General features: G+C 55.8%; 6 protein-coding genes across 6 annotated transcripts; all 6 read right to left on the bottom strand.

Annotated features, from left to right (window-relative positions):
- Positions 1–384: 384 nt before the first annotated feature.
- On the bottom strand, positions 385–3111 carry LOC131503433 (testis-specific Y-encoded protein 1-like). Its single transcript, XM_058714904.1, has 5 exons — positions 2425–3111; positions 1126–1203; positions 858–969; positions 575–720; positions 385–470 (listed from the first exon to the last, which is right to left on the bottom strand). Exons 1-5 carry the CDS (start codon positions 3109–3111, stop codon positions 399–401), a joined length of 1095 nt encoding a protein of 364 aa, XP_058570887.1. The 3' UTR covers positions 385–398.
- A 6172-nt stretch (positions 3112–9283) lies between these two features.
- Positions 9284–12530, bottom strand: LOC131503454 (testis-specific Y-encoded protein 3-like). The gene is made up of 7 exons (XM_058714922.1): positions 12215–12530; positions 11427–12052; positions 10657–10734; positions 10401–10512; positions 10165–10308; positions 9985–10071; positions 9284–9464 (listed from the first exon to the last, which is right to left on the bottom strand). The coding sequence occupies exons 1-7, from the start codon at positions 12528–12530 to the stop codon at positions 9436–9438; spliced, it is 1392 nt and encodes a 463-aa protein (XP_058570905.1). The 3' UTR covers positions 9284–9435.
- Positions 12531–25299: 12769 nt separating this feature from the next.
- On the bottom strand, positions 25300–28010 carry LOC131503453 (testis-specific Y-encoded protein 8-like). Its single transcript, XM_058714921.1, has 6 exons — positions 27699–28010; positions 27306–27536; positions 25965–26087; positions 25760–25871; positions 25477–25622; positions 25300–25371 (listed from the first exon to the last, which is right to left on the bottom strand). Exons 1-6 carry the CDS (start codon positions 28008–28010, stop codon positions 25300–25302), a joined length of 996 nt encoding a protein of 331 aa, XP_058570904.1.
- A 6180-nt stretch (positions 28011–34190) lies between these two features.
- On the bottom strand, positions 34191–37451 carry LOC131503451 (testis-specific Y-encoded protein 3-like). Its single transcript, XM_058714920.1, has 7 exons — positions 37136–37451; positions 36348–36973; positions 35578–35655; positions 35322–35433; positions 35086–35229; positions 34906–34992; positions 34191–34371 (listed from the first exon to the last, which is right to left on the bottom strand). Exons 1-7 carry the CDS (start codon positions 37449–37451, stop codon positions 34343–34345), a joined length of 1392 nt encoding a protein of 463 aa, XP_058570903.1. The 3' UTR covers positions 34191–34342.
- Positions 37452–50495: 13044 nt separating this feature from the next.
- LOC131503521 (testis-specific Y-encoded protein 1-like) lies at positions 50496–53220 on the bottom strand. Its single transcript, XM_058714968.1, has 5 exons — positions 52534–53220; positions 51238–51315; positions 50970–51081; positions 50687–50832; positions 50496–50581 (listed from the first exon to the last, which is right to left on the bottom strand). Exons 1-5 carry the CDS (start codon positions 53218–53220, stop codon positions 50510–50512), a joined length of 1095 nt encoding a protein of 364 aa, XP_058570951.1. The 3' UTR covers positions 50496–50509.
- A 6325-nt stretch (positions 53221–59545) lies between these two features.
- LOC131503450 (testis-specific Y-encoded protein 3-like) lies at positions 59546–62412 on the bottom strand. Its single transcript, XM_058714919.1, is given in 7 exon segments — positions 59546–59574; positions 60113–60199; positions 60293–60436; positions 60529–60640; positions 60785–60862; positions 61555–62075; positions 62343–62412. Coding segments are annotated over 7 exon segments (1041 nt in total).
- Positions 62413–68700: the final 6288 nt, after the last annotated feature.

The raw sequence follows: 68700 nt of genomic DNA, 5'->3' as shown, positions 1-68700 counted from the left end.
AGATTCTCACCACAGTGGCGTCTGGGGACACGTCAGCTCCTGACCCAAAGACTGGCAGGCAAATCCAGACTGAAGGAGCAGGGGGAAGTCCGGGAGAGGGCGGACATCCACGGGGAGCATTTGTGGTGGAGAAGCATTGCTCGTCCTGAGTTGCTCTCCAAAGCCCCAGCCCACAGCACAACTGCATTTGGTTTGCAGGCTTCGACCCTCTGTGTGTTTGCAGCTGAGTCTGTGCAGGTCCCCTGTCATCCTCCCACCCTCTCCCCATGCTACCTGTGTCCCTGTCTCGGCGGACCTCCATTTCCAAGCCAATGTCTGGCCCACGTTCCCTTGCCCATACAACACACAGGTCAACACACCGCATACTGGGGTTCTCACCGACACGTGCGCACGTCAGATCACTGTCTTCTGGTCCCTTCCTCCCTCAGGTAGTACTGCAGGGGATTGGGCCACAGGTCCTCGATGATGATCTGGAAGGGGACACAGGCCGCACCACATTGGGCATAGCCCATTCTCCTCTCTGGCCGGGGGCCACCCACATTCCCACTGCTGACGAAGGCCTCAGGGGCCCCACCTCGGCAATCCTGTTCGCCCCTGGGCAGCTGTGCTCACACAGCCAGTTGAACAAGTTAAGGCTGGTGGGGTCATGCCTGCGACTGGGAGCTCCACGTTCATAATCCCAGAACCACTGGACTGGAGTGGAATGCGATGCCCTGTAGCCTGCAGGAAGAGAGGATTTGAGGAGCAACCTGATGGCCTCCTCCCCACCCACCTCCCCCTCCCCGTCGCCCTCCCGCATGCCCCTGATTCATGCTCCTCACCCCCTGCCCCGCACCATCATGGGACCCACACCCTACCAGCAAAGCTAAGCTGATACTCCTTAATGATCACTGGGTTCCGGAAGTACGGGTTGGCCCCAAAGAAAAACATCACTCTGCAGCGGTACTTGGGATGGCCCACTTCTTCCACCTGCCGTGAGCAATGGGACAGGAGGGGGCAAGTGTCCTCCCTCGGGCTCCCGAGCTACTTGCCTGGCTGTGAGGGTGAGCACCTTTGCCTCACCCTCTCCCGCCCAAATCCCACACCCGACGGGACGGCCCCCAGCCACAGCCTCCCCGGTCTGACCTCCAAGTCGACCACGTAGCTGAGCACGTCTTTGTCCTGGGCACCCATCATGGCCGACAACTGGGGGTGATTCAGAATCTGTGCTGTGTCAAGGAGCTGTGCCTTCAGATGCTGTGGAAACAGACACACACCCCCTCCAAACCTCCCAGGCTAAGAGCAAAGGACGGGATCATGGCATTTGCAGAAACACCAGGAAACACTAGTCCCCACACTCCTCAGCCTCTGCAAATGCATCAGACCCCATCGACACTGGGCAGTCCGTTGGCTTCCTGTACCTCCCACGCTGTCTGCACACAGCAGGGAGAGACTCCACTGCCTGCACTCCTCACAGTTCCTTCCTATATCTGACCTGTGTGGGCTGCCAGCAGCCCATCATAGCTTGGGATGTCGGCCTGTGCACTGACCCCTCCTCACTGCTGGGTTTCTTGGCATATTCCCGTGAAGACCTAGGTTGTCACCAGCCTTCTGAGTGCAGATGGAAGAACATGGCTTACAGGAACCCGACTGCCCACTTACGATGCAAGCGGAGGGTGTGGGAGGGAGAAAGAGATCAAGAAGCACGGACGAGGAGGGCCGAGGAGGGAAAAGAAATAGACACAGTGACACAGCCAGTCCGGAGAGAAAGACATGGGTGGGACCCAGCCGGAGCCTGAGGACAGAGAGGGAAGCAGCGGTGGACATACCAGGAGAGAATCCTGTGTGTGTGTGTGTGTGTGTGTGTGTGTGTGTGTGTGTGTGTGTATGTCAGGGTCTGTGCAGGCAGCTTGTACCCCGTTCGGAGTGGGTCTGAGTCGTCCTACTGTCTGGCAAAGGGGCGTGGCGTGCTTCCACTAAAGGCCATGAGTGTGTGTCTGAAAAGCTCTCCTTTGACGGAACTGCTAAGAAACCGTGCACAGCCTGTGAATGTGAAGGTGGGTGTGCGGCCTGTGTAACTCTCCCATTTTGCAGCGAAATATTTCCTTGCTTTATCTGCTCTGAGTGAAGGCTGCTTTGTGCTACCCTAGCTCTGGTAGCATGGGGACACATGACTCGCGTCCGCAAATAATGTTTGAGAGCAGCCTGCAGGCCAATGTTGGCGGAGACCAAGAGGAAGCAGCTCCAAGTCCCCGGTCCCCCCGTGCCCAACAACCGCCCCTGTGCAAGGCCTTACACTGGATCCCAGACCACACCAACCCAGGGCCAGGGACCATTCCCCAGCTCTCCTCCCTCGGGGCCATCGCCCTGAGGCACCCTGCTCTCAGTGCCCAGCCCTCCTGCACAACAGCCCCCGCCATCACCCACCAGCACAAGGAAGGATACCGCCTGGGCCCAGAAGCCAGGGATGTGCTTGATGACGGCCCTTCTGTGATCCAGGTGAGAAATCCGCCTCCGAAGAATCCTGCGCTTCAGCCGCCGTAAGGCCCTGGAATCCTGGGCATTCCCAGCGCTGATCTCCAGCTGAAGACGCTCCAGCACTGCCAGTGGGTCCTGGGCTGAGGCAGGACGCAGCGCTGGCTCTCGCTGCTGCAGCTCCTGTGAGAGCGGGGGCCCCTCCTCCGCCTCTGCATCTGCCTCGCGCTTCTCCTCTTGCTCCTGAATCTCCTCCTGCTGCTGTCTCTCAACTTCCACCTCCTCCTCCTCGTGCATGTCCTCTGCTTCTGGCTTGGCTTCCTCAGAATTCTCCTCTCCAGCCACCTCTTCCTCGGTCGCCCCCCCGCCGTCCTCTTCCTCCTCCCCGATCACCACCTCAGCCGCCACCATTCCGTCATCCAATATCAGCACCAATTCCTCCGCTGGGCTTGCCACCTGTATCTCACACCCGGCCTGGGCTTCCTGCACACGATGGGCGCTTGCCGCCCCTGAACCTGGGGACTGCGGCCAACCCACGCCCTCCAGCGCCCCTGCACTCCCGCGGGTCCGGGACTCTCGACCTTTCTCATCCGGGACGATCAGGGTCCAGGGTCGACGGGAATCGCTGCTTTTTCCGGACCGCGACACGCTGGCCATGACTCTCCGCCCCGGCCCCAGTGTAGCTAGGGCAGCCTCAGGACAAGGACAGGGAAATGGCAGCCGGTGGGGGGAGCCTTGGCCGCAAGACCTTTAGCTCCCTGCTGCCTCCCGCCTCAGCCCGCCCAAGTTGGGCGCAGGCGCACAGGCTCTGGGATTTGAGGACTCCGCATTGGCTGTGGCTGCTGTGGAGGAGGGGCCGAGACAGAGGCAGTGAAGAGTGGGCGCATGCGGCCTGGGGCGAAGTGGTTCCAGGGCAGGTCAGGCCCGCTGGCCAGCTTCGCGGAACAATGAGTTGCAAGACAGCAAGACAGGGTGCTGGTGGCCAGCAAGCGCGCGCCAGCGGCCGGTCCGGGCTCTGGAGCAAGTGCCCAGCCACCAGCGTGAGCCCCGTTTTGCCGCATGTCCTCTTCAGCGCTGTCACCTTCCAGGCCTGACTTGCGAGGTCCCCGGTATCACACAATCTGTGGTCGCTTGTACACCCTTTCCCCAGAGGCCTCAGTACGGGCACCAGAGCATTCAGCACAGGAACGTCCACGCCGTGAGCCACTGCATGCTCCGTCCCTTGCCCCTTCTTCATGAAGCTGGGGCAAGGCCTGGAGAAGTCCTTAGGTGTCGCGCCTACTGGGGCCACATGGCCGTCCGCACGGTTTCTCCTCCCTGGCCGTCAGGCTGAGGGCAGCGGTAAGGTGGGTGCCCACCCAGAACCGGTGACACCCACCCTAGATCCACCCCAGTGCCGTGTCCCTGCCAGAAAGCAGCTCAGTAGACCTCACTGCACTGCAAATCAGAGCAAAGAACAACCCCCAGAGCCCCATCTGCCACTGGTGCCCTACTGATCTCCGTGCAGAGGGCCAGGGAGGTGGGGTAGTAGGATTTAGCAGTTTGCTCCGGTCCGGAAATCTAACCTTCCACTAAAAGAAGGACGACTCCAACCAAGCAGGGCACTTAGGGGGCCCTTCACCGAGTATTGCAAACTTGTCTGTGTCTGTCTCTGAGAAAGCCCCGTGCCTGCTTTCACTAGTACACACGATAGCAGACGAGTTCCCTTCACATTTCCCAGGCGCCAACGAGAATTCTGAAGAAGCATGCACCCAGACACAGAAGGTCCACTGAGAGAGACAGCGAGAAAGAGACACACAGAGAGAGGGAGCTATAGAGGGAGAGAGAGAGACACGTGCAAGCAGATGAAGGAAGGACGAGTGGAGGGGAAGACCGGCCTGGAGAGGGAGAGTCCCAGGGAGATTGGCGGGACTGACAGGGAGGAGGAGCAAGACAAGAAGAGACAGAGGGGCACCTATTACAAGGAAGACCGGCGGAGACAGGGGGAGGCAGTAGTGATGGAGAGGAGGGAGACGAAGACAAAGAGAGCTGGAAGGAAAGTGGGAGGGAGGGACAGGAAGAAGACAAGGGAGGGGGAGGCAAGGAGAGGGTAGGAGGAAGGAGAGCAGGGGCAGCCGAGGCAGAGACAGGTGGGCTGACTCTGAAGACAGGGCAACTGCAGTGTGCAGTTTCACCTGGTGAAATTCACCTGTGCAATTTGCACAGAGACGAATGCTGTACAGTGGTCAGCCCTCAGCACAAAAGGCACCACTCCGACCTGGACCTTAAGGGCAGTCTGAAACGAACCCTGAACTAGAAGGAAGCTAGTTCTAGCTTCCTAGACTGAGGAATGACTGAGGTCATTCGGGGTGAGGAAGAGGGCACCGCAGGGAAGAACACCAGGACCCGATCCCCACAGGGCTGCTGGAAGCCCTGTAGTTACCAGCAGGAGACAGGAAACGGGACTGCCGGAAAGACACAGCAGAGATTTAGGCACAGCACGTGCGGGAAGAAATCACGTCCCAAAGCTCAGCAAACTCAAGCAAAGGCAGAGGCTGCACATGCATGAATGTCAATGCTGTCTGAGTGGAACCAACGAGGTTCTCACAGATGCCCAGGAAATGTGCTCAACTCTGAGAACCCTCGCCTCTGGCAAGCTTCTCATCCAAAGCGACTCATCACGGAGAAAGGGTGCACCGTGAGCAAAAGAGCCAAGGTCTCCTTCGGATCCCCGGACGCAGACAGGTGATCCGCCCAGTACTGTCAAGCCAATGGATGGTTATAAAGCTTACCTTCCACCACAGTGATGGAGGAAACTGGCACCCGAGGGGAGGACAATGAGTGAGAACCGCATCCCAGGCTGTAGGCTAAGGACAGACCATCAAGCTGTATTGGAAGGTCATGAGACCGTGACTCAAATGTCTGTACAGACACAGAGCGTCTGCAGAAGCACGAGGGCTGGATAGTTGTAAGCAGGTGGCGGGATTTCTAAGTCTGCGCTGCCTGTATGATACGAAAGGCTAACACGTGCAAGCAGAGCTATGCCCGTGTGATGCGGATCAGCCTCCTGAGGCGGTACTTTGTACCCTGTGGAGGACCTGGGACACGCATGCAGGCGGGCTCCTTGTGCACCTCTGCCACCAAGCACATAGGTGGGAAACGTAGGGCCAAAGGGCTCGCCGCCGGGCTTAGTGTGGCTCACCCTTGGGCGGGTGCATTGAGCATCGGTGCAGAAAGCACGGGGCTCACTGAAAGAGGCCAGCCCCTGACAGAAGCACAGTGGTGGTGAGCCCTGCCTGATGGATTCCTGAGGAGACTAAAGGAGTTAAAGGCATGCAGTCCACCAGAGAGCAGAGTGGTGTTAATCAGGGGAGGGTGCGATGAGGAGGTGTCGGGCCTCGGGTGTGAAGATGCAGTCCTGCCGTGTGCATGAGTTCTGGAGATCTAACTTGCACAGGGCAGCCGTAAGCAATGCTTCACCGCCTCATCAGATTTCTCAGAGGCAAGGGCTCTCACCACAAACAAAGAGGGGTCGCTGAGAAATGTCCCGGTGAAGGTGGCTGGACGGAGCGCTTGCACGTGAAGGATACGGGCACATCCGTCACTGCCCGTTGTGTCCCTCACTCACGCACTAGTCCCGGGGGACTAAGCTGAGCTCAGAACCCAGCAGTCACAGGGGTCAGCCTCGTTCCCGCAAACATGAATCAGACTCCCAGGTAGGACGTAATGGACAAATTAGGGACCAGAACACACAGGAGGCACACGGAAACGAGACACACACTGGCAGGGGAAAGTCTCTCCCAGCCAGGAACATGCCACATGGCAAAAGAGTAAGTGGGAAAACGTTGCTGGACCGCTTTACACAATTTACGCGTGCATGTGCAAGGTGCAGGCCAGTGACGTTTGAGCCCCTCAGGTGCAAAGGGTTTGAAAACAGAGGGACAGAAAATAGAGGTGTGACTGCATGCTCACAGCAAGGCAGCTGCATTTGGGGACATGAACTGGCTGGCAGTGAGTGCATGGCCAATCCTCTGACGAAGGTCCTCCAGGCACGGAAGGATTTCTGGCTCCTGGAACACATAACAGAATGCGCAGAAGCCCCTCCACCTGACAGCAGGACAGCAATTGGATCTGTCAGTGGAAGAAAGGGTTTGAATTCAGAGGGAAACACACTCAAGCGCAGAAGCATACATCAAAGTCAAGACAGGCCACCAGAGCCACAGCTGACACAAGACACAGGTGTGCAGAGACGAAGGCGGTTACACGGGTACAGCTGTGCCCACTTAGGCCAGGCAAGGAGGCATCACCAGAGAGGTGTCGGCACAGGCAAAGCCAGGAAAAGACACAAACACGCCAGGGCTCACTCAGGGAGACAGAGGAGCACAGGCAAAGCAAGACATTTCCTGTGCACAGAGGACAACATGACGATCCCAACAGACCAATGAGAGACACGTGTGGTTCAGGAACATGGAAGTCAGAAGGCTCCTGAATTGCTGAGGGTGTCCTCTCTCAAGGGACAGCACTCTGGAGCCCACACACGCTGATGTTGGGGTGCAAGAGGCCGCTGGGCAGCAGATACAGTTGTGCACGCGGTTTAGCAGCTCCTGGACCCTAGGGCTCCCCAGGAATTGCTGCGCATAAGGGAGGAAATCCGGGGCTGCCGTGTGTGCAGCATGAGGGCTGTAATCCCTCGGACACAGAGCACCAAGGCCTCTGACCACGGACCTCATGTGTCCACACTTGAGGTTTTGGCTCTGGGGGCCGTGAGTGCAACCACACCCACACCTTGTCCGTACCTTGTCTTTGGGACAGGCCGGGCGGAAACGTCACCCTGGCCCCTAAGGAGGTATTCGCTGGAGATATTAACGTGTGGGGGACCCTGTGTTCACCTGTCCCGTAAAGTGTTCCTGCTCGGCAAGACCTATCAAGTAACGGCCTGCTTGTGCAGAAAGATGCCCCAAGGGGCCCAGCCTCATGACCACTGAGGCCGTATTCCCACTGCAGAATCATGGGCCATACTTTCTTTGGATGTTCACACCCAAAGACTCGGGTCAGCACAGGGAGCTTTTCCTGAGTACCCTGACATTTACACATCAAGCAGCTGAGAAGACGTGCTTCTCCAGCCAGTGTGCAGACAGCAGCGAGAGAAAGACCTGCCTTCCCTTCTAGAGAGTGCGACAGCCTCCGCCCTGGAAGAGGTGGGCTTGGTTGCACAGATCCTCAACTCCACAGCCTGGTGACACGCTGCTGACCATGTTGTCTGCATACTGAGAGGGACAAGAGGCCTCCATGCATTGGGACTGCCCTCGCCTTCCCTGGAATAGAGCCACTGCAGAGAAGGCTCTTGTACTGCAGAGCTGTGCAGTGGGGATCCTGGGGGGCTTGGGCAGCTTGGGAGACAGGAATATTAGTGTCGGGATGTCAGTCTCAGGCACGCTGTGCTGGGGGCCGTGTTACTTGGGGATACAGAAGAGCCTGCGATGGACAAGGCTGAACTCTGTCTACTGCACTGCTAGCACGGTGGAGCTTTTGCCCCATCCCTAGCACAGACATCTCTGGCAAGCAGCCATCTGCTCTGTAAGGAGTACCCCCGCACTCACGTCGTCGCAGGTGAGGCTCGTCCCAGTCCTTTCTAAGCTCCAGGCCTGCCCGGCACCTCTGCACAGAATGCTAAGGCCTCACAAGTCCATCGTTCCCTATGTGGCTGAGGCAGCCTTTGTCCTGGCACTCAGGCAAAGGAACACAGGCTGCCTGGGACGACGCGACCTCCCTGAGCGCCTGCTGGTGTTTGCACTTGGGAGTCTTTTCACAAGTCTCACATGGCGTGTTGGACACAGGGCTTAAGCCTGTGGACACAGAGGAAGAACATCACCCGACTCATCACGGCTGATGATGAGAGGGCAGAGGGCACACGAGAGAGGATGGCGTGTTCGTGCCCTGTAAGAGCTCCACCTCCCCGCGACCCTCCCCTCTGTTGGCTTGCAATCTGGGACACCCATTCGTAACCAGAGGTCTTTTCAGAAACAGCGAAGTTCACACAAGGGCATCAGTACTAGGACTCCTTCAGGAGTCGTGTGTGTGTGTGTGTGTGTGTGTGTGAATAAGTGAAGCGGTGTTTGGGAGGCTCAGCTTCAGGAAGTGGAACCAGAAAAGTTGGCTGTGATTTTGGAGTTGCGTGAGACTGTAGTGGGCTGTTTTCTCTGCAGCGTGTACGTTGTCCCTGTCAACTGTGCCTGAAGCAGAACTTCATCGGTCTTACCCACCCACTCTCCCTCTGGTCCCTCGGTTCCTTCCCCTGGACACCAATCTTACAACCTGCTCACAATCCCTCAAATATGTATGGCTGGTCCTGAGATCCTGACCTTGTCCCCAAGACAGTCTGCATTGGGAGACGTCTGAAAACCAGAGGGTAATCAACCCTGGGAATTCCTCCCTGTGTGGCGGTTCAGTCAACATGACTGAGGGTGTCCCCATGCGGGATTCTGGGGGCACCATCATGGACATGCCCAAACCCTGAATATTGGACCTCCCTGGCCTGTGCTGGCGTCTCCATTTCCTTGAATTTCCTCCTTTTCACAGGAAAGATAGGAACCTGGGCACTGGCCTTTCTCTCAGGTTTGTGCCCTGGCCTCCCTCACTCAAGTCCCCATTGCTTCAATCTTACTGACCTCACATGCAATCCCAATGTGTGACCCATCCCTACGGACAATGTCCTACGTCCCGCCCTTCCTTGCAACTCCAATGTGCAGGCACAGAACACTTACACCCCTGGACAGCCGCATGTATACATGGACACGCCCCAGAGCGTACCTGAGAGGAAGACACACAAATCGCTTCATGATATTTATCTCCCATTCTATATTTCTTCAAATGTATTGGACCCCCGCCCTGCGCCACGTGTCACCACCACCCTTGTCCTCATTTCGTGGGCAGGAGAATCTTGTGGACCATCGGTGAGCATCGGAAGGGTTTCCACTGGGGTCGATGAAGTGCGATGCTCCTTCATACTCTTCTCAAGATCGTGCATATCCCTGGGATATATGGGTACACACAGACACACACACACACACACACACACACACACACACACACACACACACACACACAGGACAGGTGAGAGTCTGATCTTGGCCCTGATTAAGGTTGCTTGAATGTTTCCAAACGGAAAGTAGAATGGGAGGGTGTGATAAGCTGTGCCAAAGCTGACAAGGGGCTCCCGAAGCCAGACAACATGTGGGATGGTGGTAGGAGGCCTGACGGTGGGGTTCATGGTCCGGGAATGACAGTTGTCACCGTGCTATCTGATGAGCCAGCTTTGGTTGTCCCGCTTTGCTCATTCTTTTTGTCTAGCCCCCTTCCCACCTTCAGGCTCCCCAAAGGGAAAAGGCTCTTTGACACGTTACTTCTTAAGACTCCCCGTCTCAGGCCGATGCCCTTTTGACCTGGTGTCACCTCCTGTGCCACTGTGAGTCTCGGTGCCTCCATGCAGAAGAGAATTGTGCCACGGACCCCACGGCACACATTTCAGTGCCCACACCCTTGGCTGCTCACCTCTTTCCCTCTCAGTTCTCTCTCCTGGGGCCTCCTTCATCTTGAAATACGGCAGGGGATTGGGCCAAAGATCCTCTATGATTATCTGGTAGGGGAGACAGGCCAGGCCTCAGGTAGCTATCCCACGCAGTGGGGGAACCCATGAAAATCACCTCCCTTCCTTGTTACAGGGCCCCCCCTCAGCAATCCTGCTAGAGCCGGCAAAGCTGTGGTCAGAGAACCAGTTGAAGAAGTTGAGGCTGCTGTTGTCATGCCTGCGTCTGTAGGCCTCCTGTCTGTACCTTGGGTGCCACTGGATGGGACTGGAATGAGACGCCCTATACCCTGCAGGAAGACGAGTATGTGAGACGGCGCCAGAGAACCAGTCACATTCAACCCTCCACCCACTGCCGCCCATGCAGTCAGGGGACACTTACCAGCAAGGCCTAGGACATACTCCTTCGTAACGACTTCATTCTGGAAGTAGGAGTTCTTGACAAAAAACAGCAGGATCTTCCGGCATTCCCTGGGAAACTTGTGTTCCTCCACCTGCCGTGGTACAGTGGGGCAGAAATGTGAAATCTTCTTCCAGGACACCCTCCCTCCCCTGAGGAAGGAACACGTCACTTCTCCCCACCACCTCCCCTCCCCACACGGCCAGCCCCCCACACCACCTCCCACTCCCAGGCCGACCTTCAAATTGGTCATGTGGCGAAGCATGCTTTCATCGGGCTTACTAATCAGGGCTGACATCTGAGGGTGGTTCACAAACTGCTGCAGGTCAAAGAGCCTTCAGGTGCTGGGCATGAGAGAGCTCGAAGCAGAGAACACGTGTGGACAGCATCCAGGCGTCCTCCCCCCGGGACTGACGTCCTCCCCCAGGGTCTCAAGCCCTCCCCACAGGCTGCGTCCAGGCCCACGGGGTCTCAGGATCGCGCAGGGCTCTGCTAGACACGCACAGGAGGCTGTGCATGCCCAGACGCCCGCAACCACGCCTAGCCTTGTGTGCTCATGAGGACACTGAGGACGCTTACTTCCACACAGCCAGACAGCACACATCCGGTCTCGCGCCGACCAGTGGGCATTCACATCGCCTTCCCCGCAGCAAGATGCTTAGCGGGACCCAGAAACGTGCCCCCACGCGCCTTTGTGTGGGAAGAAGCCCTCGGTCATTTCCCCGTCCTGGCCTGGACCTCCACCGCCACTCCCCACTCTCCCAGCGCTGTTTCCGTGCCAGGTGCGACGTAAAGCACACATGCCTCCCCCACCCCGGCACTGCCCTCCTCCCACACTCATTGCAGAGCCAGGACCGCCGGATGGGATCACGTTTGCACGTTCCCGGCCACTGGAGCGCGGCTTAGCTCCAGTCCCTGTCCTGGGTTCCTCTAAATGTCACCTCCCTTTCCTTCCTCTTGCGCAAGCCCAGCCCCCTCTGGACCCTCCACCAGCAGCAGGAAGGATACAGCCTTGGCCCAGAAACCACGGATGCCCTGGATAAGGGCACTTCTCTGTTCCAGATGACGCTGCCGCCTCTGCCACATCCTGAGTTGGAGTCGAGCGTGCTCCCGGCTGGCTTGTTTATTCACCGGCTGTAGCTCTATCTGAAGGGCCTCCAGAGCCTCCAGTGGGGAAGGGCAAGGACGGAGGCCTGACTCTACCCGCTCCTTCTTCTGCTGCTTCACCTGCAGCTCCTGGGCTTCTTCCACCCATCGGCCTTCCTGCTCACTCGGCTTCTGTTCCTCCTCCTCCTCCCGCTCCTCCTTGTCCTCCTTTCCCTCCACCTCCTCCTCGCCCTGCTGCTGCTCCTCCAGCGCTCCCTTCTCCTGCTCCTCTTCCTCCTCCGTTTGCAATTCTGCTCTCCCTTGGATGGCTCCCACGCCTTCCCTTCCTCCTCCTGCTCCTCCTCCTGGTCCCCTTCCCCTGCCACTGCCGCCGCCGATGCCTCCACCGCCACGGCCGCGCCCGCTTGTACACCCTGGTGCTCCTGCTCCTCCCCTTTCATTTCCGCCAACTCCTCCTCCTTCCGCTCTTCCTCCTTCTGCTTGGGCTTCTGCTGCTCGTCCTCCTTCTAATCTTTGACTCCTGCTGCCTCTCCCCCTCTTCCTCCTCCTCCTCCTTCTGCTCTTCTGTTCCTGCTGCTCCCCCTCGTCCTTCAGGTCCTTCTCCTCGTGAACTTGGACCTTGTCCTTCCCCTGCTCCTGCTCCTCGTCCTCCTCCCCCTTCTTCCTCTGGTCATGCCCCTCTTCCCCACGCGTGTCCTCTTCCGCGGCCGGCACCTCAACCTCCTCCTCCACCAGGCCCCACAGCGCCTCCACCGCCATTATGTCATGCACCAGCGGCACCGATATCTCGCTGGGGCCGCCCACCTGCCTCTCGGGTCGGGCCTGGCCTTCCTGCACAGGCTGTTCGCTTGTGGCCTGCAAGCCTTCGGCCTGCGGCACCTCCGGCGCTGCCGGACGCCCAGTGTCCCCACGGGCCCTCGTCTCTCGACCGCCCCCTTCCCGGTCGAAGGCGGCATGGGGCCTCCGGGCGTCCCCAGTGTTTCGGAAACACGAGTCGCGCAACATGCGGCCCCGGCCCGAGACACCAACTGTGGCTCCTACCGGCGACGAAGCGGGACGTGAAAGCACGGCCCCCCTCCCCAGACCCAGTCAGTGGAGCCCTGAGGGCAATGGCTGGCAACTCGCTCCCCCTTCCTCCCAGAGCCCAAACGTCGAGGGGGCGCATGCGCATGGTGCTGTACCCAGGATGCCTCGGCGGTGGCTATCGCCATGCCGATGCTGCCTCGGAGGCCTTTGTGGTGAGAGGTGTGCGCCTGCGGCTTTGAGGCTGAGGGAGCTCCAAGCCACGCCCAGGCTGCTTCACTGCCTTCGGGACCAATCATAGGGACGGTGGCGTGCGTGGCTTCGGCGGTCCCGCCCCTAGGTCACCAGGAAACTGGGGCGCGTCTGTTGCATAGGCAGGAAGGCTGTGGGCCCCGTGCGGGGCAACTCCTCCGGGGGGCTTGCAGCCGGCCCTCTGTGCGCTCTGGGTGCCCTGTTTGGCTTCTGGCCATGCGAAAGCGACCTTTGCATTCCACGCTGCGCTGGGCACGCGGCTGTCTATACACACGGGTAAAGGGGGACCTCCACGCTTTTCCCATGTACACCGCCACCGTTGTTCATTGTGCCCCTAGTCTGACAAATCCACTCAGCGGTCACCTTGGCTGTCCGGGAGACGCATTTCAGCTGTGCGCCTGCTGTCTGTGCACCCTGGTTTTCCATCTGCTCAGCCTCCTTTGCATATTCTCTACGTCCATCTTTGCTCCCAGAAGACATGTATGTCATGACAGCAGTCTAGCAGTGCACCGGCTAGGGAAGGTCGGTGACCAGAGGTGTGTGACGTGGAGAGGACGCCACACTAGGGGAGGCTGCGTATCACGCGCGCCGCTCTTGCCGTTTGTCCCCGTTGCCTGGAACGTGACACGCTGGCAAGCACACACCCCCCTCTCACGATCGGCTGCCCATTCCTCCCGTGTGTGGCAGTGCACAGGAAAGACCCGTGCCCGTGAGCCCTGGGATTCCTGGAGCTTGCGTCTGCCCCACAGACAGCGGTCCCCTTCCTCCCACAGTGGTCGGCCATCTTCTCACAGGGACCCTCCCCAGGCCTTCGTTGGCCATATGTCTGTTCATCCTGCTCCCATTTCCTTTACCACTCACTTAGGCGGCAGGCTGCCATGAGCGTGGGCGCTGACTCAAAACACTGTCCCCCTGTGCCACAGACAGCATGATTTCAAGGGTCTCCGAGAGGTTTCAGGGGGTTGGGGGATGTAGTGTTGGGACCCAAGTGAGGGACACGCCCCACGGTCTACACGAAGCCACATGACCACTTTGGGGAAGCAATAAGCTGCAGACGGTGTGCAGTGAGGGCAATGATGTGGTCTCCCTCCCTGTCAGGGCAGTGGTGATGTGGACTCCCTGCCGGTCTATGTCAGACAGCACCAGCTACACATACACACACACACACACACACACACACACCACACAGAGCCACTGCACGATTGGAGGCTTGAGATGCATTGCCTGGCCAGGCACCACACTCATGCATTGCCTTTTCCCTTTGGTGGAGTGCAGTGTTCCCCTACCTCTTTATGGGACCAGGAGGCTGCCCCGCAGGCGGGGGATTCTAGGATTTCCAAATTCGTGTGCCGGGCCCTCTGGCCAACATGTTGCTTCCGTGACACAGAAGAGGTTCCTCCAGACTCATTGGGCTATGTCACGATACGTACGGGGTACAGAAATGCTCCAGGGTGGCTGTGATATATGAGGCAGCACACCACCGCTTCAGGTGACAGCAATGCATAGACACGCAGGTGGATGGGGGGAAGGCTGACCAGGTGGTAGGGGGCTGAGAGGGGGTGGCCAGTGTGACCGACAGAGAGGCAAACGCTTACCCAGAAAGGGAGAGGAACAGGTCCAGTGGTGAGCCCTCAAGCTGCCCTCAGCAGAGGACGTAGGGGGTGGGCAAGACAGGAAAGCAGGCCCAGACCCTGGTGCACCTGACCTATGCAACTCACTCCCTCCAGAGAAATGGGGCCTGTCAAACTCCCACGCATCGCTGGGAGACCCCGTGGCAGGAACGTGGGAGCAAATCTGGGTCCCAGGTGCAGGGACTGTCTGGGACAAGCAGGCAATGCCTTTCAGTTTGACCAACACCTACCACAATATTGGGGCCCAGGGGCCGGGCCCCAACTTCGCAAGGGACTCTAGACCAGCCAGGCCCGTCTCTGCAGGGTCATCCAGGAGGATGTTCACCGAGACACATCCCCAGGCTCGGACCACAAGGCCTTGCGATGATCCCCTAGGCCGCTCCAGGAGCAGGGCCAGACTTACTCTTGCTATCTGCTGCCTCCCTCCACTAATGCCCACTTCCTTGCAGGGAACTTTGGTCCTCCTCCACTGCGCCATGGAAGGCCCAACCCCAACTTGCCCCTGGCCAAGGCAACACAGGATGAGCGGACCCAGGCAAAGTCCAGGCTTTCCTCCCGTCATGAAAGGTGATCAGCTAGCTCCGTGTCGATCCCAGGAGCGAAGGGATTGCACTCGCTGCACTTTGGCACTGGAGCCTCCCCCTTACTCACCAAGTCAGGAAAGCCCCCAGTCTCTTTCCTTCGCTAGCCAACGGCCTACGCACACTCACTCAGGCACAAAGATGCACGGCCACGCGGCACGTGGACACAGACACGCGCACGCTGCCAGCACAAACGCTAAGGCCCAGGCAAAAGTACTCACAGGCGCCAGCCACAATACATTCACAGACACGCTCTAGTGGACCTGTGCACTCACTCATGCCCTCTGCCACATCCCACTCACGAAGCTAGCTCCTCCCCACGACTCACACTTGCTTTTCCCCCTCACACAGCACATGCATTTGTCCTGGGGCCCAAACCTGGCTGAAAACTAGGGCCGATTCAGGACCTCCATTGGGTCACGGAAGCTTGCATTGAGATGCCAAGGAAAGAGAGCCACACCTGATACCAACCTTCCAGTACCAATGGCACTGGAACATGGCAGGTGGAGAAACACCAGCTACGACTAGGTTCCCTGCTTCCTCGGCTCCTGCCCTTTCTTCAGACCCTCTCAACACTGGGGAGTCCCTTGGGTCTCAGTACCTCCCAGCTGGCTGCAACCTACAGGGCAAGGGCCAAGGGACTGACCTTTCTCAGTTCACATGCATACCCAGCTTGTGTGGGCTGCCTGGAGGCAGTCACGGCTTAGGAGGTCTGGATGTGCTCTGACCCCTGGTACTTGTGCGTTCCTTTGTGCGTTCCCCTGCAGCCCTGTGCCATCAGCAGCCTACTACGTCCATATGGACATGCACAGCTCACGGAAACCCACGTGCACTGATACTGTCCCAGGACAGGACAGAGACAGAGAAAGAGAGATGGAGGTGTGGGAGGGAGGAAGCGTTCCCTAAAGAAAATGATCACAGGGACTCAGAGACAGACAGAGGCCAGAGGGACATGGAAGGAGGCCGAGGAAGGAGAGTAAGTCACAACTAGAGACAGCCACAGAGGGGGAGTGTGTGTGTGTGCCCGTGCCTATGCCTGTGCGTGCGCGTGCGCGTGCGTATGAATGAGTGAAATTGTCTGGGACTGAGACGGGCGTGCTGCCACGATGCCTGGACTCTCGAACGCCCTCTTCCAGCAGAATGGAGGCCCGGTATTCTCAGGAATCTCAGCGTTTTCCGGAACATGACTCCCTTGCTTTGGGGCCTTAGCCCATCCTCAGGCTAGGGCCATAGAGCACAAGGGGTGGGAACTTGAGGCATGAGGCTCCAGACTAGGCCCGGCAGGTGGAGTGTCGAGGCCCAAGGTTTTTAAATGCCTGCTGCCTCCTTCTGGAGCCCACCAGCTTTTGGGAAGCACGCCCACGGCCACGTGGCCCTTCGGACACTGCAGTGGCTGTGGCTGTGGCTGTGGCTGTGGTGGAGGTGGGGCAGAGGCAGGGCAGTGAACTTTTTGACCACAGGTCCTTGGGGTGAAGGAGCTCCAGGCCAGACCCAGACAGTTGGCTGCTGTTCAGGAACCATCAGCTGGAGGGTGGTGGGCGTGGCTCCAGCATTGGAGCCCCTGCCTCCCCTCCCAGGTCTGGAGCAGGTTCTCTGCCTCCCCCTCCAGGGTGACCTCCCTGTGTGGTACATGCCCTTTTCCGCTTTGTCACCGACCACAACTGTCCTATGGGATGTCTCATATCAGAGAACTGGTGCTACACATCTCACCTCTTTGGGGAGGAGCCAAGATGGCAGACAGCATGGAAGCTTCTTAAGTGTCTCGTGTGCATGAAATACAGCCAGACCAACACTAAACCATCGTACCCACCCAGGAAACTGACTGGGGGATTAGCACAGCAATCTGCATATCCTGAACCTCCGAATTCAGCAGGTACGTGGCATGGAGAAGTGAACTTGGAGAGCGAGGAGGCGCAGGAAGGGAGGTGCTTTTGTGCGCGGAGAGGCAAAGGAGACTGGGCAGGTGGAAATTTTACTAATTTTCTTTAAAACTCTTCTACATTATTCTTTCCTTTTGTGTCTATATTCACAAATTCTATTTTACTCCCATCTTCTCCTTTTAGTCTACTTCAGTGTATTGAGTTTTCAAATTCTCACGACATTTCCCTTTTTAATATTTTTATTGGTATTTTCTAAATTTTTCTCCACTCCCACTTTTTTTTTCTCCCCTGTGTCAAAACCACTTTCAACACCCAGATGAAACATGCCTAGAATCTAGCATCATTCATTCCATTATTTACGTGTGTGTTTTTAAGTTTTTACTTTTAACATTTTACACTTTGAATATTTCATTTGAATTTTCCACCTCATGAGTTCCTTTTCTCCATTCCAAATGACAAAAGGAAGGAATTCACCCAGAAAGAAAGAGCATGAAGAAACGAGAGCCAGGGATTCAACCAACACAGGTACAAGCAAGATGTCTGGAGCAGCATTTAGAAGCACGATGATGAGAATACTAGCTGCAGTCCAATGTAGATTAGAGTCCCTTTGTGCAGAGAAAAAATGAAGTGAAAACTGGCCAGAATGAAATTAAAAATGATATAACTGAGCTGCAATGCCGGATGGATGCAGCGGTGTCAAGGATGGATGAGACAGAAGAGAGAATCAGCGATTCAGAGGACAAACGTATGGAGACTATGGAAGCAGGAAAATCAAGGGAGATTAAGGAAAAGAGCACGATTGAAGAATTGGAGAAATCAGTGACTCATGCAGAAGGAACAACATCAGAATCATAGGGGTCCCGAGGAGGAAGAGCGAGAAATAGGGGTAGAAAGGTTATGTGAGCAAATCATAGTGGGAAATTTTGCTAACCTGGGGAAAGACACACCATCAAAATCCAGGAAGCACCGAGGACCCCATTAGATTCAACAAAAACTGACCCTCAGCAAGGCATATCATATTCAAACTCACAAAGTACTCAGGCAAAGAGAATCAGGAAGGCACCAAGGGGAAACAAGTCCCTAAACTACAAGAGAAGATAGATCAGGTTTGCAGCAGACCTATCCAGAGAAACTTGGCAGGCCTGAAAGGAGTGGTAGGATACGTTCAAAGTGCTGAATTAGAAACATCCGCAGTGAAGAATTCTTTATCCAGCAAGGCTGTCATTCAAAATAGAAACAGAGAAAAAGGTTCCCAAACAAAATTTAAAGGAGTTTGTGACCGCTAAATCAGACCTGCATGCAATTTTAAGGGGGGACACTCAGAGGGAAATTCATATCTATCTATCTATCTATCTATCTATCTATCTATCTATCTATCTACCTACCTACCTACCTACCTACCTACCTACCTATCTACCTGTTTATATTTATACTTTTTATATTTATATTTATATTTAGAAATAGATATAGAAGTAGATATATAAAGATATATAGAGATATATAGATATTGATATAGATATAGATATATAGATATAGTTATACAATACGTATACATATACACATACACATACATATACACATACATATAGATATACATATACATATACATATATATATATAAATATACATATACACATACACATACATATACATATAGATGGAGATGGAGACGTAGATATAGATATAGATATAAAGATATATAGATATTTTATCCTCCAACCCTTCAAACAAGATAATGGCCATAAATTCATATCTTTCAGTACTCACTTTAAACGTCAGTGGACTCAATGCTCCAATCAAAACACACAGGGGAACAGAATGGATGAGAGAACAAGTTGCATCGATATGCTGTTTACCGGAGACCCACTTTAGATGTGAAAACAACTTCAGAGTGAAAATAAGGGGATGGAGAATCATCTGTCATGCTAACCGTCAACCAAACAAAGCCAAAGTAGCCATACTTCTATCAGACAATCCAGACGTTAATGTAAAGACTGTGTCAAGTGATGCACAAGGGCATGATGTCATAATCGAGGGGTCTATCCACCAAGAAGACCTAGCAATTGAAAACATTTATGTGGTGTATTTGAGAGCAACCAAATATACAAATCAGTTAATCACAAACATAAGGAACCTCATTCTTAGTAATGCCATCATAGGAGGAGACATCAACTCCCCACTTGCTGCAATACACAGATAATCTAAACAAAAACTCAACAAGCAAACGGGGGCGTTGAAGGACACACTGGACATGATGGGCTGCACAGATATCTTCAGAACATTTCATAATAAAGCAGCAGAACATACGTTCTTCTCCAGTGCTCATGGAATATTCTCCTCTATAGATCATTTCCTGGCGGAAAAAGTCAACCCTAAGGAAGTTCAAAGAGATCGAGGTCACACCGTGCACATTTTCAGACCACAACACTACGAGACTCGAAATCAACTACAAGAAACAATTTGGAAAGGTCACAAATACTGGGAGACTGAAGAACATCCTACTAAAGACTGAATGGGCTAACCAAGGGTTTAAAGAGGATATACAAAGTATACGGAAGTCAATGAAAATGTATATGGAAGTTACTGATAACACCACAACCCAAAACCCCTGGGACGCACCAGGGTGTGTAATAAGAGGACCTATCTAGCAAGTCAGGTCTTCCTAAAGAAGAAAGAAAGGTCTCAGAGACACAACCTCACCTTACGCCTTAAGAGGCTGTAAAAAGAACACCATATGAAACCCAACACATTCAGAAGGCAGAAAATAACAATCATTAGCGGAAATTAACGCTATTGAAACCAAAAATGAAACAAACCAAAAACAAAAACAACCTCAAACCAACCAACCAACCAACCAACCAACCAACCAAAAGTAGGAGAACAGATCAATGAGCCCAGAAGCTGCTTCTTTGAAGGAGTTAAAAAAATTGATAAGCCAGTCATCAGTTTGATGAAACAGAAAAAGGAAACAGCCCAAATCAATAAACGCAAGAATGAAAGAGGAGAGATCACAAGCAACACAGCAGAAAGGCAAACAATAAGAAGAGCATATTAGGAGCAATTATTTGCCAATAAAATGGGCAATCTGGAAGAAATGGACAAATTCCTAGAAACATTTACACTACCAAAGCTGAAAGAGGAAGAAAAGGAAAATCTGAACAGACCCATCACCAGTAAAGAAATCAAGTTAGTAACGAAAAACCTGCTGAAGGAAGAAGACTGCGGGGCCGGATGGCTTTCCAGGGGAGTGCCAGCAAACATTTAAGGAAGAGTTAACACTTATTCTCTTGAAGCTGTTCCCACAATAGAAATGGAAGGAAACTTCCAACCTCTTTCTATGAAGCCAGCGTTACCTTGATTCCAAAACCGGAAAGAGACCCCACTAAAAAGGAGAACTATAGACCAATTTCCCTGATGCACATGGATGCAAAACTCCTCAACAAGATATCAGACACTCGGATCCAACAATACATTAAAATGTTATTCACCACGACCCAGTGGGATTTGCACCTGGGATGCAGGGCTGGTTCAGCATCCGCAAAACAATTAACAGGATTCCTCACATCAACCAAAGAAAAGACGAGAACCACAGGATCCTCTCACTCGATCCAGACAGAGTGTTGGACAAAATACAGCATCCTTTCCTGGTAAAAAAAAAAAAACCCTCAGGAAAGTAGGGATAGAAGGAGCACACATCGAGGTCATAAAGCCATGTATGAACGACCCAACGTGAATATCATCTCAATGAGCAAAAGCTCTCAGCTCAAGTCAGGAACGAGACAGGAATGTCCACCCCCTCCGCTGTTACTCAACACAGTATTGGAAGTCTTAGCCTCGGGCCTCTTCATCCTTCTGCTCCCCCTCTGCAGCTACTGCGCTTCCAGCCCTGGCTCTACCTTTCCTCCTCCTCGTCTTCTTCCCTCTGCTCACGTCCTCCTCAATTTCCTCCCCAGCTACTACTGCTCTTCGACTCCTGCTGCTCCTCTTGCTCGTCCTGGACTTCCTCCTCCTCCACTTCTTCCCTCGCCTGCACCCGATCATTCACTCGTCTTCCTCCTCCTCCTCCTCCTGTAACTCCTCCCAATCCTCTTCCTGCATCTGATCCTCCTCGTCCTCGTCCTTCACCTCTTCCTCCTCCTCCAACTCTTCCTCCTAGGACTCTTCCTCCTTCTCCAGGTCCTCTCCTGCTACTGCCCTTCCTGCCCTACCTCTGACCTTTCACCTCTTCTTCCCTCTGCTCTCGTCCTAGTCAACTCCCTCCTCCAGCTGCTCCTGCTCCTTTGGCTCGCGATCCTCCTCTTCCTGGTGCTCGACATCATCCTCTTCCATTTGTCCTTCTCCTGCACCCAGTCATTCCCTACTCCTTCTCCTCCTCCTCTTCTTCTTCTAACCCCACCCAATCCTCTTCCTCCAACTCTTCCCGCTCCTCCTCTCCCTCCACCTTTTCCTCCTCGGGCTCTTCCTCCTTCTGCTCCTACACTTCTACTCATGCTCTTCCACCCTGGCTCTATCTTTTCTCCTCATCCTCTTCCCTCTGATCTCGCCCTCCTCAACATCCTCCCGCAGCCGCTCCTACTCCTTTGGCTCGTGCTCCTCCTCATCCCGGACATCCTCCTCCTCCACTTGTTCCCTCTCCTGCACCCAATCATTCACTCCTTCTCCTCCTGCTCTAACGCCTCCCAATCCTCTTCCTCCAACTCCTCCTCATCGTCCTTCTCCTCCTCCTTTAATGCTTCCTCTGGTCATCCTTCTCTTCTCCAGGCACATCTTTGTCCCTTAAGACCACCGCAATCTCCCCTAAGAACGGGAGCAATAGCTCTCGCACTGCCCCCAAGTCATCCGCAATGAGCACCGGACCCTGAGGCATGGGCCCTGACAAGCCTTTGTGTCCCTGCAAAAGGAGCCTGGCAACCTCCCAGGCCTCCCGGGGAGACCTGGTAGTGGGAACCTGGGAGCAGCGACAGGATCCCCAGTGCAGCGACACCCAAGGGACGATCATATTGTGCTCTGTCTTTTCAACAACACCTACAGCAGTATCGGACCTAGAGGCCGGGCCCCAACGGGCCTCACACGCGACCCCTGACCAGCCAGCCCTGTGTCGGCAGTGCCATCCAGGAGGAAGCTCACCGACACACATGCCAGGCCTGGGACCCAAAGGCGCTTCGAACACCCGCTAGGCAGGTAAGGTCAGGGCTAGGTTACTGCATGGGACCTGATGCATCCCTACAGTCGTCCCCAATTCCTTGTAGGACAGGTCGGACGTCCTCCACCGGGCCATGGGGTCTCCATGCTGTCAGCTGGCAGCAGCCAACACATGACCAGCGGTACTGGGACACCGTCCAGCCTTCCCTCTCATGCTGGATGGTGGCCGCGTGTTTACCGAAAGCCCTGTATGGGGGCAACGGGCTATGTGGAAGGCAGGTAGGCGGGTAGCCAGGCACAGACGAGACCACCCGCTGTGATCCCGCAGGGTCACTGGGACTTCACTTCCATCTGGCCCACACGCAAATCCTAGGGATGGGGCTTTGGGGGCAGTGCGAAGCCTTGCAGCTTCAGCGTCAAGGAGCTGGGCACGCACACCTGTGGGCACAGCCGGCAGCAGACTGGGACCAGTGTTCCTCCCTAGGCCCCTTTGAACCTCCACCACCTGAGAAGAATACGGGAGGGGCTGTAAGGCTTTAGATTCCCCAAAGCACACACAGAGTGGGCCACGTGCTGCCCACTGCGGTTTGGGGCGGGGCAGGTGGAGCCCGGTCAGAATCCTGACCACACTGTCCACAGCATCCTCCGTCGACATGCAACCGCTGAGACGCTGAGAAAGGAACCCAGTTCCCCATTTTCGTGAGGCCAGGAATCGACAAAGTCTGAGGCTAATCAGGGTCGCCCGCACAGGGACTGAGAGGCTCATTCTGGCACCCCTTACGTGCAAGGGGAACAGAGTTCTGGGACACACCTTGACATGTCCCCAGCCCAGCTGCAGCGACAGTGGTGATCTTGTGCTGCGGGGAGAGGTGTTGCTGGCAAGGAACTGTCCCCTCAGAGAGCAGCTGGCAGGCTGCTCACCTGCCCATCCACACACGGATCCCCACACACCATCCTGTATGGCACCCCTGGGGGTCTCAAGTCACCTGAGGTCTAGGGTCCAAGCTCCTCCCTTTCCCTGGGCCTGGTGCACAGGAAGCAGAGAGGAGAGCCCCGAGGAAGAGCTGACTCGTGACAAAACATGGCACGTCTGCCAAGAGCAGACATTCTTGCTGGACGGCTCCCTCCAGGGAAATACCTACGCCCCCTGCACACCACGTAGCCTGACAGGTTGTGTTCCCTAGCTACTCTGTGCACAAAGCCTGGGCACAACCATGTAGCCCCTACGTATTTGCTACTGTAGGCCCACCAGGGCAACGCAACACACACACACACACACACACACACACACACACACACACACACACTCACTCCCACATAGACACACACTAACACACACACAAGCACACTCACTCACAAGTGGTCCACTGGCCACTGGGCACAGGCTTTCCTCCCCTCGGCCCCCCTCTTGACCTTGCACCAATTTCCCTTTTGCATCCTGACTTGAGCCCGCTGGCACAGCAACGATTGCACCCATCCTGCCGATTACCATCAGGACTCAGGAGGGAAGGGACTGCACTCTTGTATTCTGGCACCTGACTGTCCCACCTAAGCACCTCATCCACAGAGACCCATGTGTCTCTCCTTGTCTCTCCAGCGGCTACACACCCACTCCTGCACACACAGAGACACACGGCTACGCAATCGCACGAACACATGCACGCTCACACTGCCGGCACCACCACGGATCTCAGGCCCAGTTTGCCACAGACACCCGCACACACTCGCAGGAACTCACGCTGGATCTCCGCCCTCGCGCGTACTCTCTCCATGAAATCCCACTCATAAGCCTCGCTGCTGCCCACAACCTACACCTGCCTCTTCCCCTCACACATCTCCCATCCTGAGCCACTGTCTGAGGACAGGGCTCGGGGTCAAAGGGGCCCCGGGTGTGGGAGGCAGCAGCAAGGTATACTGGCATCGACTGTGAGAAGCTTGCCTACTCCTGAGTTCTCCGGGGACACGGGGCCTTAGCTCTGATCCTGACTGGAGGCTTTGCTCCCTGGATTCTATCTCACCAAGGACAGGACACCCTTCTGGGAGCGACGGTCCTGGCTGAATCCCACCAAGTCCTGGCCACACTGTACCAGGACCCAATGGACCAATCTGGTCCCACTGTGCAATCCCCTTCCCTGCCTTTCGGCTTTGGTCTATACAACAGGTCTCCAAATAACAGGTCTGTCTCTTCCTCCTCCTCTTTCCAGGCTCTGCCTGCCCAAGAAAGCAGGCCTCAGTGCACATGGCAACACCTGCCCCACACCAGGACTGCACCTCTCCTGCACACACAGAATCACCCGGGCAGTGGCTAGGACAGTCACACTCAGGTCCCGATCTCGTCGTCCCTCCTGAGGTCCCCATAAACACATACACACACACACACACACACACAAACAGAAGGGTTTTCAACGTCCTGTATGTGTCCACATAAACATCATGGAAACTCTTCAAGGCTGCCACACGTTATCTCTTCCTCAATTCTCTCCGGGGCACGTAGAAGACAGGAGACTCATCCACCCATCTCTTCCAGCACTCGTGGTGTCCTCCATTGTTTCTGCATGGGCAAAGATAGAAGGTCTGCGCATTCACCCCACACAGATGCAGAGCCCCTGACTCATGTGGGCACACGCAGACACATTTGCGTACACGCTCACACACACACCCCCACGCAACAGACACCAAGAATGATACGGGATATTGGCAAATACTTCCCAGCTGGTGTCACTCTTGTGCCTCGCCCTTTTGCGATCCCCCTTGCTTTCTCACCCAGGGATTCATTTCCAGCCCCCAATGGCCTTGGACCAGTTCTAAGAATGGCTGTGAGGTTGCGCGAGGACATGGCGTGGTGGGGCACATGGAAGGAAGTGCGAGATTCTCACCACAGTGGCGTCTGGGGACACGTCAGCTCCTGACCCAAAGACTGGCAGGCAAATCCAGACTGAAGGAGCAGGGGGAAGTCCGGGAGAGGGCGGACATCCACGGGGAGCATTTGTGGTGGAGAAGCATTGCTCGTCCTGAGTTGCTCTCCAAAGCCCCAGCCCACAGCACAACTGCATTTGGTTTGCAGGCTTCGACCCTCTGTGTGTTTGCAGCTGAGTCTGTGCAGGTCCCCTGTCATCCTCCCACCCTCTCCCCATGCTACCTGTGTCCCTGTCTCGGCGGACCTTCCATTTCCAAGCCAATGTCTGGCCCACGTTCCCTTGCCCATACAACACACAGGTCAACACACCGCATACTGGGGTTCTCACCGACACGTGCGCACGTCAGATCACTGTCTTCTGGTCCCTTCCTCCCTCAGGTAGTACTGCAGGGGATTGGGCCACAGGTCCTCGATGATGATCTGGAAGGGGACACAGGCCGGCACCACATTGGGCATAGCCCATTCTCCTCTCTGGCCGGGGGCCACCCACATTCCCACTGCTGACGAAGGCCTCAGGGGCCCCACCTCGGCAATCCTGTTCGCCCCTGGGCAGCTGTGCTCACACAGCCAGTTCAACAAGTTAAGCCTGGTGGGGTCATGCCTGCGACTGGGAGCTCCACGTTCATAATCCCAGAACCACTGGACTGGAGTGGAATGCGATGCCCTGTAGCCTGCAGGAAGAGAGGATTTGAGGAGCAACCTGATGGCCTCCTCCCCACCCACCTCCCCCTCCCCGTCGCCCTCCCGCATGCCCCTGATTCATGCTCCTCACCCCCTGCCCCGCACCATCATGGGACCCACACCCTACCAGCAAAGCTAAGCTGATACTCCTTAATGATCACTGGGTTCCGGAAGTACGGGTTGGCCCCAAAGAAAAACATCACTCTGCAGCGGTACTTGGGATGGCCCACTTCTTCCACCTGCCGTGAGCAATGGGACAGGAGGGGGCAAGTGTCCTCCCTCGGGCTCCCGAGCTACTTGCCTGGCTGTGAGGGTGAGCACCTTTGCCTCACCCTCTCCCGCCCAAATCCCACACCCGACGGGACGGCCCCCAGCCACAGCCTCCCCGGTCTGACCTCCAAGTCGACCACGTAGCTGAGCACGTCTTTGTCCTGGGCACCCATCATGGCCGACAACTGGGGGTGATTCAGAATCTGTGCTGTGTCAAGGAGCTGTGCCTTCAGATGCTGTGGAAACAGACACACACCCCCTCCAAACCTCCCAGGCTAAGAGCAAAGGACGGGATCATGGCATTTGCAGAAACACCAGGAAACACTAGTCCCCACACTCCTCAGCCTCTGCAAATGCATCAGACCCCATCGACACTGGGCAGTCCGTTGGCTTCCTGTACCTCCCACGCTGTCTGCACACAGCAGGGAGAGACTCCACTGCCTGCACTCCTCACAGTTCCTTCCTATATCTGACCTGTGTGGGCTGCCAGCAGCCCATCATAGCTTGGGATGTCGGCCTGTGCACTGACCCCTCCTCACGGCTGGGTTTCTTGGCATATTCCCGTGAAGACCTAGGTTGTCACCAGCCTTCTGAGTGCAGATGGAAGAACATGGCTTACAGGAACCCGACTGCCCACTTACGATGCAAGCGGAGGGTGTGGGAGGGAGAAAGAGATCAAGAAGCACGGACGAGGAGGGCCGAGGAGGGAAAAGAAATAGACACAGTGACACAGCCAGTCCGGAGAGAAAGACATGGGTGGGACCCAGCCGGAGCCTGAGGACAGAGAGGGAAGCAGCGGTGGACATACCAGGAGAGAATCCTGTGTGTGTGTGTGTGTGTGTGTGTGTGTGTGTGTGTGTGTATGTCAGGGTCTGTGCAGGCAGCTTGTACCCCGTTCGGAGTGGGTCTGAGTCGTCCTACTGTCTGGCAAAGGGGCGTGGCGTGCTTCCACTAAAGGCCATGAGTGTGTGTCTGAAAAGCTCTCCTTTGACGGAACTGCTAAGAAACCGTGCACAGCCTGTGAATGTGAAGGTGGGTGTGCGGCCTGTGTAACTCTCCCATTTTGCAGCGAAATATTTCCTTGCTTTATCTGCTCTGAGTGAAGGCTGCTTTGTGCTACCCTAGCTCTGGTAGCATGGGGACACATGACTCGCGTCCGCAAATAATGTTTGAGAGCAGCCTGCAGGCCAATGTTGGCGGAGACCAAGAGGAAGCAGCTCCAAGTCCCCGGGTCCCCCCGTGCCCAACAACCGCCCCTGTGCAAGGCCTTACACTGGATCCCAGACCACACCAACCCAGGGCCAGGGACCATTCCCCAGCTCTCCTCCCTCGGGGCCATCGCCCTGAGGCACCCTGCTCTCAGTGCCCAGCCCTCCTGCACAACAGCCCCCGCCATCACCCACCAGCACAAGGAAGGATACCGCCTGGGCCCAGAAGCCAGGGATGTGCTTGATGACGGCCCTTCTGTGATCCAGGTGAGAAATCCGCCTCCGAAGAATCCTGCGCTTCAGCCGCCGTAAGGCCCTGGAATCCTGGGCATTCCCAGCGCTGATCTCCAGCTGAAGACGCTCCAGCACTGCCAGTGGGTCCTGGGCTGAGGCAGGACGCAGCGCTGGCTCTCGCTGCTGCAGCTCCTGTGAGAGCGGGGGCCCCTCCTCCGCCTCTGCATCTGCCTCGCGCTTCTCCTCTTGCTCCTGAATCTCCTCCTGCTGCTGTCTCTCAACTTCCACCTCCTCCTCCTCGTGCATGTCCTCTGCTTCTGGCTTGGCTTCCTCAGAATTCTCCTCTCCAGCCACCTCTTCCTCGGTCGCCCCCCCGCCGTCCTCTTCCTCCTCCCCGATCACCACCTCAGCCGCCACCATTCCGTCATCCAATATCAGCACCAATTCCTCCGCTGGGCTTGCCACCTGTATCTCACACCCGGCCTGGGCTTCCTGCACACGATGGGCGCTTGCCGCCCCTGAACCTGGGGACTGCGGCCAACCCACGCCCTCCAGCGCCCCTGCACTCCCGCGGGTCCGGGACTCTCGACCTTTCTCATCCGGGACGATCAGGGTCCAGGGTCGACGGGAATCGCTGCTTTTTCCGGACCGCGACACGCTGGCCATGACTCTCCGCCCCGGCCCCAGTGTAGCTAGGGCAGCCTCAGGACAAGGACAGGGAAATGGCAGCCGGTGGGGGGAGCCTTGGCCGCAAGACCTTTAGCTCCCTGCTGCCTCCCGCCTCAGCCCGCCCAAGTTGGGCGCAGGCGCACAGGCTCTGGGATTTGAGGACTCCGCATTGGCTGTGGCTGCTGTGGAGGAGGGGCCGAGACAGAGGCAGTGAAGAGTGGGCGCATGCGGCCTGGGGCGAAGTGGTTCCAGGGCAGGTCAGGCCCGCTGGCCAGCTTCGCGGAACAATGAGTTGCAAGACAGCAAGACAGGGTGCTGGTGGCCAGCAAGCGCGCGCCAGCGGCCGGTCCGGGCTCTGGAGCAAGTGCCCAGCCACCAGCGTGAGCCCCGTTTTGCCGCATGTCCTCTTCAGCGCTGTCACCTTCCAGGCCTGACTTGCGAGGTCCCCGGTATCACACAATCTGTGGTCGCTTGTACACCCTTTCCCCAGAGGCCTCAGTACGGGCACCAGAGCATTCAGCACAGGAACGTCCACGCCGTGAGCCACTGCATGCTCCGTCCCTTGCCCCTTCTTCATGAAGCTGGGGCAAGGCCTGGAGAAGTCCTTAGGTGTCGCGCCTACTGGGGCCACATGGCCGTCCGCACGGTTTCTCCTCCCTGGCCGTCAGGCTGAGGGCAGCGGTAAGGTGGGTGCCCACCCAGAACCGGTGACACCCACCCTAGATCCACCCCAGTGCCGTGTCCCTGCCAGAAAGCAGCTCAGTAGACCTCACTGCACTGCAAATCAGAGCAAAGAACAACCCCAGAGCCCCATCTGCCACTGGTGCCCTACTGATCTCCGTGCAGAGGGCCAGGGAGGTGGGGTAGTAGGATTTAGCAGTTTGCTCCGGTCCGGAAATCTAACCTTCCACTAAAAGAAGGACGACTCCAACCAAGCAGGGCACTTAGGGGGCCCTTCACCGAGTATTGCAAACTTGTCTGTGTCTGTCTCTGAGAAAGCCCCGTGCCTGCTTTCACTAGTACACACGATAGCAGACGAGTTCCCTTCACATTTCCCAGGCGCCAACGAGAATTCTGAAGAAGCATGCACCCAGACACAGAAGGTCCACTGAGAGAGACAGCGAGAAAGAGACACACAGAGAGAGGGAGCTATAGAGGGAGAGAGAGAGACACGTGCAAGCAGATGAAGGAAGGACGAGTGGAGGGGAAGACCGGCCTGGAGAGGGAGAGTCCCAGGGAGATTGGCGGGACTGACAGGGAGGAGGAGCAAGACAAGAAGAGACAGAGGGGCACCTATTACAAGGAAGACCGGCGGAGACAGGGGGAGGCAGTAGTGATGGAGAGGAGGGAGACGAAGACAAAGAGAGCTGGAAGGAAAGTGGGAGGGAGGGACAGGAAGAAGACAAGGGAGGGGGAGGCAAGGAGAGGGTAGGAGGAAGGAGAGCAGGGGCAGCCGAGGCAGAGACAGGTGGGCTGACTCTGAAGACAGGGCAACTGCAGTGTGCAGTTTCACCTGGTGAAATTCACCTGTGCAATTTGCACAGAGACGAATGCTGTACAGTGGTCAGCCCTCAGCACAAAAGGCACCACTCCGACCTGGACCTTAAGGGCAGTCTGAAACGAACCCTGAACTAGAAGGAAGCTAGTTCTAGCTTCCTAGACTGAGGAATGACTGAGGTCATTCGGGGTGAGGAAGAGGGCACCGCAGGGAAGAACACCAGGACCCGATCCCCACAGGGCTGCTGGAAGCCCTGTAGTTACCAGCAGGAGACAGGAAACAGGACTGCCGGAAAGACACAGCAGAGATTTAGGCACAGCACGTGCGGGAAGAAATCACGTCCCAAAGCTCAGCAAACTCAAGCAAAGGCAGAGGCTGCACATGCATGAATGTCAATGCTGTCTGAGTGGAACCAACGAGGTTCTCACAGATGCCCAGGAAATGTGCTCAACTCTGAGAACCCTCGCCTCTGGCAAGCTTCTCATCCAAAGCGACTCATCACGGAGAAAGGGTGCACCGTGAGCAAAAGAGCCAAGGTCTCCTTCGGATCCCCGGACGCAGACAGGTGATCCGCCCAGTACTGTCAAGCCAATGGATGGTTATAAAGCTTACCTTCCACCACAGTGATGGAGGAAACTGGCACCCGAGGGGAGGACAATGAGTGAGAACCGCATCCCAGGCTGTAGGCTAAGGACAGACCATCAAGCTGTATTGGAAGGTCATGAGACCGTGACTCAAATGTCTGTACAGACACAGAGCGTCTGCAGAAGCACGAGGGCTGGATAGTTGTAAGCAGGTGGCGGGATTTCTAAGTCTGCGCTGCCTGTATGATACGAAAGGCTAACACGTGCAAGCAGAGCTATGCCCGTGTGATGCGGATCAGCCTCCTGAGGCGGTACTTTGTACCCTGTGGAGGACCTGGGACACGCATGCAGGCGGGCTCCTTGTGCACCTCTGCCACCAAGCACATAGGTGGGAAACGTAGGGCCAAAGGGCTCGCCGCCGGGCTTAGTGTGGCTCACCCTTGGGCGGGTGCATTGAGCATCGGTGCAGAAAGCACGGGGCTCACTGAAAGAGGCCAGCCCCTGACAGAAGCACAGTGGTGGTGAGCCCTGCCTGATGGATTCCTGAGGAGACTAAAGGAGTTAAAGGCATGCAGTCCACCAGAGAGCAGAGTGGTGTTAATCAGGGGAGGGTGCGATGAGGAGGTGTCGGGCCTCGGGTGTGAAGATGCAGTCCTGCCGTGTGCATGAGTTCTGGAGATCTAACTTGCACAGGGCAGCCGTAAGCAATGCTTCACCGCCTCGTCAGATTTCTCAGAGGCAAGGGCTCTCACCACAAACAAAGAGGGGTCGCTGAGAAATGTCCCGGTGAAGGTGGCTGGACGGAGCGCTTGCACGTGAAGGATACGGGCACATCCGTCACTGCCCGTTGTGTCCCTCACTCACGCACTAGTCCTGGGGGACTAAGCTGAGCTCAGAACCCAGCAGTCACAGGGGTCAGCCTCGTTCCCGCAAACATGAATCAGACTCCCAGGTAGGACGTAATGGACAAATTAGGGACCAGAACACACAGGAGGCACACGGAAACGAGACACACACTGGCAGGGGAAAGTCTCTCCCAGCCAGGAACATGCCACATGGCAAAAGAGTAAGTGGGAAAACGTTGCTGGACCGCTTTACACAATTTACGCCTGCATGTGCAAGGTGCAGGCCAGTGACGTTTGAGCCCCTCAGGTGCAAAGGGTTTGAAAACAGAGGGACAGAAAATAGAGGTGTGACTGCATGCTCACAGCAAGGCAGCTGCATTTGGGGACATGAACTGGCTGGCAGTGAGTGCATGGCCAATCCTCTGACGAAGGTCCTCCAGGCACGGAAGGATTTCTGGCTCCTGGAACACAAAACAGAATGCGCAGAAGCCCCTCCACCTGACAGCAGGACAGCAATTGGATCTGTCAGTGGAAGAAAGGGTTTGAATTCAGAGGGAAACACACTCAAGCGCAGAAGCATACATCAAAGTCAAGAGAGGCCACCAGAGCCACAGCTGACACAAGACACAGGTGTGCAGAGACGAAGGCGGTTACACGGGTACAGCTGTGCCCACTTAGGCCAGGCAAGGAGGCATCACCAGAGAGGTGTCGGCACAGGCAAAGCCAGGAAAAGACACAAACACGCCAGGGCTCACTCAGGGAGACAGAGGAGCACAGGCAAAGCAAGACATTTCCTGTGCATAGAGGACAACATGACGATACCGACAGACCAATGAGAGACACGTGTGGTTCAGGAACATGGAAGTCAGAAGGCTCCTGAATTGCTGAGGGTGTCCTCTCTCAAGGGACAGCACTCTGGAGCCCACACACGCTGATGTTGGGGTGGAAGAGGCCGCTGGGCAGCAGATACAGTTGTGCAGGCGGTTTAGCAGCTCCTGGACCCTAGGGCTCCCCAGGGATTGCTGCGCATAAGGGAGGAAATCTGGGGCTGCCGTGTGTGCAGCATGAGGGCTGTAATCCCTCGGACACAGAGCACCAAGGCCTCTGACCACGGACCTCATGTGTCCACACTTGAGGGTTTGGCTCTGGGGGCCGTGAGTGCAACCACACCCACACCTTGTCCGTACCTTGTCTTTGGGACAGGCCGGGCGGAAACGTCACCCTGGCCCCTAAGGAGGTATTGGCTGGAGATATTAACGTTTGGGGGACCCTGTGTTCACCTGTCCCGTAAAGTGTTCCTGCTCGGCAAGACCTATCAAGTAACGGCCTGCTTGTGCAGAAAGATGCCCCAAGGGGCCCAGCCTCATGACCACTGAGGCCGTATTCCCACTGCAGAATCATGGGCCATACTTTCTTTGGATGTTCACACCCAAAGACTCGGGTCAGCACAGGGAGCTTTTCCTGAGTACCCTGGCATTTACACATCAAGCAGCTGAGAAGACGTGCTTCTCCAGGCAGTGTGCAGACAGCAGCGAGAGAAAGACCTGCCTTCCCTTCTAGAGAGTGCGACAGCTTCCGCCCTGGAAGAGGTAAGGCTTGGTTGCACAGATCCTCAACTCCACAGCCTGGTGACACGCTGCTGACCATGTTGTCTGCATACTGAGAGGGACAAGAGGCCTCCATGCATTGGGACTGCCCTCGCCTTCTCTGGAATAGAGCCACTGCAGAGAAGGCTCTTGTACTGCAGAGCTGTGCAGTGGGGATCCTGGGGGGCTTGGGCAGCTTGGGAGACAGGAATATTAGTGTCGGGATGTCACTCTCAGGCACGCTGTGCTGGGGGCCGTGTTACTTGGGGATACAGAAGAGCCTGAGATGGACAAGGCTGAACTCTGTCTACTGCACTGCTAGCACGGTGGAGCTTTTGCCCCATCCCTAGCACAGACATCTCTGGCAAGCAGCCATCTGCTCTGTAAGGAGTACCCCCGCACTCACGTCGTCGCAGGTGAGGCTCGTCCCAGTCCTTTCTAAGCTCCAGGCCTGCCCGGCACCTCTGCACAGAATGCTAAGGCCTCACAAGTCCATCGTTCCCTATGTGGCTGAGGCAGCCTTTGTCCTGGCACTCAGGCAAAGGAACACAGGCTGCCTGGGACGACGCGACCTCCCTGAGCGCCTGTTGGTGTTTGCACTTGGGAGTCTTTTCACAAGTCTCACATGGCGTGTTGGACACAGGGCTTAAGCCTGTGGACACAGAGGAAGAACATCACCCGACTCATCACGGCTGATGATGAGAGGGCAGAGGGCACACGAGAGAGGATGGCGTGTTCGTGCCCTGTAAGAGCTCCACCTCCCCGCGACCCTCCCCTCTGTTGGCTTGCAATCTGGGACACCCATTCGTAACCAGAGGTCTTTTCAGAAACAGCGAAGTTCACACAAGGGCATCAGTACTAGGACTCCTTCAGGAGTCGTGTGTGTGTGTGTGTGTGTGTGCGTGTGTGTGTGAATAAGTGAAGCGGTGTTTGGGAGGCTCAGCTTCAGGAAGTGGAACCAGAAAAGTTGGCTGTGATTTTGGAGTTGCGTGAGACTGTAGTGGGCTGTTTTCTCTGCAGCGTGTACGTTGTCCCTGTCAACTGTGCCTGAAGCAGAACTTCATCGGTCTTACCCACCCACTCTCCCTCTGGTCCCTCGGTTCCTTCCCCTGGACACCAATCTTACAACCTGCTCACAATCCCTCAAATATGTATGGCTGGTCCTGAGATCCTGACCTTGTCCCCAAGACAGTCTGCATTGGGAGACGTCTGAAAACCAGAGGGTAATCAACCCTGGGAATTCCTCCCTGTGTGGCGGTTCAGTCAACATGACTGAGGGTGTCCCCATGCGGGATTCTGGGGGCACCATCATGGACATGCCCAAACCCTGAATATTGGACCTCCCTGGCCTGTGCTGGCGTCTCCATTTCCTTGAATTTCCTCCTTTTCACAGGAAAGATAGGAACCTGGGCACTGGCCTTTCTCTCAGGTTTGTGCCCTGGCCTCCCTCACTCAAGTCCCCATTGCTTCAATCTTACTGACCTCACATGCAATCCCAATGTGTGACCCATCCCTACGGACAATGTCCTACGTCCCGCCCTTCCTTGCAACTCCAATGTGCAGGCACAGAACACTTACACCCCTGGACAGCCGCATGTATACATGGACACGCCCCAGAGCGTACCTGAGAGGAAGACACACAAATCGCTTCATGATATTTATCTCCCATTCTATATTTCTTCAAATGTATTGGACCCCCGCCCTGCGCCACGTGTCACCACCACCCTTGTCCTCATTTCGTGGGCAGGAGAATCTTGTGGACCATCGGTGAGCATCGGAAGGGTTTCCACTGGGGTCGATGAAGTGCGATGCTCCTTCATACTCTTCTCAAGATCGTGCATATCCCTGGGATATATGGGTACACACAGACACACACACAGACACACACACAGACACACACACACACACACACACACACACACACACACACACACAGGACAGGTGAGAGTCTGATCTTGGCCCTGATTAAGGTTGCTTGAATGTTTCCAAACGGAAAGTAGAATGGGAGGGTGTGATAAGCTGTGCCAAAGCTGACAAGGGGCTCCCGAAGCCAGACAACATGTGGGATGGTGGTAGGAGGCCTGACGGTGGGGTTCATGGTCCGGGAATGACAGTTGTCACCGTGCTATCTGATGAGCCAGCTTTGGTTGTCCCGCTTTGCTCATTCTTTTTGTCTAGCCCCCTTCCCACCTTCAGGCTCCCCAAAGGGAAAAGGCTCTTTGACACGTTACTTCTTAAGACTCCCCGTCTCAGGCCGATGCCCTTTTGACCTGGTGTCACCTCCTGTGCCACTGTGAGTCTCGGTGCCTCCATGCAGAAGAGAATTGTGCCACGGACCCCACGGCACACATTTCAGTGCCCACACCCTTGGCTGCTCACCTCTTTCCCTCTCAGTTCTCTCTCCTGGGGCCTCCTTCATCTTTAAATACGGCAGGGGATTGGGCCAAAGATCCTCTATGATTATCTGGTAGGGGAGACAGGCCAGGCCTCAGGTAGCTATCCCACGCAGTGGGGGAACCCATGAAAATCACCTCCCTTCCTTGTTACAGGGCCCCCCCTCAGCAATCCTGCTAGAGCCGGCAAAGCTGTGGTCAGAGAACCAGTTGAAGAAGTTGAGGCTGCTGTTGTCATGCCTGCGTCTGTAGGCCTCCTGTCTGTACCTTGGGTGCCACTGGATGGGACTGGAATGAGACGCCCTATACCCTGCAGGAAGACGAGTATGTGAGACGGCGCCAGAGAACCAGTCACATTCAACCCTCCACCCACTGCCGCCCATGCAGTCAGGGGACACTTACCAGCAAGGCCTAGGACATACTCCTTCGTAACGACTTCATTCTGGAAGTAGGAGTTCTTGACAAAAAACAGCAGGATCTTCCGGCATTCCCTGGGAAACTTGTGTTCCTCCACCTGCCGTGGTACAGTGGGGCAGAAATGTGAAATCTTCTTCCAGGACACCCTCCCTCCCCTGAGGAAGGAACACGTCACTTCTCCCCACCACCTCCCCTCCCCACACGGCCAGCCCCCCACACCACCTCCCACTCCCAGGCCGACCTTCAAATTGGTCATGTGGCGAAGCATGCTTTCATCGGGCTTACTAATCAGGGCTGACATCTGAGGGTGGTTCACAAACTGCTGCAGGTCAAAGAGCCTTCAGGTGCTGGGCATGAGAGAGCTCGAAGCAGAGAACACGTGTGGACAGCATCCAGGCGTCCTCCCCCCGGGACTGACGTCCTCCCCCAGGGTCTCAAGCCCTCCCCACAGGCTGCGTCCAGGCCCACGGGGTGTCAGGATCGCGCAGGGCTCTGCTAGACACGCACAGGAGGCTGTGCATGCCCAGACGCCCGCAACCACGCCTAGCCTTGTGTGCTCATGAGGACACTGAGGACGCTTACTTCCACACAGCCAGACAGCACACATCCGGTCTCGCGCCAACCAGTGGGCATTCACATCGCCTTCCCCGCAGCAAGATGCTTAGCGGGACCCAGAAACGTGCCCCCACGCGGCTTTGTGTGGGAAGAAGCCCTCGGTCATTTCCCCGTCCTGGCCTGGACCTCCACCGCCACTCCCCACTCTCCCAGCGCTGTTTCCGTGCCAGGTGCGACGTAAAGCACACATGCCTCCCCCACCCCGGCACTGCCCTCCTCCCACACTCATTGCAGAGCCAGGACCGCCGGATGGGATCACGTTTGCACGTTCCCGGCCACTGGAGCGCGGCTTAGCTCCAGTCCCTGTCCTGGGTTCCTCTAAATGTCACCTCCCTTTCCTTCCTCTTGCGCAAGCCCAGCCCCCTCTGGACCCTCCACCAGCAGCAGGAAGGATACAGCCTTGGCCCAGAAACCACGGATGCCCTGGATAAGGGCACTTCTCTGTTCCAGATGACGCTGCCGCCTCTGCCACATCCTGAGTTGGAGTCGAGCGTGCTCCCGGCTGGCTTGTTTATTCACCGGCTGTAGCTCTATCTGAAGGGCCTCCAGAGCCTCCAGTGGGGAAGGGCAAGGACGGAGGCCTGACTCTACCCGCTCCTTCTTCTGCTGCTTCACCTGCAGCTCCTGGGCTTCTTCCACCCATCGGCCTTCCTGCTCACTCGGCTTCTGTTCCTCCTCCTCCTCCCGCTCCTCCTTGTCCTCCTTTCCCTCCTCCTCCTCCTCGCCCTGCTGCTGCTCCTCCAGCGCTCCCTTCTCCTGCTCCTCTTCCTCCTCCGTTTGCAATTCTGCTCTCCCTTGGATGGCTCCCACGCCTTCCCTTCCTCCTCCTGCTCCTCCTCCTGGTCCCCTTCCCCTGCCACTGCCGCCGCCGATGCCTCCACCGCCACGGCCGCGCCCGCTTGTACACCCTGGTGCTCCTGCTCCTCCCCTTTCATTTCCGCCAACTCCTCCTCCTTCCGCTCTTCCTCCTTCTGCTTGGGCTTCTGCTGCTCGTCCTCCTTCTAATCTTTGACTCCTGCTGCCTCTCCCCCTCTTCCTCCTCCTCCTCCTTCTGCTCTTCTGTTCCTGCTGCTCCCCCTCGTCCTTCAGGTCCTTCTCCTCGTGAACTTGGACCTTGTCCTTCCCCTGCTCCTGCTCCTCGTCCTCCTCCCCCTTCTTCCTCTGGTCATGCCCCTCTTCCCCACGCGTGTCCTCTTCCGCGGCCGGCACCTCAACCTCCTCCTCCACCAGGCCCCACAGCGCCTCCACCGCCATTATGTCATGCACCAGCGGCACCGATATCTCGCTGGGGCCGCCCACCTGCCTCTCGGGTCGGGCCTGGCCTTCCTGCACAGGCTGTTCGCTTGTGGCCTGCAAGCCTTCGGCCTGCGGCACCTCCGGCGCTGCCGGACGCCCAGTGTCCCCACGGGCCCTCGTCTCTCGACCGCCCCCTTCCCGGTCGAAGGCGGCATGGGGCCTCCGGGCGTCCCCAGTGTTTCGGAAACACGAGTCGCGCAACATGCGGCCCCGGCCCGAGACACCAACTGTGGCTCCTACCGGCGACGAAGCGGGACGTGAAAGCACGGCCCCCCTCCCCAGACCCAGTCAGTGGAGCCCTGAGGGCAATGGCTGGCAACTCGCTCCCCCTTCCTCCCAGAGCCCAAACGTCGAGGGGGCGCATGCGCATGGTGCTGTACCCAGGATGCCTCGGCGGTGGCTATCGCCATGCCGATGCTGCCTCGGAGGCCTTTGTGGTGAGAGGTGTGCGCCTGCGGCTTTGAGGCTGAGGGAGCTCCAAGCCACGCCCAGGCTGCTTCACTGCCTTCGGGACCAATCATAGGGACGGTGGCGTGCGTGGCTTCGGCGGTCCCGCCCCTAGGTCACCAGGAAACTGGGGCGCGTCTGTTGCATAGGCAGGAAGGCTGTGGGCCCCGTGCGGGGCAACTCCTCCGGGGGGCTTGCAGCCGGCCCTCTGTGCGCTCTGGGTGCCCTGTTTGGCTTCTGGCCATGCGAAAGCGACCTTTGCATTCCACGCTGCGCTGGGCACGCGGCTGTCTATACACACGGGTAAAGGGGGACCTCCACGCTTTTCCCATGTACACCGCCACCGTTGTTCATTGTGCCCCTAGTCTGACAAATCCACTCAGCGGTCACCTTGGCTGTCCGGGAGACGCATTTCAGCTGTGCGCCTGCTGTCTGTGCACCCTGGTTTTCCATCTGCTCAGCCTCCTTTGCATATTCTCTACGTCCATCTTTGCTCCCAGAAGACATGTATGTCATGACAGCAGTCTAGCAGTGCACCGGCTAGGGAAGGTCGGTGACCAGAGGTGTGTGACGTGGAGAGGACGCCACACTAGGGGAGGCTGCGTATCACGCGCGCCGCTCTTGCCGTTTGTCCCCGTTGCCTGGAACGTGACACGCTGGCAAGCACACACCCCCCTCTCACGATCGGCTGCCCATTCCTCCCGTGTGTGGCAGTGCACAGGAAAGACCCGTGCCCGTGAGCCCTGGGATTCCTGGAGCTTGCGTCTGCCGCACAGACAGCGGTCCCCTTCCTCCCACAGTGGTCGGCCATCTTCTCACAGGGACCCTCCCCAGGCCTTCGTTGGCCATATGTCTGTTCATCCTGCTCCCATTTCCTTTACCACTCACTTAGGCGGCAGGCTGCCATGAGCGTGGGCGCTGACTCAAAACACTGTCCCCCTGTGCCACAGACAGCATGATTTCAAGGGTCTCCGAGAGGTTTCAGGGGGTTGGGGGATGTAGTGTTGGGACCCAAGTGAGGGACACGCCCCACGGTCTACACGAAGCCACATGACCACTTTGGGGAAGCAATAAGCTGCAGACGGTGTGCAGTGAGGGCAATGATGTGGTCTCCCTCCCTGTCAGGGCAGTGGTGATGTGGACTCCCTGCCGGTCTATGTCAGACAGCACCAGCTACACATACACACACACACACACACACACACACACACACACACACACACACACACACACACACACACACCACACAGAGCCACTGCAGGATTGGAGGCTCGAGATGCATTGCCTGGCCAGGCACCACACTCATGCATTGCCTTTTCCCTTTGGTGGAGTGCAGTGTTCCCCTACCTCTTTATGGGACCAGGAGGCTGCCCCGCAGGCGGGGGATTCCAGGATTTCCAAATTCGTGTGCCGGGCCCTCTGGCCAACATGTTGCTTCCGTGACACAGAAGAGGTTCCTCCAGACTCGTTGGGCTATGTCACGATACGTACGGGGTACAGAAATGCTCCAGGGTGGCTGTGATATATGAGGCAGCACACCACCGCTTCAGGTGACAGCAATGCATAGACACGCAGGTGGATGGGGGGAAGGCTGACCAGGTGGTAGGGGGCTGAGAGGGGGTGGCCAGTGTGACCGACAGAGAGGCAAACGCTTACCCAGAAAGGGAGAGGAACAGGTCCAGTGGTGAGCCCTCAAGCTGCCCTCAGCAGAGGACGTAGGGGGTGGGCAAGACAGGAAAGCAGGCCCAGACCCTGGTGCACCTGACCTATGCAACTCACTCCCTCCAGAGAAATGGGGCCTGTCAAACTCCCACGCATCGCTGGGAGACCCCGTGGCAGGAACGTGGGAGCAAATCTGGGTCCCAGGTGCAGGGACTGTCTGGGACAAGCAGGCAATGCCTTTCAGTTTGACCAACACCTACCACAATATTGGGGCCCAGGGGCCGGGCCCCAACTTCGCAAGGGACTCTAGACCAGCCAGGCCCGTCTCTGCAGGGTCATCCAGGAGGATGTTCACCGAGACACATCCCCAGGCTCGGACCACAAGGCCTTGCGATGATCCCCTAGGCCGCTCCAGGAGCAGGGCCAGACTTACTCTTGCTATCTGCTGCCTCCCTCCACTAATGCCCACTTCCTTGCAGGGAACTTTGGTCCTCCTCCACTGCGCCATGGAAGGCCCAACCCCAACTTGCCCCTGGCCAAGGCAACACAGGATGAGCGGACCCAGGCAAAGTCCAGGCTTTCCTCCCGTCATGAAAGGTGATCAGCTAGCTCCGTGTCGATCCCAGGAGCGAAGGGATTGCACTCGCTGCACTTTGGCACTGGAGCCTCCCCCTTACTCACCAAGTCAGGAAAGCCCCCAGTCTCTTTCCTTCGCTAGCCAACGGCCTACGCACACTCACTCAGGCACAAAGATGCACGGCCACGCGGCACGTGGACACAGACACGCGCACGCTGCCAGCACAAACGCTAAGGCACAGGCAAAAGTACTCACAGGCGCCAGCCACAATACATTCACAGACACGCTCTAGTGGACCTGTGCACTCACTCATGCCCTCTGCCACATCCCACTCACGAAGCTAGCTCCTCCCCACGACTCACACTTGCTTTTCCCCCTCACACAGCACATGCATTTGTCCTGGGGCCCAAACCTGGCTGAAAACTAGGGCCGATTCAGGACCTCCATTGGGTCACGGAAGCTTGCATTGAGATGCCAAGGAAAGAGAGCCACACCTGATACCAACCTTCCAGTACCAATGGCACTGGAACATGGCAGGTGGAGAAACACCAGCTACGACTAGGTTCCCTGCTTCCTCGGCTCCTGCCCTTTCTTCAGACCCTCTCAACACTGGGGAGTCCCTTGGGTCTCAGTACCTCCCAGCTGGCTGCAACCTACAGGGCAAGGGCCAAGGGACTGACCTTTCTCAGTTCACATGCATACCCAGCTTGTGTGGGCTGCCTGGAGGCAGTCACGGCTTAGGAGGTCTGGATGTGCTCTGACCCCTGGTACTTGTGCGTTCCTTTGTGCGTTCCCCTGCAGCCCTGTGCCATCAGCAGCCTACTACGTCCATATGGACATGCACAGCTCACGGAAACCCACATGCACTGATACTGTCCCAGGACAGGACAGAGACAGAGAAAGAGAGATGGAGGTGTGGGAGGGAGGAAGCGTTCCCTAAAGAAAATGATCACAGGGACTCAGAGACAGACAGAGGCCAGAGGGACATGGAAGGAGGCCGAGGAAGGAGAGTAAGTCACAACTAGAGACAGCCACAGAGGGGGAGTGTGTGTGTGTGCCCGTGCCTGTGCCTGTGCGTGCGCGTGCGCGTGCGTATGCATGAGTGAAATTGTCTGGGACTGAGACGGGCGTGCTGCCACGATGCCTGGACTCTCGAACGCCCTCTTCCAGCAGAATGGAGGCCCGGTATTCTCAGGAATCTCAGCGTTTTCCGGAACATGACTCCCTTGCTTTGGGGCCTTAGCCCATCCTCAGGCTAGGGCCATAGAGCACAAGGGGTGGGAACTTGAGGCATGAGGCTCCAGACTAGGCCCGGCAGGTGGAGTGTCGAGGCCCAAGGTTTTTAAATGCCTGCTGCCTCCTTCTGGAGCCCACCAGCTTTTGGGAAGCACGCCCACGGCCACGTGGCCCTTCGGACACTGCAGTGGCTGTGGCTGTGGCTGTGGCTGTGGTGGAGGTGGGGCAGAGGCAGGGCAGTGAACTTTTTGACCACAGGTCCTTGGGGTGAAGGAGCTCCAGGCCAGACCCAGACAGTTGGCTGCTGTTCAGGAACCATCAGCTGGAGGGTGGTGGGCGTGGCTCCAGCATTGGAGCCCCTGCCTCCCCTCCCAGGTCTGGAGCAGGTTCTCTGCCTCCCCCTCCAGGGTGACCTCCCTGTGTGGTACATGCCCTTTTCCGCTTTGTCACCGACCACAACTGTCCTATGGGATGTCTCATATCAGAGAACTGGTGCTACACATCTCACCTCTTTGGGGAGGAGCCAAGATGGCAGACAGCATGGAAGCTTCTTAAGTGTCTCGTGTGCATGAAATACAGCCAGACCAACACTAAACCATCGTACCCACCCAGGAAACTGACTGGGGGATTAGCACAGCAATCTGCATATCCTGAACCTCCGAATTCAGCAGGTACGTGGCATGGAGAAGTGAACTTGGAGAGCGAGGAGGCGCAGGAAGGGAGGTGCTTTTGTGCGCGGAGAGGCAAAGGAGACTGGGCAGGTGGAAATTTTACTAATTTTCTTTAAAACTCTTCTACATTATTCTTTGCTTTTGTGTCTATATTCACAAATTCTATTTTACTCCCATCTTCTCCTTTTAGTCTACTTCAGTGTATTGAGTTTTCAAATTCTCACGACATTTCCCTTTTTAATATTTTTATTGGTATTTTCTAAATTTTTCTCCACTCCCACTTTTTTTTTTCTCCCCTGTGACAAAACCACTTTCAACACCCAGATGAAACATGCCTAGAATCTAGCATCATTCATTCCATTATTTACGTGTGTGTTTTTAAGTTTTTACTTTTAACATTTTACACTTTGAATATTTCATTTGAATTTTCCACCTCATGAGTTCCTTTTCTCCATTCCAAATGACAAAAGGAAGGAATTCACCCAGAAAGAAAGAGCATGAAGAAACGAGAGCCAGGGATTCAACCAACACAGGTACAAGCAAGATGTCTGGAGCAGCATTTAGAAGCACGATGATGACAATACTAGCTGCAGTCCAATGTAGATTAGAGTCCCTTTGTGCAGAGAAAAAATGAAGTGAAAACTGGCCAGAATGAAATTAAAAATGATATAGCTGAGCTGCAATGACGGATGGATGCAGCGGTGTCAAGGATGGATGAGACAGAAGAGAGAATCAGCGATTCAGAGGACAAACGTATGGAGACTATGGAAGCAGGAAAATCAAGGGAGATTAAGGAAAAGAGCACGATTGAAGAATTGGAGAAATCAGTGACTCATGCAGAAGGAACAACATCAGAATCATAGGGGTCCCGAGGAGGAAGAGCGAGAAATAGGGGTAGAAAGGTTATGTGAGCAAATCATAGTGGGAAATTTTGCTAACCTGGGGAAAGACACACCATCAAAATCCAGGAAGCACCGAGGACCCCATTAGATTCAACAAAAACTGACCCTCAGCAAGGCATATCATATTCAAACTCACAAAGTACTCAGGCAAAGAGAATCAGGAAGGCACCAAGGGGAAACAAGTCCCTAAACTACAAGAGAAGATAGATCAGGTTTGCAGCAGACCTATCCAGAGAAACTTGGCAGGCCTGAAAGGAGTGGTAGGATACGTTCAAAGTGCTGAATTAGAAACATCCGCAGTGAAGAATTCTTTATCCAGCAAGGCTGTCATTCAAAATAGAAACAGAGAAAAAGGTTCCCAGACAAACAAAATTTATTTTTTTTTTTAAATTTTTTTTCAATGTTTTTTATTTATTTTTGGGACAGAGAGAGACAGAGCATGAACGGGGGAGGGGCAGAGAGAGAGGGAGACACAGAATCTGAAACAGGCTCCAGGCTCCAAGCTGTCAGCACAGAGCCCGACGCGGGGCTCGAACTCACAGACCGCGAGATCGTGACCTGGCTGAAGTCGGACGCTTAACCGACTGCGCCACCCAGGCGCCCCTGGACAAACAAAATTTAAAGGAGTTTGTGACCGCTAAATCAGACCTGCATGCAATTTTTAAGGGGGGACACTCAGAGGGAAATTCATATCTATCTATCTATCTATCTATCTATCTATCTATCTATCTATCTACCTACCTATCTACCTGTTTATATTTATACTTTTTATATTTATCTTTAGAAATAGATATAGAATTAGATATATAAAGATATATAGAGATATATAGATATTGATATAGATATAGATATATAGATATAGTTATACAATACGTATACATATACACATACAGATACATATACACATACATATAGATATACATATACATATACATATATATATAAATATACATATACACATACACATACATATACATATAGATGGAGATGGAGACGTAGATATAGATATAGATATAAAGATATATAGATATTTTATCCTCCAACCCTTCAAACAAGATAATGGCCATAAATTCATATCTTTCAGTACTCACTTTAAACGTCAGTGGACTCAATGCTCCAATCAAAACACACAGGGGAACAGAATGGATGAGAGAACAAGTTGCATCGATATGCTGTTTACCGGAGACCCACTTTAGATGTGAAAACAACTTCAGAGTGAAAATAAGGGGATGGAGAATCATCTGTCATGCTAACCGTCAACCAAACAAAGCCAAAGTAGCCATACTTCTATCAGACAATCCAGACGTTAATGTAAAGACTGTGTCAAGTGATGCACAAGGGCATGATGTCATAATCGAGGGGTCTATCCACCAAGAAGACCTAGCAATTGAAAACATTTATGTGGTGTATTTGAGAGCAACCAAATACACAAATCAGTTAATCACAAACATAAGGAACCTCATTCTTAGTAATGCCATCATAGGAGGAGACATCAACTCCCCACTTGCTGCAATACACAGATAATCTAAACAAAAACTCAACAAGCAAACGGGGGCGTTGAAGGACACACTGGACATGATGGGCTGCACAGATATCTTCAGAACATTTCATAATAAAGCAGCAGAACATACATTCTTCTCCAGTGCTCATGGAATATTCTCCTCTATAGATCATTTCCTGGCGGAAAAAGTCAACCCTAAGGAAGTTCAAAGAGATCGAGGTCACACCGTGCACATTTTCAGACCACAACACTACGAGACTCGAAATCAACTACAAGAAACAATTTGGAAAGGTCACAAATACTGGGAGACTGAAGAACATCCTACTAAAGACTGAATGGGCTAACCAAGGGTTTAAAGAGGATATACAAAGTATACGGAAGTCAATGAAAATGTATATGGAAGTTACTGATAACACCACAACCCAAAACCCCTGGGACGCACCAGGGTGTGTAATAAGAGGACCTATCTAGCAAGTCAGGTCTTCCTAAAGAAGAAAGAAAGGTCTCAGAGACACAACCTCACCTTACGCCTTAAGAGGCTGTAAAAAGAACACCATATGAAACCCAACACATTCAGAAGGCAGAAAATAACAATCGTTAGCGGAAATTAACGCTATTGAAACCAAAAATGAAACAAACCAAAAACAAAAACAACCTCAAACCAACCAACCAACCAACCAACCAACCAACCAACCAACCAACCAAAATAGGAGAACAGATCAATGAGCCCAGAAGCTGCTTCTTTGAAGGAGTTAACAAAATTGATAAGCCAGTCATCAGTTTGATGAAACAGAAAAAGGAAACGGCCCAAATCAATAAACGCAAGAATGAAAGAGGAGAGATCACAAGCAACACAGCAGAAAGGCAAACAATAAGAAGAGCATATTAGGAGCAATTATTTGCCAATAAAATGGGCAATCTGGAAGAAATGGACAAATTCCTAGAAACATTTACACTACCAAAGCTGAAAGAGGAAGAAAAGGAAAATCTGAACAGACCCATCACCAGTAAAGAAATCAAGTTAGTAACGAAAAACCTGCTGAAGGAAGAAGACTGCGGGGCCGGATGGCTTTCCAGGGGAGTGCCAGCAAACATTTAAGGAAGAGTTAACACTTATTCTCTTGAAGCTGTTCCCACAATAGAAATGGAAGGAAACTTCCAACCTCTTTCTATGAAGCCAGCGTTACCTTGATTCCAAAACCGGAAAGAGACCCCACTAAAAAGGAGAACTATAGACCAATTTCCCTGATGCACATGGATGCAAAACTCCTCAACAAGATATCAGACACTCGGATCCAACAATACATTAAAATGTTATTCACCACGACCCAGTGGGATTTGCACCTGGGATGCAGGGCTGGTTCAGCATCCGCAAAACAATTAACAGGATTCCTCACATCAACCAAAGAAAAGACGAGAACCACAGGATCCTCTCACTCGATCCAGACAGAGTGTTGGACAAAATACAGCATCCTTTCCTGGTAAAAAAAAAAAAAAAACCCTCAGGAAAGTAGGGATAGAAGGGGCACACATCGAGGTCATAAAGCCATGTATGAACGACCCAACGTGAATATCATCTCAATGAGCAAAAGCTCTCAGCTCAAGTCAGGAACGAGACAGGAATGTCCACCCCCTCCGCTGTTACTCAACACAGTATTGGAAGTCTTAGCCTCGGGCCTCTTCATCCTTCTGCTCCCCCTCTGCAGCTACTGCGCTTCCAGCCCTGGCTCTACCTTTCCTCCTCCTCGTCTTCTTCCCTCTGCTCACGTCCTCCTCAATTTCCTCCCCAGCTACTACTGCTCTTCGACTCCTGCTGCTCCTCTTGCTCGTCCTGGACTTCCTCCTCCTCCACTTCTTCCCTCGCCTGCACCCGATCATTCACTCGTCTTCCTCCTCCTCCTCCTCCTGTAACTCCTCCCAATCCTCTTCCTGCATCTGATCCTCCTCGTCCTCGTCCTTCACCTCTTCCTCCTCCTCCAACTCTTCCTCCTAGGACTCTTCCTCCTTCTCCAGGTCCTCTCCTGCTACTGCCCTTCCTGCCCTACCTCTGACCTTTCACCTCTTCTTCCCTCTGCTCTCGTCCTAGTCAACTCCCTCCTCCAGCTGCTCCTGCTCCTTTGGCTCGCGATCCTCCTCTTCCTGGTGCTCGACATCATCCTCTTCCATTTGTCCTTCTCCTGCACCCAGTCATTCCCTACTCCTTCTCCTCCTCCTCTTCTTCTTCTAACCCCACCCAATCCTCTTCCTCCAACTCTTCCCGCTCCTCCTCTCCCTCCACCTTTTCCTCCTCGGGCTCTTCCTCCTTCTGCTCCTACACTTCTACTCATGCTCTTCCACCCTGGCTCTATCTTTTCTCCTCATCCTCTTCCCTCTGATCTCGCCCTCCTCAACATCCTCCCGCAGCCGCTCCTACTCCTTTGGCTCGTGCTCCTCCTCATCCCGGACATCCTCCTCCTCCACTTGTTCCCTCTCCTGCACCCAATCATTCACTCCTTCTCCTCCTGCTCTAACGCCTCCCAATCCTCTTCCTCCAACTCCTCATCGCCCTTCTCCTCCTCCTTTAATGCTTCCTCTGGTCATCCTTCTCTTCTCCAGGCACATCTTTGTCCCTTAAGACCACCGCAATCTCCCCTAAGAACGGGAGCAATAGCTCTCGCACTGCCCCCAAGTCATCCGCAATGAGCACCGGACCCTGAGGCATGGGCCCTGACAAGCCTTTGTGTCCCTGCAAAAGGAGCCTGGCAACCTCCCAGGCCTCCCGGGGAGACCTGGTAGTGGGAACCTGGGAGCAGCGACAGGATCCCCAGTGCAGCGACACCCAAGGGACGATCATATTGTGCTCTGTCTTTTCAACAACACCTACAGCAGTATCGGACCTAGAGGCCGGGCCCCAACGGGCCTCACACGCGACCCCTGACCAGCCAGCCCTGTGTCGGCAGTGCCATCCAGGAGGAAGCTCACCGACACACATGCCAGGCCTGGGACCCAAAGGCGCTTCGAACACCCGCTAGGCAGATAAGGTCAGGGCTAGGTTACTGCATGGGACCTGATGCATCCCTACAGTCGTCCCCAATTCCTTGTAGGACAGGTCGGACGTCCTCCACCGGGCCATGGGGTCTCCATGCTGTCAGCTGGCAGCAGCCAACACATGACCAGCGGTACTGGGACACCGTCCAGCCTTCCCTCTCATGCTGGATGGTGGCCGCGTGTTTACCGAAAGCCCTGTATGGGGGCAACGGGCTATGTGGAAGGCAGGTAGGCGGGTAGCCAGGCACAGACGAGACCACCCGCTGTGATCCCGCAGGGTCACTGGGACTTCACTTCCATCTGGCCCACACGCAAATCCTAGGGATGGGGCTTTGGGGGCAGTGCGAAGCCTTGCAGCTTCAGCGTCAAGGAGCTGGGCACACACACCTGTGGGCACAGCCGGCAGCAGACTGGGACCAGTGTTCCTCCCTAGGCCCCTTTGAACCTCCACCACCTGAGAAGAATACGGGAGGGGCTGTAAGGCTTTAGATTCCCCAAAGCACACACAGAGTGGGCCACGTGCTGCCCACTGCGGTTTGGGGCGGGGCAGGTGGAGCCCGGTCAGAATCCTGACCACACTGTCCACAGCATCCTCCGTCGACATGCAACCGCTGAGACGCTGAGAAAGGAACCCAGTTCCCCATTTTCGTGAGGCCAGGAATCGACAAAGCCTGAGGCTAATCAGGGTCGCCCGCACAGGGACTGAGAGGCTCATTCTGGCACCCCTTACGTGCAAGGGGAACAGAGTTCTGGGACACACCTTGACATGTCCCCAGCCCAGCTGCAGCGACAGTGGTGATCTTGTGCTGCGGGGAGAGGTGTTGCTGGCAAGGAACTGTCCCCTCAGAGAGCAGCTGGCAGGCTGCTCACCTGCCCATCCACACACGGATCCCCACACACCATCCTGTATGGCACCCCTGGGGGTCTCAAGTCACCTGAGGTCTAGGGTCCAAGCTCCTCCCTTTCCCTGGGCCTGGTGCACAGGAAGCAGAGAGGAGAGCCCCGAGGAAGAGCTGACTCGTGACAAAACATGGCACGTCTGCCAAGAGCAGACATTCTTGCTGGACGGCTCCCTCCAGGGAAATACCTACGCCCTCTGCACACCACGTAGCCTGACAGGTTGGGTTCCCTAGCTACTCTGTGCACAAAGCCTGGGCACAACCATGTAGCCCCTACGTATTTGCTACTGTAGGCCCACCAGGGCAACGCAACACACACACACACAGACACACACACACACACACACACACACACACTCACTCCCACATAGACACACACTAACACACACACAAGCACACTCACTCACAAGTGGTCCACTGGCCACTGGGCACAGGCTTTCCTCCCCTCGGCCCCCCTCTTGACCTTGCACCAATTTCCCTTTTGCATCCTGACTTGAGCCCGCTGGCACAGCAACGATTGCACCCATCCTGCCGATTACCATCAGGACTCAGGAGGGAAGGGACTGCACTCTTGTATTCTGGCACCTGACTGTCCCACCTAAGCACCTCATCCACAGAGACCCATGTGTCTCTCCTTGTCTCTCCAGCGGCTACACACCCACTCCTGCACACACAGAGACACACGGCTACGCAATCGCACGAACACATGCACGCTCACACTGCCGGCACCACCACGGATCTCAGGCCCAGTTTGCCACAGACACCCGCACACACTCGCAGGAACTCACGCTGGATCTCTGCCCTCGCGCGTACTCTCTCCATGAAATCCCACTCATAAGCCTCGCTGCTGCCCACAACCTACACCTGCCTCTTCCCCTCACACATCTCCCATCCTGAGCCACTGTCTGAGGACAGGGCTCGGGGTCAAAGGGGCCCCGGGTGTGGGAGGCAGCAGCAAGGTATACTGGCATCGACTGTGAGAAGCTTGCCTACTCCTGAGTTCTCCGGGGACACGGGGCCTTAGCTCTGTATCCTGACTGGAGGCTTTGCTCCCTGGATTCTATCTCACCAAGGACAGGACACCCTTCTGGGAGCAACGGTCCTGGCTGAATCCCACCAAGTCCTGGCCACACTGTACCAGGACCCAATGGACCAATTTGGTCCCACTGTGCAATCCCCTTCCCTGCCTTTCGGCTTTGGTCTATACAACAGGTCTCCAAATAACAGGTCTGTCTCTTCCTCCTCCTCTTTCCAGGCTCTGCCTGCCCAAGAAAGCAGGCCTCAGTGCACATGGCAACACCTGCCCCACACCAGGACTGCACCTCTCCTGCACACACAGAATCACCCGGGCAGTGGCTAGGACAGTCACACTCAGGTCCCGATCTCGTCGTCCCTCCTGAGGTCCCCATAAACACATACACACACACACACACACACACACACACACACACACACACACACACAAACAGAAGGGTTTTCAACGTCCTGTATGTGTCCACATAAACATCATGGAAACTCTTCAAGGCTGCCACACGTTATCTCTTCCTCAATTCTCTCCGGGGCACGTAGAAGACAGGAGACTCATCCACCCATCTCTTCCAGCACTCGTGGTGTCCTCCATTGTTTCTGCATGGGCAAAGATAGAAGCTCTGCGCATTCACCCCACACAGATGCAGAGCCCCTGACTCATGTGGGCACACGCAGACACATTTGCGTACACGCTCACACACACACACCCACGCAACAGACACCAAGAATGATACGGGATATTGGCAAATACTTCCCAGCTGGTGTCACTCTTGTGCCTCGCCCTTTTGCGATCCCCCTTGCTTTCTCACCCAGGGATTCATTTCCAGCCCCCAATGGCCTTGGACCAGTTCTAAGAATGGCTGTGAGGTTGCGCGAGGACATGGCGTGGTGGGGCACATGGAAGGAAGTGCGAGATTCTCACCACAGTGGCGTCTGGGGACACGTCAGCTCCTGACCCAAAGACTGGCAGGCAAATCCAGACTGAAGGAGCAGGGGGAAGTCCGGGAGAGGGCGGACATCCACGGGGAGCATTTGTGGTGGAGAAGCATTGCTCGTCCTGAGTTGCTCTCCAAAGCCCCAGCCCACAGCACAACTGCATTTGGTTTGCAGGCTTCGACCCTCTGTGTGTTTGCAGCTGAGTCTGTGCAGGTCCCCTGTCATCCTCCCACCCTCTCCCCATGCTACCTGTGTCCCTGTCTCGGCGGACCTTCCATTTCCAAGCCAATGTCTGGCCCACGTTCCCTTGCCCATACAACACACAGGTCAACACACCGCATACTGGGGTTCTCACCGACACGTGCGCACGTCAGATCACTGTCTTCTGGTCCCTTCCTCCCTCAGGTAGTACTGCAGGGGATTGGGCCACAGGTCCTCGATGATGATCTGGAAGGGGACACAGGCCGGCACCACATTGGGCATAGCCCATTCTCCTCTCTGGCCGGGGGCCACCCACATTCCCACTGCTGACGAAGGCCTCAGGGGCCCCACCTCGGCAATCCTGTTCGCCCCTGGGCAGCTGTGCTCACACAGCCAGTTGAACAAGTTAAGGCTGGTGGGGTCATGCCTGCGACTGGGAGCTCCACGTTCATAATCCCAGAACCACTGGACTGGAGTGGAATGCGATGCCCTGTAGCCTGCAGGAAGAGAGGATTTGAGGAGCAACCTGATGGCCTCCTCCCCACCCACCTCCCCCTCCCCGTCGCCCTCCCGCATGCCCCTGATTCATGCTCCTCACCCCCTGCCCCGCACCATCATGGGACCCACACCCTACCAGCAAAGCTAAGCTGATACTCCTTAATGATCACTGGGTTCCGGAAGTACGGGTTGGCCCCAAAGAAAAACATCACTCTGCAGCGGTACTTGGGATGGCCCACTTCTTCCACCTGCCGTGAGCAATGGGACAGGAGGGGGCAAGTGTCCTCCCTCGGGCTCCCGAGCTACTTGCCTGGCTGTGAGGGTGAGCACCTTTGCCTCACCCTCTCCCGCCCAAATCCCACACCCGACGGGACGGCCCCCAGCCACAGCCTCCCCGGTCTGACCTCCAAGTCGACCACGTAGCTGAGCACGTCTTTGTCCTGGGCACCCATCATGGCCGACAACTGGGGGTGATTCAGAATCTGTGCTGTGTCAAGGAGCTGTGCCTTCAGATGCTGTGGAAACAGACACACACCCCCTCCAAACCTCCCAGGCTAAGAGCAAAGGACGGGATCATGGCATTTGCAGAAACACCAGGAAACACTAGTCCCCACACTCCTCAGCCTCTGCAAATGCATCAGACCCCATCGACACTGGGCAGTCCGTTGGCTTCCTGTACCTCCCACGCTGTCTGCACACAGCAGGGAGAGACTCCACTGCCTGCACTCCTCACAGTTCCTTCCTATATCTGACCTGTGTGGGCTGCCAGCAGCCCATCATAGCTTGGGATGTCGGCCTGTGCACTGACCCCTCCTCACGGCTGGGTTTCTTGGCATATTCCCGTGAAGACCTAGGTTGTCACCAGCCTTCTGAGTGCAGATGGAAGAACATGGCTTACAGGAACCCGACTGCCCACTTACGATGCAAGCGGAGGGTGTGGGAGGGAGAAAGAGATCAAGAAGCACGGACGAGGAGGGCCGAGGAGGGAAAAGAAATAGACACAGTGACACAGCCAGTCCGGAGAGAAAGACATGGGTGGGACCCAGCCGGAGCCTGAGGACAGAGAGGGAAGCAGGGGTGGACATACCAGGAGAGAATCCTGTGTGTGTGTGTGTGTGTGTGTGTGTGTGTGTGTGTGTGTATGTCAGGGTCTGTGCAGGCAGCTTGTACCCCGTTCGGAGTGGGTCTGAGTCGTCCTACTGTCTGGCAAAGGGGCGTGGCGTGCTTCCACTAAAGGCCATGAGTGTGTGTCTGAAAAGCTCTCCTTTGACGGAACTGCTAAGAAACCGTGCACAGCCTGTGAATGTGAAGGTGGGTGTGCGGCCTGTGTAACTCTCCCATTTTGCAGCGAAATATTTCCTTGCTTTATCTGCTCTGAGTGAAGGCTGCTTGTGCTACCCTAGCTCTGGTAGCATGGGGACACATGACTCGCGTCCGCAAATAATGTTTGAGAGCAGCCTGCAGGCCAATGTTGGCGGAGACCAAGAGGAAGCAGCTCCAAGTCCCCGGGTCCCCCCGTGCCCAACAACCGCCCCTGTGCAAGGCCTTACACTGGATCCCAGACCACACCAACCCAGGGCCAGGGACCATTCCCCAGCTCTCCTCCCTCGGGGCCATCGCCCTGAGGCACCCTGCTCTCAGTGCCCAGCCCTCCTGCACAACAGCCCCCGCCATCACCCACCAGCACAAAGGAAGGATACCGCCTGGGCCCAGAAGCCAGGGATGTGCTTGATGACGGCCCTTCTGTGATCCAGGTGAGAAATCCGCCTCCGAAAAATCCTGCGCTTCAGCCGCCGTAAGGCCCTGGAATCCTGGGCATTCCCAGCGCTGATCTCCAGCTGAAGACGCTCCAGCACTGCCAGTGGGTCCTGGGCTGAGGCAGGACGCAGCGCTGGCTCTCGCTGCTGCAGCTCCTGTGAGAGCGGGGGCCCCTCCTCCGCCTCTGCATCTGCCTCGCGCTTCTCCTCTTGCTCCTGAATCTCCTCCTGCTGCTGTCTCTCAACTTCCACCTCCTCCTCCTCGTGCATGTCCTCTGCTTCTGGCTTGGCTTCCTCAGAATTCTCCTCTCCAGCCACCTCTTCCTCGGTCGCCCCCCCGCCGTCCTCTTCCTCCTCCCCGATCACCACCTCAGCCGCCACCATTCCGTCATCCAATATCAGCACCAATTCCTCCGCTGGGCTTGCCACCTGTATCTCACACCCGGCCTGGGCTTCCTGCACACGATGGGCGCTTGCCGCCCCTGAACCTGGGGACTGCGGCCAACCCACGCCCTCCAGCGCCCCTGCACTCCCGCGGGTCCGGGACTCTCGACCTTTCTCATCCGGGACGATCAGGGTCCAGGGTCGACGGGAATCGCTGCTTTTTCCGGACCGCGACACGCTGGCCATGACTCTCCGCCCCGGCCCCAGTGTAGCTAGGGCAGCCTCAGGACAAGGACAGGGAAATGGCAGCCGGTGGGGGGAGCCTTGGCCGCAAGACCTTTAGCTCCCTGCTGCCTCCCGCCTCAGCCCGCCCAAGTTGGGCGCAGGCGCACAGGCTCTGGGATTTGAGGACTCCGCATTGGCTGTGGCTGCTGTGGAGGAGGGGCCGAGACAGAGGCAGTGAAGAGTGGGCGCATGCGGCCTGGGGCGAAGTGGTTCCAGGGCAGGTCAGGCCCGCTGGCCAGCTTCGCGGAACAATGAGTTGCAAGACAGCAAGACAGGGTGCTGGTGGCCAGCAAGCGCGCGCCAGCGGCCGGTCCGGGCTCTGGAGCAAGTGCCCAGCCACCAGCGTGAGCCCCGTTTTGCCGCATGTCCTCTTCAGCGCTGTCACCTTCCAGGCCTGACTTGCGAGGTCCCCGGTATCACACAATCTGTGGTCGCTTGTACACCCTTTCCCCAGAGGCCTCAGTACGGGCACCAGAGCATTCAGCACAGGAACGTCCACGCCGTGAGCCACTGCATGCTCCGTCCCTTGCCCCTTCTTCATGAAGCTGGGGCAAGGCCTGGAGAAGTCCTTAGGTGTCGCGCCTACTGGGGCCACATGGCCGTCCGCACGGTTTCTCCTCCCTGGCCGTCAGGCTGAGGGCAGCGGTAAGGTGGGTGCCCACCCAGAACCGGTGACACCCACCCTAGATCCACCCCAGTGCCGTGTCCCTGCCAGAAAGCAGCTCAGTAGACCTCACTGCACTGCAAATCAGAGCAAAGAACAACCCCAGAGCCCCATCTGCCACTGGTGCCCTACTGATCTCCGTGCAGAGGGCCAGGGAGGTGGGGTAGTAGGATTTAGCAGTTTGCTCCGGTCCGGAAATCTAACCTTCCACTAAAAGAAGGACGACTCCAACCAAGCAGGGCACTTAGGGGGCCCTTCACCGAGTATTGCAAACTTGTCTGTGTCTGTCTCTGAGAAAGCCCCGTGCCTGCTTTCACTAGTACACACGATAGCAGACGAGTTCCCTTCACATTTCCCAGGCGCCAACGAGAATTCTGAAGAAGCATGCACCCAGACACAGAAGGTCCACTGAGAGAGACAGCGAGAAAGAGACACACAGAGAGAGGGAGCTATAGAGGGAGAGAGAGAGACACGTGCAAGCAGATGAAGGAAGGACGAGTGGAGGGGAAGACCGGCCTGGAGAGGGAGAGTCCCAGGGAGATTGGCGGGACTGACAGGGAGGAGGAGCAAGACAAGAAGAGACAGAGGGACACCTATTACAAGGAAGACCGGCGGAGACAGGGGGAGGCAGTAGTGATGGAGAGGAGGGAGACGAAGACAAAGAGAGCTGGAAGGAAAGTGGGAGGGAGGGACAGGAAGAAGACAAGGGAGGGGGAGGCAAGGAGAGGGTAGGAGGAAGGAGAGCAGGGGCAGCCGAGGCAGAGACAGGTGGGCTGACTCTGAAGACAGGGCAACTGCAGTGTGCAGTTTCACCTGGTGAAATTCACCTGTGCAATTTGCACAGAGACGAATGCTGTACAGTGGTCAGCCCTCAGCACAAAAGGCACCACTCCGACCTGGACCTTAAGGGCAGTCTGAAACGAACCCTGAACTAGAAGGAAGCTAGTTCTAGCTTCCTAGACTGAGGAATGACTGAGGTCATTCGGGGTGAGGAAGAGGGCACCGCAGGGAAGAACACCAGGACCCGATCCCCACAGGGCTGCTGGAAGCCCTGTAGTTACCAGCAGGAGACAGGAAACGGGACTGCCGGAAAGACACAGCAGAGATTTAGGCACAGCACGTGCGGGAAGAAATCACGTCCCAAAGCTCAGCAAACTCAAGCAAAGGCAGAGGCTGCACATGCATGAATGTCAATGCTGTCTGAGTGGAACCAACGAGGTTCTCACAGATGCCCAGGAAATGTGCTCAACTCTGAGAACCCTCGCCTCTGGCAAGCTTCTCATCCAAAGCGACTCATCACGGAGAAAGGGTGCACCGTGAGCAAAAGAGCCAAGGTCTCCTTCGGATCCCCGGACGCAGACAGGTGATCCGCCCAGTACTGTCAAGCCAATGGATGGTTATAAAGCTTACCTTCCACCACAGTGATGGAGGAAACTGGCACCCGAGGGGAGGACAATGAGTGAGAACCGCATCCCAGGCTGTAGGCTAAGGACAGACCATCAAGCTGTATTGGAAGGTCATGAGACCGTGACTCAAATGTCTGTACAGACACAGAGCGTCTGCAGAAGCACGAGGGCTGGATAGTTGTAAGCAGGTGGCGGGATTTCTAAGTCTGCGCTGCCTGTATGATACGAAAGGCTAACACGTGCAAGCAGAGCTATGCCCGTGTGATGCGGATCAGCCTCCTGAGGCGGTACTTTGTACCCTGTGGAGGACCTGGGACACGCATGCAGGCGGGCTCCTTGTGCACCTCTGCCACCAAGCACATAGGTGGGAAACGTAGGGCCAAAGGGCTCGCCGCCGGGCTTAGTGTGGCTCACCCTTGGGCGGGTGCATTGAGCATCGGTGCAGAAAGCACGGGGCTCACTGAAAGAGGCCAGCCCCTGACAGAAGCACAGTGGTGGTGAGCCCTGCCTGATGGATTCCTGAGGAGACTAAAGGAGTTAAAGGCATGCAGTCCACCAGAGAGCAGAGTGGTGTTAATCAGGGGAGGGTGCGATGAGGAGGTGTCGGGCCTCGGGTGTGAAGATGCAGTCCTGCCGTGTGCATGAGTTCTGGAGATCTAACTTGCACAGGGCAGCCGTAAGCGATGCTTCACCGCCTCGTCAGATTTCTCAGAGGCAAGGGCTCTCACCACAAACAAAGAGGGGTCGCTGAGAAATGTCCCGGTGAAGGTGGCTGGACGGAGCGCTTGCACGTGAAGGATACGGGCATATCCGTCACTGCCCGTTGTGTCCCTCACTCACGCACTAGTCCTGGGGGACTAAGCTGAGCTCAGAACCCAGCAGTCACAGGGGTCAGCCTCGTTCCCGCAAACATGAATCAGACTCCCAGGTAGGACGTAATGGACAAATTAGGGACCAGAACACACAGGAAGCACACGGACACAAGACACACACTGGCAGGGGAAAGTCTCTCCCAGCCACGAACATGCCACATGGCAAAAGAGTAAGTGGGAAAACGTTGCTGGACCGCTTTACACAATTTACGCCTGCATGTGCAAGGTGCAGGCCAGTGACGTTTGAGCCCCTCAGGTGCAAAGGGTTTGAAAACAGAGGGACAGAAAATAGAGGTGTGACTGCATGCTCACAGCAAGGCAGCTGCATTTGGGGACATGAACTGGCTGGCAGTGAGTGCATGGCCAATCCTCTGAGGAAGGTCCTCCAGGCACGGAAGGATTTCTGGCTCCTGGAACACATAACAGAATACGCAGAAGCCCCTCCACCTGACAGCAGGACAGCAATTGGATCTGTCAGTGGAAGAAAGGGTTTGAATTCAGAGGGAAACACACTCAAGCGCAGAAGCATACATCAAAGTCAAGACAGGCCACCAGAGCCACAGCTGACACAAGACACAGGTGTGCAGAGACGAAGGCGGTTACACGGGTACAGCTGTGCCCACTTAGGCCAGGCAAGGAGGCATCACCAGAGAGGTGTCGGCACAGGCAAAGCCAGGAAAAGACACAAACACGCCAGGGCTCACTCAGGGAGACAGAGGAGCACAGGCAAAGCAAGACATTTCCTGTGCACAGAGGACAACATGACGATCCCAACAGACCAATGAGAGACACGTGTGGTTCAGGAACATGGAAGTCAGAAGGCTCCTGAATTGCTGAGGGTGTCCTCTCTCAAGGGACAGCACTCTGGAGCCCACACACGCTGATGTTGGGGTGGAAGAGGCCGCTGGGCAGCAGATACAGTTGTGCAGGCGGTTTAGCAGCTCCTGGACCCTAGGGCTCCCCAGGGATTGCTGCGCATAAGGGAGGAAATCCGGGGCTGCCGTGTGTGCAGCATGAGGGCTGTAATCCCTCGGACACAGAGCACCAAGGCCTCTGACCACGGACCTCATGTGTCCACACTTGAGGGTTTGGCTCTGGGGGCCGTGAGTGCAACCACACCCACACCTTGTCCATACCTTGTCTTTGGGACAGGCCAGGCGGAAACGTTACCCTGGCCCCTAAGGAGGTATTGGCTGGAAATATTAACGTGTGGGGGACCCTGTGTTCACCTGTCCCGTAAAGTGTTCCTGCTCGGCAAGACCTATCAAGTAACGGCCTGCTTGTGCAGAAAGATGCCCCAAGGGGCCCAGCCTCATGACCACTGAGGCCGTATTCCCACTGCAGAATCATGGGCCATACTTTCTTTGGATGTTCACACCCAAAGACTCGGGTCAGCACAGGGAGCTTTTCCTGAGTACCCTGGCATTTACACATCAAGCAGCTGAGAAGACGTGCTTCTCCAGCCAGTGTGCAGACAGCAGCGAGAGAAAGACCTGCCTTCCCTTCTAGAGAGTGCGACAGCTTCCGCCCTGGAAGAGGTAAGGCTTGGTTGCACAGATCCTCAACTCCACAGCCTGGTGACACGCTGCTGACCATGTTGTCTGCATACTGAGAGGGACAAGAGGCCTCCATGCATTGGGACTGCCCTCGCCTTCTCTGGAATAGAGCCACTGCAGAGAAGGCTCTTGTACTGCAGAGCTGTGCAGTGGGGATCCTGGGGGGCTTGGGCAGCTTGGGAGACAGGAATATTAGTGTCGGGATGTCACTCTCAGGCACGCTGTGCTGGGGGCCGTGTTACTTGGGGATACAGAAGAGCCTGCGATGGACAAGGCTGAACTCTGTCTACTGCACTGCTAGCACGGTGGAGCTTTTGCCCCATCCCTAGCACAGACATCTCTGGCAAGCAGCCATCTGCTCTGTAAGGAGTACCCCCGCACTCACGTCGTCGCAGGTGAGGCTCGTCCCAGTCCTTTCTAAGCTCCAGGCCTGCCCGGCACCTCTGCACAGAATGCTAAGGCCTCACAAGTCCATCGTTCCCTATGTGGCTGAGGCAGCCTTTGTCCTGGCACTCAGGCAAAGGAACACAGGCTGCCTGGGACGACGCGACCTCCCTGAGCGCCTGCTGGTGTTTGCACTTGGGAGTCTTTTCACAAGTCTCACATGGCGTGTTGGACACAGGGCTTAAGCCTGTGGACACAGAGGAAGAACATCACCCGACTCATCACGGCTGATGATGAGAGGGCAGAGGGCACACGAGAGAGGATGGCGTGTTCGTGCCCTGTAAGAGCTCCACCTCCCCGCGACCCTCCCCTCTGTTGGCTTGCAATCTGGGACACCCATTCGTAACCAGAGGTCTTTCAGAAACAGCGAAGTTCACACAAGGGCCTCAGTACTAGGACTCCTTCAGGAGTCGTGTGTGTGTGTGTGTGTGTGTGTGTGTGAATAAGTGAAGCGGTGTTTGGGAGGCTCAGCTTCAGGAAGTGGAACCAGAAAAGTTGGCTGTGATTTTGGAGTTGCGTGAGACTGTAGTGGGCTGTTTTCTCTGCAGCGTGTACGTTGTCCCTGTCAACTGTGCCTGAAGCAGAACTTCATCGGTCTTACCCACCCACTCTCCCTCTGGTCCCTCGGTTCCTTCCCCTGGACACCAATCTTACAACCTGCTCACAATCCCTCAAATATGTATGGCTGGTCCTGAGATCCTGACCTTGTCCCCAAGACAGTCTGCATTGGGAGACGTCTGAAAACCAGAGGGTAATCAACCCTGGGAATTCCTCCCTGTGTGGCGGTTCAGTCAACATGACTGAGGGTGTCCCCATGCGGGATTCTGGGGGCACCATCATGGACATGCCCAAACCCTGAATATTGGACCTCCCTGGCCTGTGCTGGCGTCTCCATTTCCTTGAATTTCCTCCTTTTCACAGGAAAGATAGGAACCTGGGCACTGGCCTTTCTCTCAGGTTTGTGCCCTGGCCTCCCTCACTCAAGTCCCCATTGCTTCAATCTTACTGACCTCACATGCAATCCCAATGTGTGACCCATCCCTACGGACAATGTCCTACGTCCCGCCCTTCCTTGCAACTCCAATGTGCAGGCACAGAACACTTACACCCCTGGACAGCCGCATGTATACATGGACACGCCCCAGAGCGTACCTGAGAGGAAGACACACAAATCGCTTCATGATATTTATCTCCCATTCTATATTTCTTCAAATGTATTGGACCCCCGCCCTGCGCCACGTGTCACCACCACCCTTGTCCTCATTTCGTGGGCAGGAGAATCTTGTGGACCATCGGTGAGCATCGGAAGGGTTTCCACTGGGGTCGATGAAGTGCGATGCTCCTTCATACTCTTCTCTAGATCGTGCATATCCCTGGGATATATGGGTACACACAGACACACACACACACACACACAGACACACACAGACACACACACACACACACACACACACACACACACACACAGGACAGGTGAGAGTCTGATCTTGGCCCTGATTAAGGTTGCTTGAATGTTTCCAAACGGAAAGTAGAATGGGAGGGTGTGATAAGCTGTGCCAAAGCTGACAAGGGGCTCCCGAAGCCAGACAACATGTGGGATGGTGGTAGGAGGCCTGACGGTGGGGTTCATGGTCCGGGAATGACAGTTGTCACCGTGCTATCTGATGAGCCAGCTTTGGTTGTCCCGCTTTGCTCATTCTTTTTGTCTAGCCCCCTTCCCACCTTCAGGCTCCCCAAAGGGAAAAGCCTCTTTGACACGTTACTTCTTAAGACTCCCCGTCTCAGGCCGATGCCCTTTTGACCTGGTGTCACCTCCTGTGCCACTGTGAGTCTCGGTGCCTCCATGCAGAAGAGAATTGTGCCACGGACCCCACGGCACACATTTCAGTGCCCACACCCTTGGCTGCTCACCTCTTTCCCTCTCAGTTCTCTCTCCTGGGGCCTCCTTCATCTTTAAATACGGCAGGGGATTGGGCCAAAGATCCTCTATGATTATCTGGTAGGGGAGACAGGCCAGGCCTCAGGTAGCTATCCCACGCAGTGGGGGAACCCATGAAAATCACCTCCCTTCCTTGTTACAGGGCCCCCCCTCAGCAATCCTGCTAGAGCCGGCAAAGCTGTGGTCAGAGAACCAGTTGAAGAAGTTGAGGCTGCTGTTGTCATGCCTGCGTCTGTAGGCCTCCTGTCTGTACCTTGGGTGCCACTGGATGGGACTGGAATGAGACGCCCTATACCCTGCAGGAAGACGAGTATGTGAGACGGCGCCAGAGAACCAGTCACATTCAACCCTCCACCCACTGCCGCCCATGCAGTCAGGGGACACTTACCAGCAAGGCCTAGGACATACTCCTTCGTAACGACTTCATTCTGGAAGTAGGAGTTCTTGACAAAAAACAGCAGGATCTTCCGGCATTCCCTGGGAAACTTGTGTTCCTCCACCTGCCGTGGTACAGTGGGGCAGAAATGTGAAATCTTCTTCCAGGACACCCTCCCTCCCCTGAGGAAGGAACACGTCACTTCTCCCCACCACCTCCCCTCCCCACACGGCCAGCCCCCCACACCACCTCCCACTCCCAGGCCGACCTTCAAATTGGTCATGTGGCGAAGCATGCTTTCATCGGGCTTACTAATCAGGGCTGACATCTGAGGGTGGTTCACAAACTGCTGCAGGTCAAAGAGCCTTCAGGTGCTGGGCATGAGAGAGCTCGAAGCAGAGAACACGTGTGGACAGCATCCAGGCGTCCTCCCCCCGGGACTGACGTCCTCCCCCAGGGTCTCAAGCCCTCCCCACAGGCTGCGTCCAGGCCCACGGGGTGTCAGGATCGCGCAGGGCTCTGCTAGACACGCACAGGAGGCTGTGCATGCCCAGACGCCCGCAACCACGCCTAGCCTTGTGTGCTCATGAGGACACTGAGGACGCTTACTTCCACACAGCCAGACAGCACACATCCGGTCTCGCGCCGACCAGTGGGCATTCACATCGCCTTCCCCGCAGCAAGATGCTTAGCGGGACCCAGAAACGTGCCCCCACGCGCCTTTGTGTGGGAAGAAGCCCTCGGTCATTTCCCCGTCCTGGCCTGGACCTCCACCGCCACTCCCCACTCTCCCAGCGCTGTTTCCGTGCCAGGTGCGACGTAAAGCACACATGCCTCCCCCACCCCGGCACTGCCCTCCTCCCACACTCATTGCAGAGCCAGGACCGCCGGATGGGATCACGTTTGCACGTTCCCGGCCACTGGAGCGCGGCTTAGCTCCAGTCCCTGTCCTGGGTTCCTCTAAATGTCACCTCCCTTTCCTTCCTCTTGCACAAGCCCAGCCCCCTCTGGACCCTCCACCAGCAGCAGGAAGGATACAGCCTTGGCCCAGAAACCACGGATGCCCTGGATAAGGGCACTTCTCTGTTCCAGATGACGCTGCCGCCTCTGCCACATCCTGAGTTGGAGTGGAGCGTGCTCCCGGCTGGCTTGTTTATTCACCGGCTGTAGCTCTATCTGAAGGGCCTCCAGAGCCTCCAGTGGGGAAGGGCAAGGACGGAGGCCTGACTCTACCCGCTCCTTCTTCTGCTGCTTCACCTGCAGCTCCTGGGCTTCTTCCACCCATCGGCCTTCCTGCTCACTCGGCTTCTGTTCCTCCTCCTCCTCCCGCTCCTCCTTGTCCTCCTTTCCCTCCACCTCCTCCTCGCCCTGCTGCTGCTCCTCCAGCGCTCCCTTCTCCTGCTCCTCTTCCTCCTCCGTTTGCAATTCTGCTCTCCCTTGGATGGCTCCCACGCCTTCCCTTCCTCCTCCTGCTCCTCCTCCTGGTCCCCTTCCCCTGCCACTGCCGCCGCCGATGCCTCCACCGCCACGGCCGCGCCCGCTTGTACACCCTGGTGCTCCTGCTCCTCCCCTTTCATTTCCGCCAACTCCTCCTCCTTCCGCTCTTCCTCCTTCTGCTTGGGCTTCTGCTGCTCGTTCTCCTTCTAATCTTTGACTCCTGCTGCCTCTCCCCCTCTTCCTCCTCCTCCTCCTTCTGCTCTTCTGTTCCTGCTGCTCCCCCTCGTCCTTCAGGTCCTTCTCCTCGTGAACTTGGACCTTGTCCTTCCCCTGCTCCTGCTCCTCGTCCTCCTCCCCCTTCTTCCTCTGGTCATGCCCCTCTTCCCCACGCGTGTCCTCTTCCGCGGCCGGCACCTCAACCTCCTCCTCCACCAGGCCCCACAGCGCCTCCACCGCCATTATGTCATGCACCAGCGGCACCGATATCTCGCTGGGGCCGCCCACCTGCCTCTCGGGTCGGGCCTGGCCTTCCTGCACAGGCTGTTCGCTTGTGGCCTGCAAGCCTTCGGCCTGCGGCACCTCCGGCGCTGCCGGACGCCCAGTGTCCCCACGGGCCCTCGTCTCTCGACCGCCCCCTTCCCGGTCGAAGGCGGCATGGGGCCTCCGGGCGTCCCCAGTGTTTCGGAAACACGAGTCGCGCAACATGCGGCCCCGGCCCGAGACACCAACTGTGGCTCCTACCGGCGACGAAGCGGGACGTGGAAGCACGGCCCCCCTCCCCAGACCCAGTCAGTGGAGCCCTGAGGGCAATGGCTGGCAACTCGCTCCCCCTTCCTCCCAGAGCCCAAACGTCGAGGGGGCGCATGCGCATGGTGCTGTACCCAGGATGCCTCGGCGGTGGCTATCGCCATGCCGATGCTGCCTCGGAGGCCTTTGTGGTGAGAGGTGTGCGCCTGCGGCTTTGAGGCTGAGGGAGCTCCAAGCCACGCCCAGGCTGCTTCACTGCCTTCGGGACCAATCATAGGGACGGTGGCGTGCGTGGCTTCGGCGGTCCCGCCCCTAGGTCACCAGGAAACTGGGGCGCGTCTGTTGCATAGGCAGGAAGGCTGTGGGCCCTGTGCGAGGCAACTCCTCCGGGGGGCTTGCAGCCGGCCCTCTGTGCGCTCTGGGTGCCCTGTTTGGCTTCTGGCCATGCGAAAGCGACCTTTGCATTCCACGCTGCGCTGGGCACGCGGCTGTCTATACACACGGGTAAAGGGGGACCTCCACGCTTTTCCCATGTACACCGCCACCGTTGTTCATTGTGCCCCTAGTCTGACAAATCCACTCAGCGGTCACCTTGGCTGTCCGGGAGACGCATTTCAGCTGTGCGCCTGCTGTCTGTGCACCCTGGTTTTCCATCTGCTCAGCCTCCTTTGCATATTCTCTACGTCCATCTTTGCTCCCAGAAGACATGTATGTCATGACAGCAGTCTAGCAGTGCACCGGCTAGGGAAGGTCGGTGACCAGAGGTGTGTGACGTGGAGAGGACGCCACACTAGGGGAGGCTGCGTATCACGCGCGCCGCTCTTGCCGTTTGTCCCCGTTGCCTGGAACGTGACACGCTGGCAAGCACACACCCCCCTCTCACGATCGGCTGCCCATTCCTCCCGTGTGTGGCAGTGCACAGGAAAGACCCGTGCCCGTGAGCCCTGGGATTCCTGGAGCTTGCGTCTGCCCCACAGACAGCGGTCCCCTTCCTCCCACAGTGGTCGGCCATCTTCTCACAGGGACCCTCCCCAGGCCTTCGTTGGCCATATGTCTGTTCATCCTGCTCCCATTTCCTTTACCACTCACTTAGGCGGCAGGCTGCCATGAGCGTGGGCGCTGACTCAAAACACTGTCCCCCTGTGCCACAGACAGCATGATTTCAAGGGTCTCCGAGAGGTTTCAGGGGGTTGGGGGATGTAGTGTTGGGACCCAAGTGAGGGACACGCCCCACGGTCTACACGAAGCCACATGACCACTTTGGGGAAGCAATAAGCTGCAGACGGTGTGCAGTGAGGGCAATGATGTGGTCTCCCTCCCTGTCAGGGCAGTGGTGATGTGGACTCCCTGCCGGTCTATGTCAGACAGCACCAGCTACACATACACACACACACACACACACACACACACACACACACACACACACACACACACACCACACAGAGCCACTGCAGGATTGGAGGCTCGAGATGCATTGCCTGGCCAGGCACCACACTCATGCATTGCCTTTTCCCTTTGGTGGAGTGCAGTGTTCCCCTACCTCTTTATGGGACCAGGAGGCTGCCCCGCAGGCGGGGGATTCCAGGATTTCCAAATTCGTGTGCCGGGCCCTCTGGCCAACATGTTGCTTCCGTGACACAGAAGAGGTTCCTCCAGACTCGTTGGGCTATGTCACGATACGTACGGGGTACAGAAATGCTCCAGGGTGGCTGTGATATATGAGGCAGCACACCACCGCTTCAGGTGACAGCAATGCATAGACACGCAGGTGGATGGGGGGAAGGCTGACCAGGTGGTAGGGGGCTGAGAGGGGGTGGCCAGTGTGACCGACAGAGAGGCAAACGCTTACCCAGAAAGGGAGAGGAACAGGTCCAGTGGTGAGCCCTCAAGCTGCCCTCAGCAGAGGACGTAGGGGGTGGGCAAGACAGGAAAGCAGGCCCAGACCCTGGTGCACCTGACCTATGCAACACACTCCCTCCAGAGAAATGGGGCCTGTCAAACTCCCACGCATCGCTGGGAGACCCCGTGGCAGGAACGTGGGAGCAAATCTGGGTCCCAGGTGCAGGGACTGTCTGGGACAAGCAGGCAATGCCTTTCAGTTTGACCAACACCTACCACAATATTGGGGCCCAGGGGCCGGGCCCCAACTTCGCAAGGGACTCTAGACCAGCCAGGCCCGTCTCTGCAGGGTCATCCAGGAGGATGTTCACCGAGACACATCCCCAGGCTCGGACCACAAGGCCTTGCGATGATCCCCTAGGCCGCTCCAGGAGCAGGGCCAGACTTACTCTTGCTATCTGCTGCCTCCCTCCACTAATGCCCACTTCCTTGCAGGGAACTTTGGTCCTCCTCCACTGCGCCATGGAAGGCCCAACCCCAACTTGCCCCTGGCCAAGGCAACACAGGATGAGCGGACCCAGGCAAAGTCCAGGCTTTCCTCCCGTCATGAAAGGTGATCAGCTAGCTCCGTGTCGATCCCAGGAGCGAAGGGATTGCACTCGCTGCACTTTGGCACTGGAGCCTCCCCCTTACTCACCAAGTCAGGAAAGCCCCCAGTCTCTTTCCTTCGCTAGCCAACGGCCTACGCACACTCACTCAGGCACAAAGATGCACGGCCACGCGGCACGTGGACACAGACACGCGCACGCTGCCAGCACAAACGCTAAGGCCCAGGCAAAAGTACTCACAGGCGCCAGCCACAATACATTCACAGACACGCTCTAGTGGACCTGTGCACTCACTCATGCCCTCTGCCACATCCCACTCACGAAGCTAGCTCCTCCCCACGACTCACACTTGCTTTTCCCCCTCACACAGCACATGCATTTGTCCTGGGGCCCAAACCTGGCTGAAAACTAGGGCCGATTCAGGACCTCCATTGGGTCACGGAAGCTTGCATTGAGATGCCAAGGAAAGAGAGCCACACCTGATACCAACCTTCCAGTACCAATGGCACTGCAACATGGCAGGTGGAGAAACACCAGCTACGACTAGGTTCCCTGCTTCCTCGGCTCCTGCCCTTTCTTCAGACCCTCTCAACACTGGGGAGTCCCTTGGGTCTCAGTACCTCCCAGCTGGCTGCAACCTACAGGGCAAGGGCCAAGGGACTGACCTTTCTCAGTTCACATGCATACCCAGCTTGTGTGGGCTGCCTGGAGGCAGTCACGGCTTAGGAGGTCTGGATGTGCTCTGACCCCTGGTACTTGTGCGTTCCTTTGTGCGTTCCCCTGCAGCCCTGTGCCATCAGCAGCCTACTACGTCCATATGGACATGCACAGCTCACGGAAACCCACATGCACTGATACTGTCCCAGGACAGGACAGAGACAGAGAAAGAGAGATGGAGGTGTGGGAGGGAGGAAGCGTTCCCTAAAGAAAATGATCACAGGGACTCAGAGACAGACAGAGGCCAGAGGGACATGGAAGGAGGCCGAGGAAGGAGAGTAAGTCACAACTAGAGACAGCCACAGAGGGGGAGTGTGTGTGTGTGCCCGTGCCTGTGCCTGTGCGTGCGCGTGCGCGTGCGTATGAATGAGTGAAATTGTCTGGGACTGAGACGGGCGTGCTGCCACGATGCCTGGACTCTCGAACGCCCTCTTCCAGCAGAATGGAGGCCCGGTATTCTCAGGAATCTCAGCGTTTTCCGGAACATGACTCCCTTGCTTTGGGGCCTTAGCCCATCCTCAGGCTAGGGCCATAGAGCACAAGGGGTGGGAACTTGAGGCATGAGGCTCCAGACTAGGCCCGGCAGGTGGAGTGTCGAGGCCCAAGGTTTTTAAATGCCTGCTGCCTCCTTCTGGAGCCCACCAGCTTTTGGGAAGCACGCCCACGGCCACGTGGCCCTTCGGACACTGCAGTGGCTGTGGCTGTGGCTGTGGCTGTGGTGGAGGTGGGGCAGAGGCAGGGCAGTGAACTTTTTGACCACAGGTCCTTGGGGTGAAGGAGCTCCAGGCCAGACCCAGACAGTTGGCTGCTGTTCAGGAACCATCAGCTGGAGGGTGGTGGGCGTGGCTCCAGCATTGGAGCCCCTGCCTCCCCTCCCAGGTCTGGAGCAGGTTCTCTGCCTCCCCCTCCAGGGTGACCTCCCTGTGTGGTACATGCCCTTTTCCGCTTTGTCACCGACCACAACTGTCCTATGGGATGTCTCATATCAGAGAACTGGTGCTACACATCTCACCTCTTTGGGGAGGAGCCAAGATGGCAGACAGCATGGAAGCTTCTTAAGTGTCTCGTGTGCATGAAATACAGCCAGACCAACACTAAACCATCGTACCCACCCAGGAAACTGACTGGGGGATTAGCACAGCAATCTGCATATCCTGAACCTCCGAATTCAGCAGGTACGTGGCATGGAGAAGTGAACTTGGAGAGCGAGGAGGCGCAGGAAGGGAGGTGCTTTTGTGCGCGGAGAGGCAAAGGAGACTGGGCAGGTGGAAATTTTACTAATTTTCTTTAAAACTCTTCTACATTATTCTTTCCTTTTGTGTCTATATTCACAAATTCTATTTTACTCCCATCTTCTCCTTTTAGTCTACTTCAGTGTATTGAGTTTTCAAATTCTCACGACATTTCCCTTTTTAATATTTTTATTGGTATTTTCTAAATTTTTCTCCACTCCCACTTTTTTTTTTCTCCCCTGTGACAAAACCACTTTCAACACCCAGATGAAACATGCCTAGAATCTAGCATCATTCATTCCATTATTTACGTGTGTGTTTTTAAGTTTTTACTTTTAACATTTTACACTTTGAATATTTCATTTGAATTTTCCACCTCATGAGTTCCTTTTCTCCATTCCAAATGACAAAAGGAAGGAATTCACCCAGAAAGAAAGAGCATGAAGAAACGAGAGCCAGGGATTCAACCAACACAGGTACAAGCAAGATGTCTGGAGCAGCATTTAGAAGCACGATGATGAGAATACTAGCTGCAGTCCAATGTAGATTAGAGTCCCTTTGTGCAGAGAAAAAATGAAGTGAAAACTGGCCAGAATGAAATTAAAAATGATATAGCTGAGCTGCAATGATGGATGGATGCAGCGGTGTCAAGGATGGATGAGACAGAAGAGAGAATCAGCGATTCAGAGGACAAACGTATGGAGACTATGGAAGCAGGAAAATCAAGGGAGATTAAGGAAAAGAGCACGATTGAAGAATTGGAGAAATCAGTGACTCATGCAGAAGGAACAACATCAGAATCATAGGGGTCCCGAGGAGGAAGAGCGAGAAATAGGGGTAGAAAGGTTATGTGAGCAAATCATAGTGGGAAATTTTGCTAACCTGGGGAAAGACACACCATCAAAATCCAGGAAGCACCGAGGACCCCATTAGATTCAACAAAAACTGACCCTCAGCAAGGCATATCATATTCAAACTCACAAAGTACTCAGGCAAAGAGAATCAGGAAGGCACCAAGGGGAAACAAGTCCCTAAACTACAAGAGAAGATAGATCAGGTTTGCAGCAGACCTATCCAGAGAAACTTGGCAGGCCTGAAAGGAGTGGTAGGATACGTTCAAAGTGCTGAATTAGAAACATCCGCAGTGAAGAATTCTTTATCCAGCAAGGCTGTCATTCAAAATAGAAACAGAGAAAAAGGTTCCCAGACAAACAAAATTTATTTTTTTTTTTAAATTTTTTTTCAATGTTTTTTATTTATTTTTGGGACAAATAGAGACAGAGCATGAACGGGGGAGGGGCAGAGAGAGAGGGAGACACAGAATCTGAAACAGGCTCCAGGCTCCAAGCTGTCAGCACAGAGCCCGACGCGGGGCTCGAACTCACAGACCGCGAGATCGTGACCTGGCTGAAGTCGGACGCTTAACCGACTGCGCCACCCAGGCGCCCCTGGACAAACAAAATTTACAGGAGTTTGTGACCGCTAAATCAGACCTGCATGCAATTTTTAAGGGGGGACACTCAGAGGGAAATTCATATCTATCTATCTATCTATCTATCTACCTACCTATCTACCTGTTTATATTTATACTTTTTATATTTATC

This window comes from Neofelis nebulosa, chromosome Y (assembly GCF_028018385.1).
Source record: "Neofelis nebulosa isolate mNeoNeb1 chromosome Y, mNeoNeb1.pri, whole genome shotgun sequence".
NCBI classification, from domain to species: Eukaryota; Metazoa; Chordata; class Mammalia; order Carnivora; family Felidae; genus Neofelis; species Neofelis nebulosa.
This window is presented reverse-complemented; position numbering and strand designations above follow the sequence as displayed.

Bases quoted from the DNA above. Each gene is read 5' to 3' on its own strand.
- LOC131503433 (XM_058714904.1), bottom strand. From the start codon at position 3,111: ATGGCCAGCGTGTCGCGGTCCGGAAAAAGCAGCGATTCCCGTCGACCC. The intron at 970-1,125 runs GTCAGACCGGGG...TGCTCACGGCAG, and splicing joins GCTACGTGGTCGACTTGGAG to GTGGAAGAAGTGGGCCATCC. The intron at 471-574 runs GTGGGGCCCCTG...GTCCCCTTCCAG, and splicing joins GGGCGAACAGGATTGCCGAG to ATCATCATCGAGGACCTGTG.
- LOC131503454 (XM_058714922.1), bottom strand. From the start codon at position 12,530: ATGTTGCGCGACTCGTGTTTCCGAAACACTGGGGACGCCCGGAGGCCC. The intron at 12,053-12,214 runs GTGGGGAAGAGG...AGAGGGGGAGAG, and splicing joins GGCCGCGGAAGAGGACACGC to GCAGCAGGAGTCAAAGATTA. The intron at 10,513-10,656 runs GTCGGCCTGGGA...GTACCACGGCAG, and splicing joins GCCACATGACCAATTTGAAG to GTGGAGGAACACAAGTTTCC.
- LOC131503453 (XM_058714921.1), bottom strand. From the start codon at position 28,010: ATGGCCAGCGTGTCGCGGTCCGGAAAAAGCAGCGATTCCCGTCGACCC. The intron at 26,088-27,305 runs GTGGGTGATGGC...AATCACCCCCAG, and splicing joins CGGTATCCTTCCTTGTGCTG to TTGTCGGCCATGATGGGTGC. The intron at 25,872-25,964 runs GTGAGGCAAAGG...TGCTCACGGCAG, and splicing joins TGGGATTTGGGCGGGAGAGG to GTGGAAGAAGTGGGCCATCC.
- LOC131503451 (XM_058714920.1), bottom strand. From the start codon at position 37,451: ATGTTGCGCGACTCGTGTTTCCGAAACACTGGGGACGCCCGGAGGCCC. The intron at 35,656-36,347 runs GTATCCTTCCTG...GACCTGCAGCAG, and splicing joins GTGGTTTCTGGGCCAAGGCT to TTTGTGAACCACCCTCAGAT. The intron at 35,230-35,321 runs GTAAGTGTCCCC...GTCTTCCTGCAG, and splicing joins GTATGTCCTAGGCCTTGCTG to GGTATAGGGCGTCTCATTCC.
- LOC131503521 (XM_058714968.1), bottom strand. From the start codon at position 53,220: ATGGCCAGCGTGTCGCGGTCCGGAAAAAGCAGCGATTCCCGTCGACCC. The intron at 51,316-52,533 runs GTATCCTTCCTT...GACACAGCACAG, and splicing joins CTGGCTTCTGGGCCCAGGCG to ATTCTGAATCACCCCCAGTT. The intron at 50,833-50,969 runs GTAGGGTGTGGG...CTCTTCCTGCAG, and splicing joins GTATCAGCTTAGCTTTGCTG to GCTACAGGGCATCGCATTCC.